At 46.6% G+C, this 72089-nt stretch overlaps 1 protein-coding gene across 1 annotated transcript; it reads left to right on the top strand.

Annotated features, from left to right (window-relative positions):
* The first annotated feature begins 47008 nt into the window (after positions 1-47008).
* Positions 47009-50632, top strand: LOC121290236 (zinc finger protein 703-like). The gene is made up of 2 exons (XM_041210555.1): positions 47009-47280; positions 48864-50632. Exons 1-2 carry the CDS (start codon positions 47065-47067, stop codon positions 50202-50204), a joined length of 1557 nt encoding a protein of 518 aa, XP_041066489.1. The 5' UTR covers positions 47009-47064; the 3' UTR covers positions 50205-50632.
* Positions 50633-72089: the final 21457 nt, after the last annotated feature.

The following is a 72089-nucleotide window of genomic DNA, read 5'->3' as shown; positions in this document are numbered from 1 at the left end:
TATTCACAGAGTGACACACACATATACACAGAGTGACACACTCATATACACACAGTGACACACAAATACACACAGTGACACACTCATATACTCACGGTGACACACAGTGACACACACACACATACACACAGTGACACACTCATATACCCACAGTGACACACACACATTCACAAAGTGACACACACATATACACACAGTGACACACTCATACAAACACATGGACACAGGCAGACACACAGTGACATACTTATACACACACATGCATGCAGGCAGACACACAGTGACACACTCATACACAGACAGTGACACACACATATACACACAGTGACACACTCATACACAGACAGTGACACACACATATACATGCATGGACGCAAGCAGACACACAGTGACACACACATATACACACAGTGACACACGCATATACACACATTGACACACTCATACACACACATGAACGCAGGCAGTCACACAGTGACACACAGACATATACACACAGTGACACTCTCATATACACACAGTGACACACACACATACACACAGTGACACACTCATACACACAGTGACACACACACATACACAGAGTGACACACTCATAAACACAGTGACACACACACATACACAGAGTGACACACTCATAAACACAGTGATACACACATATACACAGATGACACACTCATATAAACACAGTGACACACACACATACACAAAGTGACACACTCATACACACAGTGACACACACAGATACACAGAGTGACACACTCATAAACACATAGTGTCACACACACACATACAGAGTGACACACTCATATACACACAAGACACACACATACATACACAGAGTGACACACTCATACACACAGTGACACACACACACATACACAGATTGACACACTCATATACACACAGTGACACACTCATACACAGAGAGTGACACACTCATATTCACAGAGTGACACACACATATACACAGAGTGACACACTCATATACACACAATGACACACAAATACACACAGTGACACACACATATACCCCTGGTGACACACAGTGACACACACACACATACACACAGTGACACACTCATATACCCACAGTGACACACACACATTCACAAAGTGACACACACATATACACACAGTGACACACTCATACAAACACATGGACACAGGCAGACACACAGTGACATACTTATACACACACATGTATGAAGGCAGACACACAGTGACACACTCATACACAGACAGTGACACACTCATACACAGACAGTGACACACACATATACACACAGTGACACACTCATACAAACACATGGACACAGGCAGACACACAGTGACATACTTATACACACACATGTATGAAGGCAGACACACAGTGACACGCTCATACACAGACAGTGACACACTCATACACAGACAGTGACACACACATATACACACATGGACGCAAGCAGACACACAGTGACACACACATATACACACAGTGACACACACATATACACACATTGACACACTCATACACACACATGAACGCAGGCAGTCACACAGTGACACACAGACATATACACACAGTGACACTCTCATATACACACAGTGACACACACACATACACACAGTGACACACTCATATATACACAGTGACAGACACATACACACAGTGACACACACATATACACACAGTGACACACACATATACACACAGTGACACACATATACACACAGTTACACACACATATACACAGTGACACACACACACACACAGTGACACACACATATACACAGTGACACACTCATACACACACATGGTCACAGGCAGACACACAGTGACACACACACATACACACAGTGACACACTCATGCACACACATGAACGCAGGCAGACACACAATGACACACATACATATACACACAGTGACACACACACACAAACGCAAGCAGACAGACAGTGACATACACACATATACACAAAGTGACACACTCACACACACATAATCACAAGCAGACACACAGTGACACACAGACATATACACACAGAGACACACACATACACTCACATGACCACAGGCAGACACACAGTGACCAACTCATACACACACATGGACGCAAGCAGACACACAGTGACACACACATATACACATATTGACACACTTATACACCCACATGAACGCAGGCAGTCACACAGTGACACACAGACAAATACATATAGTGACACACAGACATATACACACAGTGACACACACAGATACACACAGTGACACACACACACATATGCACAGTGACACACACACATACACACAGTGACACACTCATATACACACAGTGACACCACATACACACAGTGACACACACATATACACACAGTGACACACACATACACACACATGGACGCAGGCAGATGCACAGTGACACACTCATACACAGACAGTGACACACACAGTGACACACTCATGCACACACATGAACGCAGACAGACACACAATGACACACATACATATACACACAGTGACACACACACACACATGAACGCAAGCAGGCATACAGTGACATACACACATATACACACAGTGACACACACACACACATAATCACAGGCAGACACACAGTGACACACACACATACAGTGACAGACACACATATACATAGTGACACACTCATGCACACACATAAACGCAGGCAGACACACAATGACACACACACATATACATACAGTGATACACACATATACACAGAGTGACACACTCATATACATACAGTGACACACACACATACACAGAGTGACACACTCATACACACAGTGACACACACACATACACAGACTGACACACTCATACACACAATGACACACAGACATACACACAGTGACACACTCATACACAGTGACACACACATAGACACACAGTGACACACTCATATACACACAGTGACACACACACATACACAGAGTGACACACTCATATACACACAGTGTCACACACACATATAGAGTGACACACTCATATACACACAGTGACACACACACACACACACACACATACACAGAGTGACACACTCATACACACAGTGACACACACACATGTACAGAGTGACACACTCATATACATACAGTGACACACACAGATACACACAGTGACACACACACACATATGCACAGTGACACACACACATACACACAGTGACACACTCATATACACACAGTGACACCACATACACACAGTGACACACACATATACACACAGTGACACACACATACACACACATGGACGCAGGCAGATGCACAGTGACACACTCATACACAGACAGTGACACACACAGTGACACACTCATGCACACACATGAACGCAGACAGACACACAATGACACACATACATATACACACAGTGACACACACACACACATGAACGCAAGCAGGCATACAGTGACATACACACATATACACACAGTGACACACACACACACATAATCACAGGCAGACACACAGTGACACACACACATACAGTGACAGACACACATATACATAGTGACACACTCATGCACACACATAAACGCAGGCAGACACACAATGACACACACACATATACATACAGTGATACACACATATACACAGAGTGACACACTCATATACATACAGTGACACACACACATACACAGAGTGACACACTCATACACACAGTGACACACACACATACACAGACTGACACACTCATACACACAATGACACACAGACATACACACAGTGACACACTCATACACAGTGACACACACATAGACACACAGTGACACACTCATATACACACAGTGACACACACACATACACAGAGTGACACACTCATATACACACAGTGTCACACACACATATAGAGTGACACACTCATATACACACAGTGACACACACACACACACACACACATACACAGAGTGACACACTCATACACACAGTGACACACACACATGTACAGAGTGACACACTCATATACATACAGTGACACACACACATACACAGAGTGACCCACTCATACACACAGTGACACACACACATACACAGAGTGACACACTCATACACACAATGACACACACATATACACAGAGTGACATACACATACACAGTGACACACACATATACACGCAGTGACACACTCATATACACACAGTGACACACACACATACACAGAGTGACACACTCATATACACACAGTGTCACACTCATACACTCACATGAACGCAGGCAGACACACAGTGATACACACACATACACACACAGTGACACATACACATATACATACAGTGACACAGTCATACACACATGGATGCAAGCAGTCATACAGTGACACACATACTGTGACACACTCATACACACACATGGACGTAAGCAGACACACAGTGACACACACACACATATACACACAGTGACACACACACACATACACAGAGTGACACACTCATACACACAGTGACACACACACACACATACACAGAGTGACACACTCATATACATACAGTGACACACACGCATACACAGAGTGACACACTCATATACACACAATGTCACACACACATACAGAGTGACACACTCATATACACACAAGACACACACATACATACACAGAGTGACACACTCATACACACAGTGACACACACACACATACACAGAGTGACACACTTATACACAGAGAGTGACACACTCATATCCACAGAGTGACACACTCATGCACACACATGAACGCAGACAGACACACAATGACACACATACATATACACACAGTGACACACACACACATGAACGCAAGCAGACAGACAGTGACATACACATATATACACACAGTGACACACACACACACATAATCACAGGCAGACACACAGTGACACACACACATACACACACAGTCACAGACACACATATACTCAGTGACACAGTCATGCACACACATAAACGCAGGCAGACACACAGTGACACACACACATATACACACAGTGACACACACATATACACAGAGTGACACAGTCATATACACACAGTGACACACACATATACACAGACTGACACACTCATACACACACATGAACGCAGGCAGTCACACAGTGACACACAGACATATACACACAGTGACACTCTCATATACACACAGTGACACACACACATACACACAGTGACACACTCATATATACACAGTGACAGACACATACACACAGTGACACACACATATACACACAGTGACACACACATATACACACAGTGACACACATATACACACAGTTACACACACATATACACAGTGACACACACACACACACAGTGACACACACATATACACAGTGACACACTCATACACACACATGGTCACAGGCAGACACACAGTGACACACACACATACACACAGTGACACACTCATGCACACACATGAACGCAGGCAGACACACAATGACACACATACATATACACACAGTGACACACACACACAAACGCAAGCAGACAGACAGTGACATACACACATATACACAAAGTGACACACTCACACACACATAATCACAAGCAGACACACAGTGACACACAGACATATACACACAGAGACACACACATACACTCACATGACCACAGGCAGACACACAGTGACCAACTCATACACACACATGGACGCAAGCAGACACACAGTGACACACACATATACACATATTGACACACTTATACACCCACATGAACGCAGGCAGTCACACAGTGACACACAGACAAATACATATAGTGACACACAGACATATACACACAGTGACACACACAGATACACACAGTGACACACACACACATATGCACAGTGACACACACACATACACACAGTGACACACTCATATACACACAGTGACACCACATACACACAGTGACACACACATATACACACAGTGACACACACATACACACACATGGACGCAGGCAGATGCACAGTGACACACTCATACACAGACAGTGACACACACAGTGACACACTCATGCACACACATGAACGCAGACAGACACACAATGACACACATACATATACACACAGTGACACACACACACACATGAACGCAAGCAGGCATACAGTGACATACACACATATACACACAGTGACACACACACACACATAATCACAGGCAGACACACAGTGACACACACACATACAGTGACAGACACACATATACATAGTGACACACTCATGCACACACATAAACGCAGGCAGACACACAATGACACACACACATATACATACAGTGATACACACATATACACAGAGTGACACACTCATATACATACAGTGACACACACACATACACAGAGTGACACACTCATACACACAGTGACACACACACATACACAGACTGACACACTCATACACACAATGACACACAGACATACACACAGTGACACACTCATACACAGTGACACACACATAGACACACAGTGACACACTCATATACACACAGTGACACACACACATACACAGAGTGACACACTCATATACACACAGTGTCACACACACATATAGAGTGACACACTCATATACACACAGTGACACACACACATACACAGAGTGACACACTCATACACACAGTGACACACACACATGTACAGAGTGACACACTCATATACATACAGTGACACACACAGATACACACAGTGACACACACACACATATGCACAGTGACACACACACATACACACAGTGACACACTCATATACACACAGTGACACCACATACACACAGTGACACACACATATACACACAGTGACACACACATACACACACATGGAGGCAGGCAGATGCACAGTGACACACTCATACACAGACAGTGACACACACAGTGACACACTCATGCACACACATGAACGCAGACAGACACACAATGACACACATACATATACACACAGTGACACACACACACACATGAACGCAAGCAGGCATACAGTGACATACACACATATACACACAGTGACACACACACACACATAATCACAGGCAGACACACAGTGACACACACACATACAGTGACAGACACACATATACATAGTGACACACTCATGCACACACATAAACGCAGGCAGACACACAATGACACACACACATATACATACAGTGATACACACATATACACAGAGTGACACACTCATATACATACAGTGACACACACACATACACAGAGTGACACACTCATACACACAGTGACACACACACATACACAGACTGACACACTCATACACACAATGACACACAGACATACACACAGTGACACACTCATACACAGTGACACACACATAGACACACAGTGACACACTCATATACACACAGTGACACACACACATACACAGAGTGACACACTCATATACACACAGTGTCACACACACATATAGAGTGACACACTCATATACACACAGTGACACACACACACACACACACACACATACACAGAGTGACACACTCATACACACAGTGACACACACACATGTACAGAGTGACACACTCATATACATACAGTGACACACACACATACACAGAGTGACCCACTCATACACACAGTGACACACACACATACACAGAGTGACACACTCATACACACAATGACACACACATATACACAGAGTGACATACACATACACAGTGACACACACATATACACGCAGTGACACACTCATATACACACAGTGACACACACACATACACAGAGTGACACACTCATATACACACAGTGTCACACTCATACACTCACATGAACGCAGGCAGACACACAGTGATACACACACATACACACACAGTGACACATACACATATACATACAGTGACACAGTCATACACACATGGATGCAAGCAGTCATACAGTGACACACATACTGTGACACACTCATACACACACATGGACGTAAGCAGACACACAGTGACACACACACACATATACACACAGTGACACACACACACATACACAGAGTGACACACTCATACACACAGTGACACACACACACACATACACAGAGTGACACACTCATATACATACAGTGACACACATGCATACACAGAGTGACACACTCATATACACACAATGTCACACACACATACAGAGTGACACACTCATATACACACAAGACACACACATACATACACAGAGTGACACACTCATACACACAGTGACACACACACACATACACAGAGTGACACACTTATACACAGAGAGTGACACACTCATATCCACAGAGTGACACACTCATGCACACACATGAACGCAGACAGACACACAATGACACACATACATATACACACAGTGACACACACACACATGAACGCAAGCAGACAGACAGTGACATACACATATATACACACAGTGACACACACACACACATAATCACAGGCAGACACACAGTGACACACACACATACACACACAGTCACAGATACACATATACTCAGTGACACAGTCATGCACACACATAAACGCAGGCAGACACACAGTGACACACACACATATACACACAGTGACACACACATATACACAGAGTGACACAGTCATATACACACAGTGACACACACATATACACAGACTGACACACTCATACACACACATGAACGCAGGCAGTCACACAGTGACACACAGACATATACACACAGTGACACTCTCATATACACACAGTGACACACACACATACACACAGTGACACACTCATATATACACAGTGACAGACACATACACACAGTGACACACACATATACACACAGTGACACACACATATACACACAGTGACACACATATACACACAGTTACACACACATATACACAGTGACACACACACACACACAGTGACACACACATATACACAGTGACACACTCATACACACACATGGTCACAGGCAGACACACAGTGACACACACACATACACACAGTGACACACTCATGCACACACATGAACGCAGGCAGACACACAATGACACACATACATATACACACAGTGACACACACACACAAACGCAAGCAGACAGACAGTGACATACACACATATACACAAAGTGACACACTCACACACACATAATCACAAGCAGACACACAGTGACACACAGACATATACACACAGAGACACACACATACACTCACATGACCACAGGCAGACACACAGTGACCAACTCATACACACACATGGACGCAAGCAGACACACAGTGACACACACATATACACATATTGACACACTTATACACCCACATGAACGCAGGCAGTCACACAGTGACACACAGACAAATACATATAGTGACACACAGACATATACACACAGTGACACACACAGATACACACAGTGACACACACACACATATGCACAGTGACACACACACATACACACAGTGACACACTCATATACACACAGTGACACCACATACACACAGTGACACACACATATACACACAGTGACACACACATACACACACATGGACGCAGGCAGATGCACAGTGACACACTCATACACAGACAGTGACACACACAGTGACACACTCATGCACACACATGAACGCAGACAGACACACAATGACACACATACATATACACACAGTGACACACACACACACATGAACGCAAGCAGGCATACAGTGACATACACACATATACACACAGTGACACACACACACACATAATCACAGGCAGACACACAGTGACACACACACATACAGTGACAGACACACATATACATAGTGACACACTCATGCACACACATAAACGCAGGCAGACACACAATGACACACACACATATACATACAGTGATACACACATATACACAGAGTGACACACTCATATACATACAGTGACACACACACATACACAGAGTGACACACTCATACACACAGTGACACACACACATACACAGACTGACACACTCATACACACAATGACACACAGACATACACACAGTGACACACTCATACACAGTGACACACACATAGACACACAGTGACACACTCATATACACACAGTGACACACACACATACACAGAGTGACACACTCATATACACACAGTGTCACACACACATATAGAGTGACACACTCATATACACACAGTGACACACACACATACACAGAGTGACACACTCATACACACAGTGACACACACACATGTACAGAGTGACACACTCATATACATACAGTGACACACACAGATACACACAGTGACACACACACACATATGCACAGTGACACACACACATACACACAGTGACACACTCATATACACACAGTGACACCACATACACACAGTGACACACACATATACACACAGTGACACACACATACACACACATGGACGCAGGCAGATGCACAGTGACACACTCATACACAGACAGTGACACACACAGTGACACACTCATGCACACACATGAACGCAGACAGACACACAATGACACACATACATATACACACAGTGACACACACACACACATGAACGCAAGCAGGCATACAGTGACATACACACATATACACACAGTGACACACACACACACATAATCACAGGCAGACACACAGTGACACACACACATACAGTGACAGACACACATATACATAGTGACACACTCATGCACACACATAAACGCAGGCAGACACACAATGACACACACACATATACATACAGTGATACACACATATACACAGAGTGACACACTCATATACATACAGTGACACACACACATACACAGAGTGACACACTCATACACACAGTGACACACACACATACACAGACTGACACACTCATACACACAATGACACACAGACATACACACAGTGACACACTCATACACAGTGACACACACATAGACACACAGTGACACACTCATATACACACAGTGACACACACACATACACAGAGTGACACACTCATATACACACAGTGTCACACACACATATAGAGTGACACACTCATATACACACAGTGACACACACACACACACACACACATACACAGAGTGACACACTCATACACACAGTGACACACACACATGTACAGAGTGACACACTCATATACATACAGTGACACACACACATACACAGAGTGACCCACTCAGACACACAGTGACACACACACATACACAGAGTGACACACTCATACACACAATGACACACACATATACACAGAGTGACATACACATACACAGTGACACACACATATACACGCAGTGACACACTCATATACACACAGTGACACACACACATACACAGAGTGACACACTCATATACACACAGTGTCACACTCATACACTCACATGAACGCAGGCAGACACACAGTGATACACACACATACACACACAGTGACACATACACATATACATACAGTGACACAGTCATACACACATGGATGCAAGCAGTCATACAGTGACACACATACTGTGACACACTCATACACACACATGGACGTAAGCAGACACACAGTGACACACACACACATATACACACAGTGACACACACACACATACACAGAGTGACACACTCATACACACAGTGACACACACACACACATACACAGAGTGACACACTCATATACATACAGTGACACACACGCATACACAGAGTGACACACTCATATACACACAGTGTCACACACACATATAGAGTGACACACTCTTATACACACAGTGACACACACACACATACACAGAGGGACACACTCATACACACAGTGACACACACACACATACACAGAGTGACACACTCATATACATACAGTGAAACACACACATACACAGAGTGACCCACTCATACACACAGTGACACACACACATACACAGAGTGACACACTCATACACACAGTGACACACACACATACACAGAGTGACACACTCATATACACACAGTGTCACACACACATACAGAGTGACACACTCATACACACAGTGACACACACACACATACACAGAGTGACACACTTATACACAGAGTGACACACTCATAGACACAGAGTGACACACATATACATAGAATGACACACTCATATACACAGTGACACACATATATACACACAGTGACACACTCATACACAGAGAGTGACACACTCATATACACAGAGTGACACACATATACACAGAGTGACACACTCATATACACACAGTGACACACACATACACACAGTGACACACTCATATACACACAGTGACACACACATACACACAGTGACACACTCATATACACACAGTGACACACACATATACACACAGTGACACACTCATACACACACATGAACGCAGACAGACACACAATGACACACATACATATACACACAGTCACACACACACACATGAACACAAGCAGACAGACAGTGACGTACACACATATACACACCGTGACACACACATACACACATAATCACAGGCAGACACACATTGACACACACATATACACACAGTGACACACTCATACACTCACATGAACGCAGGCAGACACACAGTGATACACACACATACACACACAGTGACACATACACATATACATACAGTGACACAGTCATACACACATGGATGCAAGCAGACATACAGTGACACACATACAGTAACACACTCATTCAGACACATGGACGCAAGCAGACACACAGTGACACACACACACATATACACACAGTGACTCACACACACATATAGAGTGACACACTCATATACACACAGTGACACACACACATACACAGAGTGACACACTCATACACACAGTGACACACACACACATACACAGAGTGACACACTCATATACACACAGTGACACACTCATACACGGAGAGTGACACACTCATATACACAGAGTGACACACATATACACAGAATGACACACACATACACAGAGTGACACACTCATATACACACACATACACACAGTGACACACATATACACATGGTGACACACTCATATACACACAGTGACACACACACATACACAGAGTGACACACTCATATACACATAGTGACACATACACACATACACAGAGTGACACACTCATACACACAGTGACACACACACACATACACAGAGTGACACACTCATACACTCAGTGACACACACATATACACAGAGTGACACACTCATACACACAGTGACACACACACACATACACAGAGTGACACACTCATACACACAGTGACACACACGTATACACAGAGTGACACACTCATATACACACAGTGACACACACATATACACAGAGTGACACACTCATACACACAGTGATACACATATACACAGAGTGACTCACTCATATACACACAGTGACACACACATATACACCGAGTGACACACTCATATAAACACAGTGACACACATACACAGAGTAACACACTCATATATGCACGGTGACACACTCATACACACAGAGTGACACACTCATATACACACAGTGACACACTCATATACACAGTGACAAACACATATACACAGAGTGACACACTCATATAAACACAGTGACACACACACATACACAAAGTGACACACTCATACACACACAGTGACACACACACATACACAGAGTGACACACTCATATTCACAGAGTGACACACACATATACACAGAGTGACACACTCATGTACACATAGTGTCACACACACATACAGAGTGACACACTCATATACACACAAGACACACACATACATACACAGAGTGACACACTCATACACACAGTGACACACACACACATACACAGAGTGACACACTCATATACACACAGTGACACACTCATACAGAGAGTGACACACTCATACACATAGTGACACACATATACACAGAGTGACACACTCATATACATACAGTGACACACATACACAGAGTGACACACTCATACACACAGTGACACACAGTGACACACACACACATACACACAGTGACACACTCATATACACACAGTGACACACACACATACACACAATGACACACTCATATACACACAGTGACACACACATACACACAGTGACACACTCATATACCCACAGTGACACACACACATTCACAAAGTGACACACACATATACACACAGTGACACACTCATACAAACACATGGACACAGGCAGACACACAGTGACATACTTATACACACACATGCATGCAGGCAGATACACAGTGACACACTCATACACAGACAGTGACACACACATATACACACAGTGACACACACATATACACACATTGACACACTCATACACACACATGAACGCAGGCAGTCACACAGTGACACACACTCATATACACACAGTGTCACACACATACACACAGTGACACACACATATACACAGTGACACACACACACATACACACAGTGACACACACATATACACAGTGACACACTCATACACACACATGGTCGCAGGCAGACACACAGTGACACACTCATATACACACAGTGACACACTCATGCACACACATGAACGCAGGCAGACAATGACACACATACATATACACACAGTGACACACACACACATGAACGCAAGCAGACAGACAGTGACATACACACATATACACAAAGTGACACACTCACACACACATAATCACAAGCAGACACACAGTGACACACAGACATATACACACAGTGACAGACACATACACTCACATGAACGCAGGCAGACACACAGTGACACACTCATACACACACATGGACGCAAGCAGACACACAGTGACACACACATATACACATATTGACACACTCATACACCCACATGAACGCAGGCAGTCACACTGTGACGCACAGACAAATACCTATAGTGACACACAGACATATACACACAGTGACACACACAGATACACACAGTGACACACACACACATACGCACAGTGACACACACACATACACACAGTGACACACTCATATACACACAGTGACACCACATACACACAGTGACACACACATGTACACACAGTGACACACTCATACATACACATGGACGCAGGCAGATGCACAGTGACACACTCATACACAGACAGTGACACACACATTGACACACTCGTACACACACAGGGATGCAAGCAGACACACAGTGACACACTCATGCACACACATGAACGCAGACAGACACACAATGACACACATACATATACACACAGTGACACACACACATGAACGCAAGCAGACAGACAGTGACATACACACATATACACAGTGACACACTCATGCACACACATAAACGCAGGCAGACACACAATGACACACACACATATACACACAGTGATACACACATATACACAGAGTGACACACTCATATACATACAGTGACACACACACATACACAGAGTGACACACTCATATACACACAGTGACACACACACATACACAGACTGACACACTCATACACACAATGACACACACATATACACACAGTGACACACTCATATACACACAGTGACACACACACATACACAGAGTGACACACTCATATACACACAGTGTCACACACACACACATAATCACAGGCAGACACACAGTGACACAAACACATACATATACAGTGACAGACACACATATACACAGTGACACACTCATGCACACACATAAACGCAGGCAGACACACAATGACACACACACATATACACACAGTGATACACACATATACACAGAGTGACACACTCATATACATACAGTGACACACACACATACACAGAGTGACACACTCATATACACACAGTGACACACACACATACACAGACTGACACACTCATACACACAATGACACACACATATACACACAGTGACACACTCATATACACACAGTGACACACACACATACACAGAGTGACACACTCATATACACACAGTGTCACACACACATATAGAGTGACACACTCATATACACACAGTGACACACACACACACACACACAGAGTGACACACTCATACACACAGTGACACACACACATACACAGAGTGACACACTCATACACATACAGTGACACACACACATACACAGAGTGACCCACTCATACACACAGTGACACACACACATACACAGAGTGACACACTCATACACACAATGACACACACATATACACAGAGTGACATACACATACACAGTGACACACACATATACACGCAGTGACACACTCATAAACACACAGTGACACACACACATACACAGAGTGACACACTCAAATACACACAGTGTCACACTCATACACTCACATGAATGCAGACAGACACACAGTGATACACACACATACACACACAGTGACACATACACATATATATAGTGACACAGTCATACACACATGGATGCAAGCAGACATACAGTGACACACATACAGTGACACACTCACACACACGGACGCAAGCAGACACACAGTGACACACACACACATATACACACAGTGACACACACACACATACACAGAGTGACTCACTCATACACACAGTAACACACACACACACACATACACAGAGTGACACACTCATATACATACAGTGACACACACGCATATACAGAGTGACACACTCATATACACACAGTGACACACACACATACACAGAGTGACACACTCATACACACAATGACACACACATATACACAGAGTGACACACTCATACACAGTGACACACACATATACACACAGTGACACACTCATATACACACAGTGACACACACACATACACAGAGTGACACACTCATATACACACAGTGACACACTCATACACAGAGTGTGACACACTCATATACACAGAGTGACACACTCATACACAGAGTGTGACACACTCATATACAGAGAGTGACACACACATACACAGAGTGACACACTCATATACACACAGTGTCACACACACATATAGAGTGACACACTCATATACACACAGTGACACACACACACACATACACAGAGTGACACACTCATACACACAGTGACACACACACACACATACACAGAGTGACACACTCATATACATACAGTGACACACAAGCATACACAGAGTGACACACTCATATACACACAGTGACACACACACATACACAGAGTGACACACTCATACACACAATGACACACACATATACACAGAGTGACACACTCATACACAGTGACACACACATATACACACAGTGACACACTCATATACACACAGTGACACACACACATACACAGAGTGACACACTCATATACACACAGTGACACACACATACACACAGTGACACACTCATATAAACACAGTGACACACACACATACACACAGTGACACACACATATACACACAGTGACACACTCATATACACACAGTGACACACACACATACACACAGTGACACACTCATATACACACAGTGACACACACATACACACAGTGACACACACATATACATGCAATGACACACTCATATACACACAGTGACACACACACATACACAGAGTGACACACTCATATACACACAGTGTCACACTCATACACTCACATGAACGCAGGCAGACACACAGTGATACACACACATACACACACAGTGACACATACACATATACATACAGTGACACAGTCATACACACATGGATGCAAGCAGACATACAGTGACACACATACAGTGACACACACATACACACACGGACGCAAGCAGACACACAGTGACACACACACACATATACACACAGTGACACACACACACATACACAGAGTGACTCACTCATACACACAGTGACACACACACACACATACACAGAGTGACACACTCATATACATACAGTGACACACACGCATATACAGAGTGACACACTCATATACACACAGTGACACACACACATACACAGAGTGACACACTCATACACACAATGGCTTCACATATACACAGAGTGACACACTCATACACAGTGACACACACATATACACACAGTGACACACTCATATACACACAGTGACACACACACATACACAGAGTGACACACTCATATACACACAGTGACACACTCATACAGAGTGTGACACACTCATATACACACAGTGTCACACACACATATAGAGTGACACACTCATATACACACAGTGACACACACACACACATACACAGAGTGACACACTCATACACACAGTGACACACACACACACATACACAGAGTGACACACTCATATACATACAGTGACACACACGCATACACAGAGTGACACACTCATATACACACAGTGACACACACACATACACAGAGTGACACACTCATACACACAATGACACACACATATACACAGAGTGACACACTCATACACAGTGACACACACATATACACACAGTGACACACTCATATACACAGAGTGACACACATATACACAGAATGACACACTCATATACACAGTGACACCCACACATACACAGAGTGACACACTCATATACATACAGTGACACACACATACACACTGTGACACACATATACACAGAGTGACACACTCATACACACAGTGACACACACACACATACACAGAGTGACACACTCATACACACAGTGACACACACACACACATACACAGAGTGACACACTCATATACATACAGTGACGCACACGCATACACAGAGTGACACACTCATATACACACAGTGATACACACACATACACAGAGTGACACACTCATACACACAATGACACACACATAACCGCAGAGTGACACACTCATACACACAATGACACACACATAAACGCAGAGTGACACACTCATACACAGTGACACACACATATACACACAGTGACACACTCATATACACACAGTGACACACACACATACACAGAGTGACACACTCATATACACACAGTGTCACACACACATATAGAGTGACACACTCATATACACACAGTGACACACACACACACACACACAGAGTGACACACTCATACACACAGTGACACACACACACATACACAGAGTGACACACTCATACACATACAGTGACACACACACATACACAGAGTGACCCACTCATACACACAGTGACACACACACATACACAGAGTGACACACTCATACACACAATGACACACACATATACACAGAGTGACATACACATACACAGTGACACACACATATACACGCAGTGACACACTCATAAACACACAGTGACACACACACATACACAGAGTGACACACTCAAATACACACAGTGTCACACTCATACACTCACATGAATGCAGACAGACACACAGTGATACACACACATACACACACAGTGACACATACACATATATATAGTGACACAGTCATACACACATGGATGCAAGCAGACATACAGTGACACACATACAGTGACACACTCACACACACGGACGCAAGCAGACACACAGTGACACACACACACATATACACACAGTGACACACACACACATACACAGAGTGACTCACTCATACACACAGTAACACACACACACACACATACACACTGTGACACACTCATATACATACAGTGACACACACGCATATACAGAGTGACACACTCATATACACACAGTGACACACACACATACACAGAGTGACACACTCATACACACAATGACACACACATATACACAGAGTGACACACTCATACACAGTGACACACACATATACACACAGTGACACACTCATATACACACAGTGACACACACACATACACAGAGTGACACACTCATATACACACAGTGACACACTCATACACAGAGTGTGACACACTCATATACACAGAGTGTGACACACTCATATACACAGAGTGACACACTCATACACAGAGTGTGACACACTCATATACACAGAGTGACACACACATACACAGAGTGACACACTCATATACACACAGTGTCACACACACATATAGAGTGACACACTCATATACACACAGTGACACACACACACACATACATAGAGTGACACACTCATACACACAGTGACACACACACACACATACACAGAGTGACACACTCATATACATACAGTGACACACAAGCATACACAGAGTGACACACTCATATACACACAGTGACACACACACATACACAGAGTGACACACTCATACACACAATGACACACACATATACACAGAGTGACACACTCATACACAGTGACACACACATATACACACAGTGACACACTCATATACACACAGTGACACACACACATACACAGAGTAACACACTCATATACACACAGTGACACACACATACACACAGTGACACACTCATATAAACACAGTGACACACACACATACACACAGTGACACACACATATACACACAGTGACACACTCATATACACACAGTGACACACACACATACACACAGTGACACACTCATATACACACAGTGACACACACATACACACAGTGACACACACATATACATGCAATGACACACTCATATACACACAGTGACACACACACATACACAGAGTGACACACTCATATACACACAGTGTCACACTCATACACTCACATGAACGCAGGCAGACACACAGTGATACACACACATACACACACAGTGACACATACACATATACATACAGTGACACAGTCATACACACATGGATGCAAGCAGACATACAGTGACACACATACAGTGACACACACATACACACACGGACGCAAGCAGACACACAGTGACACACACACACATATACACACAGTGACACACTCATATACACACAGTGTCACACACACATATAGAGTGACACACTCATATACACACAGTGAACACACACACACATACATAGAGTGACACACTCATACACACAGTGACACACACACACACATACACAGAGTGACACACTCATATACATACAGTGACACACAAGCATACACAGAGTGACACACTCATATACACACAGTGACACACACACATACACAGAGTGACACACTCATACACACAATGACACACACATATACACAGAGTGACACACTCATACACAGTGACACACACATATACACACAGTGACACACTCATATACACACAGTGACACACACACATACACAGAGTAACACACTCATATACACACAGTGACACACACATACACACAGTGACACACTCATATAAACACAGTGACACACACACATACACACAGTGACACACACATATACACACAGTGACACACTCATATACACACAGTGACACACACACATACACACAGTGACACACTCATATACACACAGTGACACACACATACACACAGTGACACACACATATACATGCAATGACACACTCATATACACACAGTGACACACACACATACACAGAGTGACACACTCATATACACACAGTGTCACACTCATACACTCACATGAACGCAGGCAGACACACAGTGATACACACACATACACACACAGTGACACATACACATATACATACAGTGACACAGTCATACACACATGGATGCAAGCAGACATACAGTGACACACATACAGTGACACACACATACACACACGGACGCAAGCAGACACACAGTGACACACACACACATATACACACAGTGACACACACACACATACACAGAGTGACTCACTCATACACACAGTGACACACACACACACATACACAGAGTGACACACTCATATACATATAGTGACACACACGCATATACAGAGTGACACACTCATATACACACAGTGACACACACACATACACAGAGTGACACACTCATACACACAATGACACACACATATACACAGAGTGACACACTCATACACAGTGACACACACATATACACACAGTGACACACTCATATATACACAGTGACACACACACATACACAGAGTGACACACTCATATACACACAGTGACACACTCATACAGAGTGTGACACACTCATATACACACAGTGTCACACACACATATAGAGTGACACACTCATATACACACAGTGACACACACACACACACATACACAGAGTGACACACTCATACACACAGTGACACACACACACACATACACAGAGTGACACACTCATATACATACAGTGACACACACGCATACACAGAGTGACACACTCATATACACACAGTGACACACACACATACACAGAGTGACACACTCATACACACAATGACACACACATATACACAGAGTGACACACTCATACACAGTGACACACACATATACACACAGTGACACACTCATATACACAGAGTGACACACATATACACAGAATGACACACTCATATACACAGTGACACCCACACATACACAGAGTGACACACTCATATACATACAGTGACACACACATACACACAGTGACACACATATACACAGAGTGACACACTCATACACACAGTGACACACACACATACACAGACTGACACACTCATACACACAATGACACACAGACATACACACAGTGACACACTCATACACAGTGACACACACATAGACACACAGTGACACACTCATATACACACAGTGACACACACACATACACAGAGTGACACACTCATATACACACAGTGTCACACACACATATAGAGTGACACACTCATATACACACAGTGACACACACACACACACACACACATACACAGAGTGACACACTCATACACACAGTGACACACACACATGTACAGAGTGACACACTCATATACATACAGTGACACACACACATACACAGAGTGACCCACTCAGACACACAGTGACACACACACATACACAGAGTGACACACTCATACACACAATGACACACACATATACACAGAGTGACATACACATACACAGTGACACACACATATACACGCAGTGACACACTCATATACACACAGTGACACACACACATACACAGAGTGACACACTCATATACACACAGTGTCACACTCATACACTCACATGAACGCAGGCAGACACACAGTGATACACACACATACACACACAGTGACACATACACATATACATACAGTGACACAGTCATACACACATGGATGCAAGCAGTCATACAGTGACACACATACTGTGACACACTCATACACACACATGGACGTAAGCAGACACACAGTGACACACACACACATATACACACAGTGACACACACACACATACACAGAGTGACACACTCATACACACAGTGACACACACACACACATACACAGAGTGACACACTCATATACATACAGTGACACACACGCATACACAGAGTGACACACTCATATACACACAGTGTCACACACACATATAGAGTGACACACTCTTATACACACAGTGACACACACACACATACACAGAGGGACACACTCATACACACAGTGACACACACACACATACACAGAGTGACACACTCATATACATACAGTGAAACACACACATACACAGAGTGACCCACTCATACACACAGTGACACACACACATACACAGAGTGACACACTCATACACACAGTGACACACACACATACACAGAGTGACACACTCATATACACACAGTGTCACACACACATACAGAGTGACACACTCATACACACAGTGACACACACACACATACACAGAGTGACACACTTATACACAGAGTGACACACTCATAGACACAGAGTGACACACATATACATAGAATGACACACTCATATACACAGTGACACACATATATACACACAGTGACACACTCATACACAGAGAGTGACACACTCATATACACAGAGTGACACACATATACACAGAGTGACACACTCATATACACACAGTGACACACACATACACACAGTGACACACTCATATACACACAGTGACACACACATACACACAGTGACACACTCATATACACACAGTGACACACACATATACACACAGTGACACACTCATACACACACATGAACGCAGACAGACACACAATGACACACATACATATACACACAGTCACACACACACACATGAACACAAGCAGACAGACAGTGACGTACACACATATACACACCGTGACACACACATACACACATAATCACAGGCAGACACACATTGACACACACATATACACACAGTGACACACTCATACACTCACATGAACGCAGGCAGACACACAGTGATACACACACATACACACACAGTGACACATACACATATACATACAGTGACACAGTCATACACACATGGATGCAAGCAGACATACAGTGACACACATACAGTAACACACTCATTCAGACACATGGACGCAAGCAGACACACAGTGACACACACACACATATACACACAGTGACTCACACACACATATAGAGTGACACACTCATATACACACAGTGACACACACACATACACAGAGTGACACACTCATACACACAGTGACACACACACACATACACAGAGTGACACACTCATATACACACAGTGACACACTCATACACGGAGAGTGACACACTCATATACACAGAGTGACACACATATACACAGAATGACACACACATACACAGAGTGACACACTCATATACACACACATACACACAGTGACACACATATACACATGGTGACACACTCATATACACACAGTGACACACACACATACACAGAGTGACACACTCATATACACATAGTGACACATACACACATACACAGAGTGACACACTCATACACACAGTGACACACACACACATACACAGAGTGACACACTCATACACTCAGTGACACACACATATACACAGAGTGACACACTCATACACACAGTGACACACACACACATACACAGAGTGACACACTCATACACACAGTGACACACACGTATACACAGAGTGACACACTCATATACACACAGTGACACACACATATACACAGAGTGACACACTCATACACACAGTGATACACATATACACAGAGTGACTCACTCATATACACACAGTGACACACACATATACACCGAGTGACACACTCATATAAACACAGTGACACACATACACAGAGTAACACACTCATATATGCACGGTGACACACTCATACACACAGAGTGACACACTCATATACACACAGTGACACACTCATATACACAGTGACAAACACATATACACAGAGTGACACACTCATATAAACACAGTGACACACACACATACACAAAGTGACACACTCATACACACACAGTGACACACACACATACACAGAGTGACACACTCATATTCACAGAGTGACACACACATATACACAGAGTGACACACTCATGTACACATAGTGTCACACACACATACAGAGTGACACACTCATATACACACAAGACACACACATACATACACAGAGTGACACACTCATACACACAGTGACACACACACACATACACAGAGTGACACACTCATATACACACAGTGACACACTCATACAGAGAGTGACACACTCATACACATAGTGACACACATATACACAGAGTGACACACTCATATACATACAGTGACACACATACACAGAGTGACACACTCATACACACAGTGACACACAGTGACACACACACACATACACACAGTGACACACTCATATACACACAGTGACACACACACATACACACAATGACACACTCATATACACACAGTGACACACACATACACACAGTGACACACTCATATACCCACAGTGACACACACACATTCACAAAGTGACACACACATATACACACAGTGACACACTCATACAAACACATGGACACAGGCAGACACACAGTGACATACTTATACACACACATGCATGCAGGCAGATACACAGTGACACACTCATACACAGACAGTGACACACACATATACACACAGTGACACACACATATACACACATTGACACACTCATACACACACATGAACGCAGGCAGTCACACAGTGACACACACTCATATACACACAGTGTCACACACATACACACAGTGACACACACATATACACAGTGACACACACACACATACACACAGTGACACACACATATACACAGTGACACACTCATACACACACATGGTCGCAGGCAGACACACAGTGACACACTCATATACACACAGTGACACACTCATGCACACACATGAACGCAGGCAGACAATGACACACATACATATACACACAGTGACACACACACACATGAACGCAAGCAGACAGACAGTGACATACACACATATACACAAAGTGACACACTCACACACACATAATCACAAGCAGACACACAGTGACACACAGACATATACACACAGTGACAGACACATACACTCACATGAACGCAGGCAGACACACAGTGACACACTCATACACACACATGGACGCAAGCAGACACACAGTGACACACACATATACACATATTGACACACTCATACACCCACATGAACGCAGGCAGTCACACTGTGACGCACAGACAAATACCTATAGTGACACACAGACATATACACACAGTGACACACACAGATACACACAGTGACACACACACACATACGCACAGTGACACACACACATACACACAGTGACACACTCATATACACACAGTGACACCACATACACACAGTGACACACACATGTACACACAGTGACACACTCATACATACACATGGACGCAGGCAGATGCACAGTGACACACTCATACACAGACAGTGACACACACATTGACACACTCGTACACACACAGGGATGCAAGCAGACACACAGTGACACACTCATGCACACACATGAACGCAGACAGACACACAATGACACACATACATATACACACAGTGACACACACACATGAACGCAAGCAGACAGACAGTGACATACACACATATACACAGTGACACACTCATGCACACACATAAACGCAGGCAGACACACAATGACACACACACATATACACACAGTGATACACACATATACACAGAGTGACACACTCATATACATACAGTGACACACACACATACACAGAGTGACACACTCATATACACACAGTGACACACACACATACACAGACTGACACACTCATACACACAATGACACACACATATACACACAGTGACACACTCATATACACACAGTGACACACACACATACACAGAGTGACACACTCATATACACACAGTGTCACACACACACACATAATCACAGGCAGACACACAGTGACACAAACACATACATATACAGTGACAGACACACATATACACAGTGACACACTCATGCACACACATAAACGCAGGCAGACACACAATGACACACACACATATACACACAGTGATACACACATATACACAGAGTGACACACTCATATACATACAGTGACACACACACATACACAGAGTGACACACTCATATACACACAGTGACACACACACATACACAGACTGACACACTCATACACACAATGACACACACATATACACACAGTGACACACTCATATACACACAGTGACACACACACATACACAGAGTGACACACTCATATACACACAGTGTCACACACACATATAGAGTGACACACTCATATACACACAGTGACACACACACACACACACACAGAGTGACACACTCATACACACAGTGACACACACACACATACACAGAGTGACACACTCATACACATACAGTGACACACACACATACACAGAGTGACCCACTCATACACACAGTGACACACACACATACACAGAGTGACACACTCATACACACAATGACACACACATATACACAGAGTGACATACACATACACAGTGACACACACATATACACGCAGTGACACACTCATAAACACACAGTGACACACACACATACACAGAGTGACACACTCAAATACACACAGTGTCACACTCATACACTCACATGAATGCAGACAGACACACAGTGATACACACACATACACACACAGTGACACATACACATATATATAGTGACACAGTCATACACACATGGATGCAAGCAGACATACAGTGACACACATACAGTGACACACTCACACACACGGACGCAAGCAGACACACAGTGACACACACACACATATACACACAGTGACACACACACACATACACAGAGTGACTCACTCATACACACAGTAACACACACACACACACATACACAGAGTGACACACTCATATACATACAGTGACACACACGCATATACAGAGTGACACACTCATATACACACAGTGACACACACACATACACAGAGTGACACACTCATACACACAATGACACACACATATACACAGAGTGACACACTCATACACAGTGACACACACATATACACACAGTGACACACTCATATACACACAGTGACACACACACATACACAGAGTGACACACTCATATACACACAGTGACACACTCATACACAGAGTGTGACACACTCATATACACAGAGTGACACACTCATACACAGAGTGTGACACACTCATATACAGAGAGTGACACACACATACACAGAGTGACACACTCATATACACACAGTGTCACACACACATATAGAGTGACACACTCATATACACACAGTGACACACACACACACATACACAGAGTGACACACTCATACACACAGTGACACACACACACACATACACAGAGTGACACACTCATATACATACAGTGACACACAAGCATACACAGAGTGACACACTCATATACACACAGTGACACACACACATACACAGAGTGACACACTCATACACACAATGACACACACATATACACAGAGTGACACACTCATACACAGTGACACACACATATACACACAGTGACACACTCATATACACACAGTGACACACACACATACACAGAGTGACACACTCATATACACACAGTGACACACACATACACACAGTGACACACTCATATAAACACAGTGACACACACACATACACACAGTGACACACACATATACACACAGTGACACACTCATATACACACAGTGACACACACACATACACACAGTGACACACTCATATACACACAGTGACACACACATACACACAGTGACACACACATATACATGCAATGACACACTCATATACACACAGTGACACACACACATACACAGAGTGACACACTCATATACACACAGTGTCACACTCATACACTCACATGAACGCAGGCAGACACACAGTGATACACACACATACACACACAGTGACACATACACATATACATACAGTGACACAGTCATACACACATGGATGCAAGCAGACATACAGTGACACACATACAGTGACACACACATACACACACGGACGCAAGCAGACACACAGTGACACACACACACATATACACACAGTGACACACACACACATACACAGAGTGACTCACTCATACACACAGTGACACACACACACACATACACAGAGTGACACACTCATATACATACAGTGACACACACGCATATACAGAGTGACACACTCATATACACACAGTGACACACACACATACACAGAGTGACACACTCATACACACAATGGCACACACATATACACAGAGTGACACACTCATACACAGTGACACACACATATACACACAGTGACACACTCATATACACACAGTGACACACACACATACACAGAGTGACACACTCATATACACACAGTGACACACTCATACAGAGTGTGACACACTCATATACACACAGTGTCACACACACATATAGAGTGACACACTCATATACACACAGTGACACACACACACACATACACAGAGTGACACACTCATACACACAGTGACACACACACACACATACACAGAGTGACACACTCATATACATACAGTGACACACACGCATACACAGAGTGACACACTCATATACACACAGTGACACACACACATACACAGAGTGACACACTCATACACACAATGACACACACATATACACAGAGTGACACACTCATACACAGTGACACACACATATACACACAGTGACACACTCATATACACAGAGTGACACACATATACACAGAATGACACACTCATATACACAGTGACACCCACACATACACAGAGTGACACACTCATATACATACAGTGACACACACATACACACTGTGACACACATATACACAGAGTGACACACTCATACACACAGTGACACACACACACATACACAGAGTGACACACTCATACACACAGTGACACACACACACATACACAGAGTGACACACTCATATACATACAGTGACGCACACGCATACACAGAGTGACACACTCATATACACACAGTGATACACACACATACACAGAGTGACACACTCATACACACAATGACACACACATAACCGCAGAGTGACACACTCATACACACAATGACACACACATAAACGCAGAGTGACACACTCATACACAGTGACACACACATATACACACAGTGACACACTCATATACACACAGTGACACACACACATACACAGAGTGACACACTCATATACACACAGTGTCACACACACATATAGAGTGACACACTCATATACACACAGTGACACACACACACACACACACAGAGTGACACACTCATACACACAGTGACACACACACACATACACAGAGTGACACACTCATACACATACAGTGACACACACACATACACAGAGTGACCCACTCATACACACAGTGACACACACACATACACAGAGTGACACACTCATACACACAATGACACACACATATACACAGAGTGACATACACATACACAGTGACACACACATATACACGCAGTGACACACTCATAAACACACAGTGACACACACACATACACAGAGTGACACACTCAAATACACACAGTGTCACACTCATACACTCACATGAATGCAGACAGACACACAGTGATACACACACATACACACACAGTGACACATACACATATATATAGTGACACAGTCATACACACATGGATGCAAGCAGACATACAGTGACACACATACAGTGACACACTCACACACACGGACGCAAGCAGACACACAGTGACACACACACACATATACACACAGTGACACACACACACATACACAGAGTGACTCACTCATACACACAGTAACACACACACACACACATACACACTGTGACACACTCATATACATACAGTGACACACACGCATATACAGAGTGACACACTCATATACACACAGTGACACACACACATACACAGAGTGACACACTCATACACACAATGACACACACATATACACAGAGTGACACACTCATACACAGTGACACACACATATACACACAGTGACACACTCATATACACACAGTGACACACACACATACACAGAGTGACACACTCATATACACACAGTGACACACTCATACACAGAGTGTGACACACTCATATACACAGAGTGTGACACACTCATATACACAGAGTGACACACTCATACACAGAGTGTGACACACTCATATACACAGAGTGACACACACATACACAGAGTGACACACTCATATACACACAGTGTCACACACACATATAGAGTGACACACTCATATACACACAGTGACACACACACACACATACATAGAGTGACACACTCATACACACAGTGACACACACACACACATACACAGAGTGACACACTCATATACATACAGTGACACACAAGCATACACAGAGTGACACACTCATATACACACAGTGACACACACACATACACAGAGTGACACACTCATACACACAATGACACACACATATACACAGAGTGACACACTCATACACAGTGACACACACATATACACACAGTGACACACTCATATACACACAGTGACACACACACATACACAGAGTAACACACTCATATACACACAGTGACACACACATACACACAGTGACACACTCATATAAACACAGTGACACACACACATACACACAGTGACACACACATATACACACAGTGACACACTCATATACACACAGTGACACACACACATACACACAGTGACACACTCATATACACACAGTGACACACACATACACACAGTGACACACACATATACATGCAATGACACACTCATATACACACAGTGACACACACACATACACAGAGTGACACACTCATATACACACAGTGTCACACTCATACACTCACATGAACGCAGGCAGACACACAGTGATACACACACATACACACACAGTGACACATACACATATACATACAGTGACACAGTCATACACACATGGATGCAAGCAGACATACAGTGACACACATACAGTGACACACACATACACACACGGACGCAAGCAGACACACAGTGACACACACACACATATACACACAGTGACACACTCATATACACACAGTGTCACACACACATATAGAGTGACACACTCATATACACACAGTGAACACACACACACATACATAGAGTGACACACTCATACACACAGTGACACACACACACACATACACAGAGTGACACACTCATATACATACAGTGACACACAAGCATACACAGAGTGACACACTCATATACACACAGTGACACACACACATACACAGAGTGACACACTCATACACACAATGACACACACATATACACAGAGTGACACACTCATACACAGTGACACACACATATACACACAGTGACACACTCATATACACACAGTGACACACACACATACACAGAGTAACACACTCATATACACACAGTGACACACACATACACACAGTGACACACTCATATAAACACAGTGACACACACACATACACACAGTGACACACACATATACACACAGTGACACACTCATATACACACAGTGACACACACACATACACACAGTGACACACTCATATACACACAGTGACACACACATACACACAGTGACACACACATATACATGCAATGACACACTCATATACACACAGTGACACACACACATACACAGAGTGACACACTCATATACACACAGTGTCACACTCATACACTCACATGAACGCAGGCAGACACACAGTGATACACACACATACACACACAGTGACACATACACATATACATACAGTGACACAGTCATACACACATGGATGCAAGCAGACATACAGTGACACACATACAGTGACACACACATACACACACGGACGCAAGCAGACACACAGTGACACACACACACATATACACACAGTGACACACACACACATACACAGAGTGACTCACTCATACACACAGTGACACACACACACACATACACAGAGTGACACACTCATATACATATAGTGACACACACGCATATACAGAGTGACACACTCATATACACACAGTGACACACACACATACACAGAGTGACACACTCATACACACAATGACACACACATATACACAGAGTGACACACTCATACACAGTGACACACACATATACACACAGTGACACACTCATATATACACAGTGACACACACACATACACAGAGTGACACACTCATATACACACAGTGACACACTCATACAGAGTGTGACACACTCATATACACACAGTGTCACACACACATATAGAGTGACACACTCATATACACACAGTGACACACACACACACACATACACAGAGTGACACACTCATACACACAGTGACACACACACACACATACACAGAGTGACACACTCATATACATACAGTGACACACACGCATACACAGAGTGACACACTCATATACACACAGTGACACACACACATACACAGAGTGACACACTCATACACACAATGACACACACATATACACAGAGTGACACACTCATACACAGTGACACACACATATACACACAGTGACACACTCATATACACAGAGTGACACACATATACACAGAATGACACACTCATATACACAGTGACACCCACACATACACAGAGTGACACACTCATATACATACAGTGACACACACATACACACAGTGACACACATATACACAGAGTGACACACTCATACACACAGTGACACACACACACATACACAGAGTGACACACTCATACACACAGTGACACACACACACATACACAGAGTGACACACTCATATACATACAGTGACGCACACGCATACACAGAGTGACACACTCATATACACACAGTGATACACACACATACACAGAGTGACACACTCATACACACAATGACACACACATAACCGCAGAGTGACACACTCATACACACAATGACACACACATAAACGCAGAGTGACACACTCATACACAGTGACACACACATATACACACAGTGACACACTCATATACACACAGTGATACACACACATACACAGAGTGACACAATCATATACACACAGTGTCACACACACATACAGAGTGACACACTCATATACACACAATGACACAGACACATACACAGAGTGACACACTCATACACACAGTGACACACACATACACAAAGTGACACACATATACACAGATTGACACACACACATACACACAGTGACACACACATATACACACAGTGACACACTCATATACACACAGTGACACACACACATACACACAGTGACACACTCATATACACACAGTGACACACACATACACACAGTGACACACTCATATACACACAGTGACACACACACATACACACAGTGACACACACATATACACACAGTGACACACTCATATACACACAGTGACACACACACATACACACAGTGACACACTCATATACACACAGTGACACACACACATACACACAGTGACACACACATATACACACAGTGACACACTCATATACACACAGTGACTCACACATACGCACAGTGACACACACATATACACACAGTGACACACTCATACACACACATGAACGCAGGCAGTTACACAGTGACACACACACACATACACAGAGTGACACACTCATACACACAGTGACACACACACACATACAGAGTGACACACTCATACACACAGTGACACACACACACATACGCAGAGTGACACACTCATATCATACAGTGACACACACGCATACACAGAGTGACACACTCATATACACACAGTGACACACACACATACACAGAGTGACACACTCATACACACAATGACACACACATAAACGCAGAGTGACACACTCATACACAGTGACACACACATATACACACAGTGACACACACATACACAGAGTGACACACTCATATACACACAGTGTCACACACACATATAGAGTGACACACTCATATACACACAATGACACACACATACACAGAGTGACACACTCATACACACAGTGACACACACACATACACAAAGTGACACACTCATATACACACAGTGACACACTCATACACAGAGAGTGACACACTCATATACACAGAGTGACACACATATACACAGAATGACACACTCATATACACAGTGACACCCACACATACACAGAGTGACACACTCATATACATAGTGACACACACATACACACAGTGACACACATATACACAGAGTGACACACTCATACACACAGTGACACACACACACATACACAGAGTGACACACTCATATACATACAGTGACGCACACGCATACACAGAGTGACACACTCATATACACACAGTGACACACACACATACACAGAGTGACACACTCATACACACAATGACACACACATAAACGCAGAGTGACACACTCATACACAGTGACACACACATATACACACAGTGACACACTCATATACACACAGTGACACACACATACACAGAGTGACACACTCATATACACACAGTGTCACACACACATATAGAGTGACACACTCATATACACACAATGACACACACACACATACACAGAGTGACACACTCATACACACAGTGACACACACACATACACAAAGTGACACACTCATATACACACAGTGACACACTCATACACAGAGAGTGACACACTCATATACACAGAGTGACACACATATACACAGAATGACACACTCATATACACAGTGACACACACACATACACAGAGTGACATACTCATATACACACAGTGACACACACATACACACAGTGACACACATATACACAGATTGACACACACACATACACACAGTGACACACACATATACACACAGTGACACACTCATATACACACAGTGACACACACACATACACACAGTGACACACACATATACACACAGTGACACACTCATATACACACAGTGACACACACATACACACAGTGACACACTCATATACACACAGTGACACACACACATACACACAGTGACACACACATATACGCACAGTGACACACTCATATACACACAGTGACACACACACATACACACAGTGACACACACACATACACACAGTGACACACACATATACACACAGTGACACACTCATATACACACAGTGACTCACACATACGCACAGTGACACCCACAGATACACACAGTGACACACTCATACACACACATGAACGCAGGCAGTTACACAGTGACACAAACACACATACACAGAGTGACACACTCATACACACAGTGACACACACACACATACACAGGGTGACACACTCATATACACACAGTGACACACTCATACACAGAGTGACACACTCATATACACAGAGTGACACACATATACACAGAATGACACACTCATATACACAGTGACACACACACATATACAGAGTGACACACTCATATACACACAGTGACACACACACATACACAGAGTGACACACACATACACACAGTGACACACACATATACACAGTGACACACTCATATACACACAGTGACACACACATACACAGAGTGACACACACATACACACAGTGACACACACATATACACAGTGACACACTCATATACACACAGTGACACACACATACACAGAGTGACACACACATACACACAGTGACACACACATATACACAGTGACACACTCATATACACACAGTGACACACACATACACACAGTGACACACACATATACACACAGTGACACACTCATATACACACAGTGACACACACATACACACAGTGACACACTCATATACACACAGTGACACACACATATACACACAGTGACACACTCATACACACACATGAACGCAGGCAGTCACACAGTGACACACAGACATATACACACAGTGACACTCTCATATACACACAGTGACACACACACACATACACACAGTGACACACACATATACACACTGTGACACACTCATACACACACATGGATGCAAGCAGACACACAGTGACACACACACATATACACAGTGACACACTCATGCACACACATGAATGCAGGCAGACACACAATGACACACATACATATACACACAGTGACACACACACACATGAACACAAGCAGACAGACAGTGACATACACACATATACACACAGTGACACATACACACACATAATCACAGGCAGACACACATTGACACACACACATATACACACAGTGACACACTCATACCCTCACATGAATGCAGGCAGACACACAGTGACACACTCATACACACACAGTGACACACACACATACACACACAGTGACACATACACAAATACATACCGTGACACACTCATACACACACATGTACGCAAGCAGACACACATTGACACATACACACATATACACACAGTGACACACTCATACATATACATGTACGCAGGCAGACACCGTGACACACACACACGTACACACAGTGACATACACACATATATACACAGTGACATACTGATACACCCATGAACGCAAGCAGACACACAGTGACACACACATACACACAGTGACACATACACATATACATATAGTGACACACTCATATACACACATGAACGCAGGCAGACACACAGTGACACACACACATATACACACAATTACACACATACATTCACATGAACACAGGCAGACACACACACATACACATATTGACACACACACATATACACACAGTGACACACTCATACACACAGACGAACGCAGGCAGACTGTACTTCCTAGGATCCTACCATTCATTGTGTATTCTGTAGCCTTGTTAGTCCTCCCAAAATGCATCACTTCACACTTTTTAGGATTAAATTCCATTTATCACTGTCCTGCCCATCTCATTGGCCCATTGCTATCGCCCTTTAGTCGAAGGTTTTCCTCCTCGCTACTTAGGACCAATTTTCGTGTCATCTGCGAACTTACTGATCATACCTCCTATATTCATGTCTATGGGTGGAATTTTCCCAAATTTGCACTAAGTGCGGTAGCAGGTGGTTAGAACGACGTATTACCCACCGACCACGATGTCGGGTTTTCAGCCGGTATCATCCTGAACCCGCCTTATTATTTATGCGCTCTCGGGAAACACGCCGTTTCCATGGCGGGCGAGCTCTCATTCACCCGCCCGCCATCACCCAGCTGCTGCGTCACGCCAGGCGCCATGTTTAAATTCCAGCTGCAAGCACACATCTCAGCGCCTCCAGACCACCACTGCAGTACAGAAGACATGGCCCTCAAACTGAAGAAGGCTTGCAGCCTCCCCAGGTTCAGCGACACGTCTCCCGAGTGACCTTTGGATGCCGTGGAGGCTCATCGGGATGTCCTCTACCCCCCGCTCTGGCCGCAGGAGGGGCAGCAATAGCACTAACCCGGCTTGGCAGGCAGTGTCAGCGGTGGTCAGCGCCAACACCCCACAGAGTGAGGACAGCCACCCAGTGCTGCAAGAGGATGAACGATCTCCTCCATTCCGCCAGGGTAAGTCACTCTTCTCATCGCTCTCAACTCACACACTCACAAACCCATCGCACACCCACAGGGCCCTCACTCACTGCTGGTTCGAGGGACATCACCATTCACTCTCTCACAGTCACCGTCATTGTCCTCATCCTGTCCATGGGACCACTCACCACCCACACAGGCCATGCACACTTGTCATCTGGCCTGGCAGGTGTCCTGATACACTCTCCCCATCTCTATCCATGCAGGACAAGCTGGCTCACAACAGGAGGGAAAGGTTACAGACAGGTGGAGGAATGCCCAAAATCAAGGTCCTCATGGACTTTGAAAAGAGAGCCATCCAGCTGGCCGGTGATGACCGGGACCGGTCCTGTGCTGACAGTGAGGGTCGGCGCTGCTCTACCAAGTGAGGATCCACCACTGCAACATCCATCAGACAACCATGCTGTGAGTGATGTGTCCCTGTTTCACAGGCCACTGCAATGCACTAATTATCTCCCCCTTGCTTTCACAGGCACATCTGCCAAACAGCCGGCAGAGTCCATGGCCCAGGGCCTCCAATCAAGCCCCGAAGAAACCTCTGAAGAGGAATCTGGAGGCACCCTCCCTGAAGACCCATCACAGTGCTCACCCTCACCCTGCACCAGCACGAGACACACACCTCGGTGGGACCTGGCTTTAGAGTAACCTCGATGTCACAATCTGGTGAGCACATCGCACTGTCTGATCCACAGCAGGCGCGGGCAGGGACTCCCCAGGTCCCCGGTACTTGGAGGACTGCTGGAGGCCGGAACGTTGCTGAGTCTGAGTCAGAGGATGAGCCTCTGGACTCGGTCTCGTCACAGTTGCTGGAGCTGCAAAGGCAAGCTCGGGAACATCAGGAAGGGATGTCTGCTGCACTCCCTACTGCAAGGGACAATGGAGGAGTCTGTCCGTCTTCACTCTGAGGTGATAGCGCCGGCATGCCAACACACCGAGATCATCACTGGCAGGATGACAGCCACCATGGAGACCTTGGTCCAGGACTTCACTCCTGCACTGCTGCGTGGGCTTAACTCCATCGCTGATGCCATCATTGGCCTCCAACAGTGTGTACGCGAGAGGGGTGCGGGGAAGCTCGATCTCACTCCAGCTACCCCTTCCGCTCACGGAGTCAGCCAGGGGCCCTCGGGCACCTATAGGGAGGAGGATCAGCAGGTACACACTCCGGGCCCATCCAGCCAGGTGACTCTGGGAGTGACCGGCCCATCTGACTCCCCTCTTCCTGTGACCTCAGCAGCTCCAGCTCCACAGGCCGAGGAGGGAGCCACTGCCACACAGCAGGAACCTGAAAGCAGGCCGGCGCTCTCCAAGTCTCAGCCCTCCAGAGGACGCCCACCAAAGTCATCACAGACAGGGTGTCACAGTCAGCAGGCTGCCTCCACCTCTGCTGTGGATGTCCGGGGAGCACCAATACATAGCGGCAGGGTTAGGACAGTTAAGGAGAATGAGTTGTACAGCTTGGGCATGGGTGTTAATCACTTGTACATACTGTTCCCCATTGTCAATAAACTCCCAAGAATGTCCCCCTGCCTATGGCTCCTTGTTCTGATGAGCAGTGTTCGTGTCACTCAGATGTGAAACCTTTCTGCACAAAATAAAGGCAGGTGTCTCAGTCCAGGGCCCCTTCCCTGTGCTCTGTGCAGCCTTCAGACCAAAGTGATGGTCTGGCCTCACGCTCACTGGACACATTACTGATGCCTGTACCTCGGTGGTGCTGGTCGTTGCTGCCCGAATAAAGTGGGCAGACTCCACAGAGTTCTCTCATTCTCTCGATGTGCTCTCAGCACCTTTATGGAGGGGTTGGCCCCAATCCCTTCAGCATCTGTAACCACTGAGCTGTGCTCCAGCTCCTGAAGGGCTGAGGTGCTGAAGGCAGACAAAGGATCAGATGCTTCTAAAGTTTCATGGCTGCGTCTCCATGAGTTGCCCTCAGCCAGACAGGAGTCAGACATTCTCGGAGGCTATGTGAAGATTTATGGAGAGTCCCCAATGTATGTCATCATCATCCTCCTGCAATCAAGCGCCTATTAGGGCCTCCACTGCCTCTCTATGACAGGAGCATTCTCACAGAGGGCATTCATCCTGCTGCCATAAGCCAGGCTGGAGTCAAACATTCACAGATGCAATGTGAGGATCTATGGGGGTCACCTCACTGCATGTCGTCATCATCCTCCACCAATCTAGAGGGCCTCCTGAGTGCCCCTGCCTCGTCTGGCCAGTGTAAGGGCCTCATCCCCATCAGTGAGGACCTCCTCAGCTTCATCCCTGTCAGCGGCCTCCTCCTTGGAGGAGAAGTGCAGCTCCTCCATCTCCTCCTCATCTCCCTGTTGCAGCGCCAGGTTGTAAAGGGCGCAGCAGACGATGGCGATGCGTGACTCCCTCCGTGGACTGTATTGCTGGGCTCCACCAGACCAGTCCAGGCACCGGAACCTCATTTTCAGCACCCCGATGGTTTGCTCCACCAAGTTGCGAGCTGCTGCATGAGCCTCATTATAGCGTCGCTCTGCTGCAGTCTGAGGCCACAGCACGAGTATCATCAGCCACAGCCTCTGTGGGTAGCCCTTGTCCCTGAGGAGCCATCCCTGCAGCCTCTGTGGAACCAGGAAGGCTGCAGGGATCTGCGAGCGATGTAGGAGTCATGCCCACTCCCTGGAAACCGTGCGCACACCTACAGGATGTGTTTGTGGTGGTCGCACACACCAGCTGCACGTTCAGTGAGTGGAATCCCTCGTGGTTGATGTGACTATGGGCAGAATCTTCTGTTCGGCTAGCGGGGGCAAGGCCCACTCGCTGATGGGTAAAATGACGCGGGATGAGGTTGGCCATGTGTCCCGACATCACCCCGCATCATTTAGATTATCAGTTCGGCGTGAGCGCTGCTGAATCAGCTGTGCGCCCGCCGACCTGTCAGTGGCCAATTGGAGCCATTGACAAAGTCATTAATGTAATTAGTGGAGCTGCCCGTCCAACCTTAAGGTTGGCGAGGAGGCTGGGAGACCTGGCGGGCTTCAGAAAAAGCATCAAACCTCATCCACGGGCGGACTGAGGTTTCATGAGGGTATTTAAATTTTTGTAAAATGTTTTAAATAAAAGAAATTGACATGTCCCAGCTCATGTGATAGTGGCACATGAGGGGACATGTCAGTAATATTTTTCCCTTTCTTTATTGAAATTTTCAAACCTGAGCCGAATTCCCTGAGGCGGCACTCAGCCTCAGGGAGATCCCTGCGCTCTTTCCCGTGCACGTGCGAGAGGGCACACTCCCGGGTCAGGGAATCCTCCCCCCCCACCAACCCCCCGCCCCCCCCCCCCCCCCCCCCCCCCCGAGCCCGCACAGGGAGCGCGTAGCGCTTCCTGGCGGACCTCATGTTGGGCTGGCCCAACAGGGGCGCTGATCAGGAACCTGATCATGCTCCCACATGTCTCCCCCCGACGGGGGGGGGAAATGTTGCTCTATGTGTTGCAACGGAGACCCGAGCACCACATGAGTGCAGTCAATCGCACCCTGCACCTGTGGGGTATCCGAGATCTGGACCAATCCAATCACTCTCGCGTCCTGGCTGTCCCGGTCCCGGGCAAAATGCACAAAGTTGTTGCCATGGAGAAGATGGCATCCGTGACCTCATGGATGCATTTGTGGGTGGCGGATTGTGAAATCCCACAGGGGTCACCTGTGGAGCCCTGAAAGGAGCCACTGGCGTAGAAATTGAGCGCCGCTGTCACTTTCACAGCCACTGGCAGTGGATGCCCTCCATGTCCCTGCGGCACCAAGTCCAGCAGTAAGTGGCAGATGTGACTGCGCAGTCTTTGGCGACTCTGGTTCTCGGTCATCTGCAGGAATGAAAGGCGGCGTCTGTAGACTCTGGATGTCGCTGGGCACCGGCCTGTACGGCTCATTGTGGTTCTTGGGCAGCATGTGCGAGTGCCCCAGCTGCCCCTTCTTCTTGCTGTTCCTGCCTCTGCACAGCCAGGAGCCTCAGTCGCTCTCTCCTCCGTCTTCTTCGCTCTCTGTAGACCATCAGTCACACACAGCTAGTTCACCAGCCTACATGATCCTAATGTACTCCTCCTGCAGGATGAAAGAGAAAGTCACATGGTTAGCATGAGTGTACTAAAAACCTGTCCTGGTTAAGTGTGACAGCCCCTTAACACTTCCCGGAGAGTGCTGGCCACCACTTAGATGGCCAGCGATTAGTGCGCTGCATGGCTGCCCTGTTAGTTTGAACCATGGTGAAGACTGGTCCAAACTGGGATGCTGAGATTGCAAGGGGCTGTGAGCGCCTCCAGCAGCGACTGCTCCATGGCCAGCTTTAGCAAGGAGATTGTACAGCATGTGCGGTCCAACTGCTCCACAGTCCAATAAAGTGCTCATTAATTTCACCTTATTGTCTGCTCACATCACCTATCATGCCTACCGCGAGCAGGCACGGAAAATTCCAGCCTACATCATTAGTGTACACTACAAACAGCAAGGGATCCAGCACCAAACCCTGCAATACCGCACTGCACACAGGTTTCCAGCCACAAAAACAGCCTTCAACCATCACCTTCCTGCCACTAAGTCAATTTTGGTTCCAATTTGCCAAATTGCCCTGGATCCCATGGGCTCTCACCTTCTTAACCGTTCTCCCACCCGGGGCCTTATCAAAAGCCTTACTGAAGCCCACGTAGACTACATCAAATGCACAACCCTCATCTACACAATTAGTCACCCCCTCAAAAAATTCAATTGAATTTGTTAGACATGATCCCTGATTAACCCCTGCCTCTCCAAGTGGAGATTAATCCTGTCCCTCAGAATTTTTTCCAATAGTTTCCCTCCCACTGATGTTAGACTCACTGGCCTATAGTTCCCTGGTTCATCCCAACTACCCTTCTTGAATAATGGCACCACATTCACTGTCCTCCAGTCCTCTGGCACCTCTCCTATGGCCAGAGAGGATTTGACAATTAATGTCAGAGCCCCTTCAATCTCCTCCCTTTCCTCACACAGCAGCCTGGGATATATCTCATCTGGGCCTGGGGATTTATCCACTTTTAAGCCTGCTAAAACCATTAATATCTCCTCCCTTTCAGTGCTAATTTGTTCAAGTGTATCACAGTCTCCTTTCCTGATTTCTACACATATATCATCCTTCTCCATAGTGAAGTAATCAGTTAAAACCCCCTCACTTACATCCTCTGGCTCCACACACAGATTGCCACTTTGGTCCCTAATGGGCCCCACTCTTTCCCGGGTTATCCTCTTGCCCCTAATATACTTATAAAACACCTTTGGATTTTACTTCATTTTAACCGCCAGTGTGTTTTCATGCCTCCTTTTTGCTCTCCTAATTTCTTTTTTAAGTAACCCCTGAACTTTCTATACTCCTCTAGGGCTTCTGCTGTTTTCAGGCCTCGGTGTCTACCTTAAGCTTCTCTTTTTTTCCCTTATCCAAACCTGTACTTTCCTCAACATCCAGGGTTCTCAGGACTTGTTGGTCCCACCCTTCATCTTTACCTTCACATATACACACAGTGACACACTCATACACACACACATGAACACAGGCACACACAGTGACACATGCACATATACACACAGTGACACACTCATAAACACACACACCCATGAATGCAGGCAGACACAGTGACACACTCATATACACACACTTCAATGCAGGCAGACACACAGTGACATACACACATATACAGACAGTGACACACTCATATACACACACATCAATGCAGGCAGACACACAGTGACATACACACATATACAGACAGTGACACACTCACACACACACACACATGAACACAGGCAGACACACAGTGACACACACACATTGACTCACACACGCATATACACACAGTGACACACATATACACACATACACACAGTGACACACACAAAAACAGAAAATGCTGGGAACACTCAGCAGGTCTGGCAGCATCTGTGGAGAGAGAATTAGAATTAACGTTTCATTTCCAAAAGGATAGAAAATGGGATAAAAGGGGGGATAAAACCACAGGTAAATGAATAAAAATAAAAATAAGTGGATTAAAAAATAAAAAATGAATGTAGGAAAAAGGGGATTTAAAAAGACGTGAGGATGGAGGAGAGAGTTCATGGTCTGAAATTGTTGAACTCAGTATTCAGTCCGGAAGGCTGTAAAGTGCCTAGTTGGAAGATGAGGTGTTGTTCCTCCAGTTTGCATTGAGCTTCACTGGAACAATGCAGCAAGCCAAGGACAGACATGTGGGCATGAGAGCAGGGTGGAGTGTTGAAATGGCAAGCGGCAGGGAGGTCTGGGTCATGCTTGTGGACAGACCAAAGGTGTTCCGCAAAGCGGTCACCCAGTCAGCGTTTGGTCTCTCCAATGTAGAGGAAACCACATTGGGAGCAGCGAATGCAGTAGACTAAATTGAGGGAAGCGCAAGTGAAATGCTGCTTCACTTGAAAGGAGTGTTTGGGCCCTTGGAGAGTGAGGAGGAGGGGAAGTAAAGGGGCAGGTGTTGCACCTTCTGCGATTGCATGGGAAGGTGCTGTGGGAGGGGGTTGAGGGTGATGGAGAAGTGGACCAGGATGTCCTGGAGGGAATGGTCCCTATGGAATGCCAATATGAGGGGTGAAGGGAAGATGTGTTTGGTGGTGGCATCATGCTGGAGTTGGCGGAAATGGCGGAGGATGATCCTTTGAATGTGGAGGCTGGTGGAGTGATAAGTGAGGACAAGGGGGACCCTATCATGGTTCTGGAAGCGAGAGGAAGGTGTGAGGGCGGATGCATGGGAGATGGGCTGGACACGGTTGAGGGCCCTGTCAACCACCGTGGGTGGAAAACCTCGGTTAAGGAAGAAGGAAGTCATGTCAGAGGAACTGTTTTTGAAAGTGGCATCATCAGAACAGATGCTACGGTGGCGAAGGAACTGAGAGAATGGGTTAGAGTCCTTACATGAAGCGGGGTGTGAAGAGCTGTAGTCGAGGTAGCTGTGGGAGTCGGTAGGCTTGTAATGGATATTGGTGGACAGTCTATCACTAGAAATTGAGACAGAGAGGTCAAGGAAGAGAAGTGTCGGAGGGTGAAGATGATAGAGGGGTGGAAACTGGAAGCAAAATTGATCAATTTTTCCAGGTCCAGATTAGAGCATGAAGCGGCACTGAAACAATCATCAATGTACCAAAAAAAGTGTTGTGGGAGGGGACATGAGTAGGACTGGAACGAGGAATGTTCCACATCCCCCATAAAGAAACAAACATAACTGGGGCTCATATGGGTACCCATAGCCACACACACACACAGACACATATCCACACAGAGACACACACACATTGAAACTGATTTGAATTGGACAAGCTGACTGGGGACAGGAGCTAATTGTTGTGGTCAATGGCTGTCAATTCTCCACAAATCACAAAATCACTGTCAGTTTTACCCAGGAGCTATGAAAGGACATTGACAGTCACTGGGGGAATTTACAGCAATGATATTTTGAATTTCTTACTTTTGCATTGATTGGATTAAAATATAACTGGCTACAATTGTCTCTCCCTGTCTCTTTCCCCAGTCTATTGCTCTCTCTATGTCTGTTTCTTTCTCTCCATCTCTCCCTGTCTCTTTCCCCTGTCTATTTCTCTCTGTGTGTCTGTCTCTTTCTCTCCATCTCTCCGTCTCTTTCCCCCATCTATTTTTCTCTCTGCATCTCTCCGTTTATCTGACTGTCTCTCTCTGTCTCTGTCTCTCTCATTCTGTTTCTATCTCTCCCTGTCTCTTTCCCCTATTTCTCTCTGTGTATCTGTCTGACTGTCTCTCTCTCTTTCTCTCCCTGTCTCTTTCTCTCTCTATCTGCCCTTTTCTCTCCCTGTCTCTTTCCCCTATCTATTTCTCTCTCTGGATTTCTCCCTATCTGTCTGACCATCTCTCTCCCTGTCCGTCTGACTGTCTCCCTCTTTCTCTCTCATTTTCTCTCTCTCTCTCCCTGTTTCTCTCTCTCTTTCTCTCTCTGTCTGTCTCTCTCTGTCTCTTTCTCTCCCTGTCTCTTTCCCCTATTTCTCTCCCTGGATATCTCCCTATCTGTCTGACCGTCTCTGTCTGTGTGTCTGACCGTCTCTCTCTCTCTCTGTCTGTCTGTCTCTCTCTCTCTCTGTCTGTCTGACCGTCTCTCTCTCTCTCTCTGTCTGTCTGTCTGACCGTCTCTCTCTCTCTCTCTCTCCTGAAGGATATCAAACGCCCTCTGAAGGCTTGTTCTTGAGGTGTTGCTTTAAATATCAGGAGCTGTGTTGAGTTGACAGGAAAGGAGGCGGGCACTGGGAATCAGATGCTGCCATTCAGAGTGGAGCCTGCCTCTCTCTCTCTCCCCCACAAGCTATGAGCTGCTCTAGATTGCTGATTGGAAGGCTGCGACTTGTTCAGGGTGTTGCCCGAGTTGTGGGACTCTCTGTTCCGAGTGTTGGAGCCGGTCTCGGGGAGAATGCTGCTTGGAGCTAGCGGGGGGAAACCTCTCGCAATGTGCCGCATCGCGGAGTGAAAGAAAGGCTTGTCCCTCCACTCCTCTCTCCCCCTCCCCACCCCCTACCCCCCCCCCACCCCCCACCACCCCATTCCCCTTTCCCTCACTCCCCCCCCCCTTCTCGCTGTTTTCGGGACATGAGCCAAGCTCTCTGCGGATCTAAGGAGAAGAGAGAGAGCCGCGAGAGTGAGAGTCAGAAGCATTCAGGGCGGATCCTGCTCCCCTCGGACCCCGCTAGACAAGCCAAGCGGATCCCCATCAAGATCCTTAAGATGCTGAGTGCTCACACGGGTCACATTCTCCACCCGGAATACCTGCAGCCCATGTCCTCCACGCCGGTCAGCCCCATCGAAGTAAGTCGTGTAAAAGCCTCTTCCTTCAATCTGCCCAATTCCTGCTTCGACAGTGTAGAAAAACTGAGAGGGGGGCGGGGGGGGGACAAGGGGGATGGGAACTAACACATCTCATTGTCAGTGTGGGGCACTCTGCAACTGGGGCTGATCTCTCTCTCTTCTCTCTCTCTCTCTCTCTCTCCCTCTCTCTTTCCCATTGCCAAACAGCCGCAGTTGCTGCATTTCCTGCACTCGCGCTCAGTTCTGCAGTGTCTCCTCTCGGACACTTTCAAAGCTTTGGCTTCCTCTCAAGTCAAAGCTGGAGAAAGTTCATGTGCAGCCAGTATACACACAGAGACAGACACAGACACACACAGACACACATACACAGGCAGGCAGACACACAGACAGACACACTCAAGAGACAGACACGCACACACTCAAGAGACAGACACGCACACACACACAGAGACAGACACGCACACACACACAGAGACAGACACACAGACACACACACACACACACACACAGACACACTCAGAGACAGACACACAGACAGACACACTCAGAGACAGGCAGACACACACAGAGACAGACACACACACACAGACAGACAGACACACACACAGAGACAGACACACACACAGAGACAGACACACACACAGAGACAGACACAGACACACACACACACACAGACACACACACACACAGACACACACACACACAGACACACACACACACAGACAGACACACACACACACAGACAGACACACAGACACACACACACAGGCAGACACACACACTCAGAGACAGACACGCACACACACACACAGAGACAGACACACAGACACACACATACACTCTCTGTGTCTGTCTCTCTGTGTGTGTCTCTGTCTCTGTCTGTCTCTCTCTCTCTGTATATCTGGGTCTGGGAAATAGCTCCAGGGAATCTGTTTGTGTCGGACCGAGTGTGAGAGTTTCTCTGGCTGCTCAGAGGCGGGATCTTGCCCAGAGCCAGGGTCGGGGGTACGGCCTCGGACTCGGGGGGCCGAGTGCGTTTTCAGGAGCCAGTTGTGTGGGCGAGTCCGCCTCAGCTCGACCAGAGCCCAAAACCCCTCAGGATGTGGGCGAGGTGCTGTCCCCTACCTCAGCAAACTTCACCGCTCTGGGCCCAACTGGCGCTGCAGGGCGCATTGTCATCTACCCCCTTTCATCTGTGGGTAATGTGGACTTAGATCAGAGAAGCAGGCCATTCGGCCCAGTGCTCTGTGTTAGCATTTATGTTCCACACGAGCCTCCCTCCTTCCCCTCGAACATCTCATCATCCTATCAGCATATCCCACTATTCCTTTTCCTCCCCCCTTTATCTGTGGAAATGTATTTACTATTCACCTCCAGCGCTGTCAGTGGGAGTGAGTGAGTGAGTTCCACACTCTCCCCCACTCTCTGGGTGAAGAAGCTTCTCCTGGGTCCCCCACTGGATTTAATCATGACTTTCTGATATTGATGTCCTCTGCTTAGAAAACATGCTCTGCTTTCATCTCCGCTCCCCGACTCTCCCCTTCCTGATCATCCATCTCTCTCTTTAACTCTTTCTTTTCCAGTTGGATGCCAAGAAAAGTCCTCTGGCTCTGTTAGCGCAGACGTGTTCTCAGATCGGCAAACCAGACCCTCAGCCATCGGCCAAGCTCAGCTCAGCGGTGAGTTCCAGCGAGAAGGAGTCTTCCAGGCCGTCTTCCTCCCTGAAGCTTGGGGAGGCCGCTGCCGACGACAAGTCCAGCTTCAAGCCCTACTCCAAGTCTGGCGAGGTCAGGAAGGAGTGCGGGGAGAAAGCCAGCTTTCGAGTGCCGGGTGGATCCTGTCAGCCCTTCGCAGCTCACCCGCCCTCCTCTTCGCCCGCCGTCAGCTCCCCGGCCCTGGGAGAGGGAAAAGCCGCCGAGGTGGATGACAAGAAGGAGCCCGAGTCTGCCAGGGTGTGCCCCGAGCACTCGCCCGCTAACCCAGGCCACGGCCGATCGGGCAGCGGCGCCAGTGAGCCCAGCCAACACCGGGAGACGCCGACCACAGCCAAGTGCGACGCTGCCAGCGCCAGCCTGGTGCCGGGACATGTGGCACCCGTTTCGCCGTACAAACCGGGGCACTCGGTCTATCCCCTGCCCCCGACCAGCATGGGATACCACGGGTCGATCGTCGGAGCCTACGCCGCTGCCTACCCCTCGCAGTTCGTCACCGGGATCGAACCCAAGCCCGGCCTGGTGGGGAGTCCGTTGTCTGGAGCCGTGGGATGCCCGATACCTGGCAAGTCCACCAACTCCAGCCCCTTGACCGGGGCCTCGCCGCCCACTTTCATGCAAGGACTGTGCCGGGACCCCTACTGCCTGACCTACCACAATGCCCCTCACCTGGGGGGCAGCGGATGTTCCTCCTGCCTCCACGACCCCTCCTCCCTCAAGTCTGGATACCCCCTGGTCTACCCGTCTCACCCGCTGCACTCTTCGGTCCTGACCACCGGCGCCACGCCACCCTTGGGTGCCCACCCCTTGTACACCTACGGCTTCATGCTCCACAGCGACCCACTGCCCCACATATGCAACTGGGTGTCGGCCGGCGGGCCCTGTGACAAACGCTTCTCCAGCTCCGAGGAACTCCTCAACCACCTGCGTACGCACACCGCCCTTCCTGGGGCTGACAAGCTGCTGGCTGCTTACCCGTCCCCAGCCTCCTGCAACCTGCACCTCCCTCAGGGGCCCCCGGGGAGTCCCAATGGCCTGTCTCTGCGCAGCCCTCACACCCTGGCACTGAGCAGGTACCACCCCTACAGCAAGAGCCACCTGTCGGCGCCCACCAGCTCCGCCCTCACCATGTCTGCCGCTAGCCCCTATTACTCTCCATACACCCTCTATGGACAACGGCTCACCCCTGCTTCAGCTTTGGGATACCAGTGAGGGCCTGAGAGTTTGAAGCTTAACTTCTGGGGCAGTGGGTGGGATGGGACTGGGACTTATTTATTACCTGTATACAATTAACTTCAAACAGGGACTATAAGATCTCACAGACTCACCTCTTATCTGATGTAGAATGCAATGTATATACCAAACAGTTTTTTTTTTGCAACAAGTTTCTTTTAAATGGTCTTATTTAAAAATATTTTTCATTCTCTCTTTTTGTTTCTCGGGGGAAACGAGGGAGTTGATATGCATGTTTTTGGTAATCCCTCATTCTGCTCTCATTTGAGATTTTGCTTATTTTTAACCAATGGAGATGTAATATTTTTTTGTATTGTACTTCAAATGGGATAACACATATGATGGCAGGGCTATCCAAGAAATGGGAGGTCTTATTTTGTTATTAAATGAGAACCTAATTATATTTATATTCTGATGGCTCCTTCTCATGAATTCTTGAAATTCACCCCTCCACCCAGTGCCTTCCCTTTCATCCATCAAGGTGTCAGTGTTGATTCAGTGGGTCACAGTCGCTTGTCTCTGGAGTCCGAAGGTCATCGGTCCAAGCCCCAATCCAGAGACTTCAGCACAAGAGTCCTGGGCAGAGCAGCACTGAGGAAGTGCCAGCGATGTCAGAGGTGCCAGAACTCAGATGAAATGTTAAAAAGTGCAGCCCCATCTTCCCTCGCAGATGGCCCGCGACACTATTGGAAGAAGAAAAGGAGTGTACTCCCTGGAGTCCCGGGCCAATTATCCCTCAACCAACATCACTGAAAAAGCAGATGACCTGCTTGTTAACATTTATGTTTACGGGATCTTGCTGTGCATAACTTGGCTGTCGCGTTTCTGATATTAGAACGGTGACGACATTTAAAGCAGTTCATTGGCCTGTGAAGTGCTTTGGGAATGCCTGAACTTGTGAAAGGTGCAGAAAGGCTCCCATTCCTATCCTTTCTCATTCCGGCCTGCAAGGAGTTTGTGCATCCCATGGAAGTTTGTGGCCTGGGTATCCAATTGAATGAGTTAATTTGAATATAAATGGAAAAACCCTTCCAAATTTGAAGTAGGTTGGGACAAACTGACCCGGATGAGGAGGACAAAGGGGTGGGTTTGGGAGCAGTGTTTAAGCTGCACAGCAAGAGGAAGATGGATAATGAAATTAATTTCAAAAAAAGGTACGTGTGGAGTATGACATTTTGTTCAAAATAAAAAGGCCACCGATTACTTGGAAAATAATCTAAATATGTAAGAGGAGCAAAGGGGGATCTGGGAGCACAGATAGACAAATCACTAAAAGGAGTGACACAGATGAATAAGGCATAAAAAAAATCAAAGCAAGCACGAGTGTTTATTTCTCGGAGGGATAGAATTGAAAAGTAGCAGAGTTCTGCTAAACTTGTATTGAACCTTGGTTGGACAAACCTGGAGTGCTGGTCACAGATTTATGGAAATATTTTGAGGTACTGGATAAGCTGTAATCAGAAATTTGCAAGGGTACCTACCACCAGACGTGTGAGGTTACACATCTCAGGAAAGAAACGAAGATGCTGTGTGTGGGTCTTCAACTCATGAAAGAAGAAAGCTGAGGGATGGCTGAGCCTAAAGTTTTGATAAGAGTTGGGGCAGGGAGAATGTCTCCCCTAGTGGGGAAGAGCAGAAGTAGAGGCCATCAATATAAGACCGTCACCAATGAAGGGAATTCAGCAGAAACCCGTATCTCCAGAGACTGAGCGCTGGGAACGTGGAACTTACTGCCTGCTACACAGTGGTTGAGGTGGATAGTGTACATGGATTTAAGGGGAGGCTAGATAAGCACGTGAAGGAGAAAGGAATAGCAGGTTTTGCTGACAGAGGGGGTGAGTGAGGTCGGAAGATAAATGCCAGAATGGACTGGTTGGCCAATAGTCTTGTTTCTGTGCTGCAGATTCTCTGTAATTCTATCTGATGTCCTTGAAGGAATAACTCTGCTGGGCAAAGGCCAATTTGAGGAGAAGGGCACCATCTGGTGGCCGCTAACCAAAGTGACACAGCAGCAACTCTTGTTTGTGGGATTATATTTTCTGGTGAACTGCTATTAAACAGAATGGAAATGAATAGCGGGGTGGGGAAATATGGGGGGAAATGTGAAGGATCCAATACTGAGGTTTAAGATTCACAGACCAGGTGGTATCCCAGCAGTTCCATCCTTCCTGGGAGATGTATTATTTCTGATATTTTTAAAAAGAACGCCGCACAATTTTTATTCCAAGAAAAGTAACTTCTTCCCTGCTGAATTTTCCAGTTTTGAACAAATGAGCCTCTTGAGACAGAATGACTATACTGTGGATGCTCTAAATCTGAAATGAAAACAGCAAATTGCTGGGAATACTTGAGAAAGAACTGATTGTTAGCTGTGTTTCTCCTACTCGATGCTGCCTGGCCTGCTGAGTATTTCCGGTAGTTTCTGGTTTTCTTTCAAATGAATGAATTCAGGTTAATACTTCCAGGCTGGGAATAGTTGGTGAAAAGAAACAGTGTATATTTTTTTTACAGTAAAATTTTGTCAACCCTCTCCGGCTGATGGGATTCAACCAACCGCAAGCAAGATGATGTAATTGGGGGTGCCAGCCATTTGACAAATTTGTCCTCGAAGGTTACATCTCCCTCTGTGGACAGCGGCCAGCCAAACACAGTCTCTCTTGTGTCAGGTGAAGAATGGGCGGCTTATTGTGCGCTACAGCCCTGCCCGCTCAGCCCACCTTGTTCCCATAAATTGATAAAAGCTCCCCAGATATCTCATGGCACTCACCAGGCATTCACTGGAAGATCCCGGGACACTTTCTGATTCTTTCGCCAGTTACCTCTTGAGTATGACCCTCCCGCCAGCAGAAGCAGTTTTGCTCAATCAAAGTCCTTAATAATGTTGAGCACCTCTGTTAAATCCCTCCTGAACCTTCTGTGCTCAAAGGAGAACAATCCCATCTTCTCCGGCCTCTCCACGTGCCTGGATTAGGATACAATTCTGAGTTGTTGAAAATGTAACTTTTGCAATCCTTTAAATAACTGATTTTATTTTTAATTTGAAGGGAAGGTTTGGGTACAGACAATGTCCTTCCTGGAAATTTGTTTGCAGGGTTTTGGGAGAAAGCATGGGCTGGATATTCAGCGGCTGAAATACATTGGAAAGGACTTGCTTTAATGAACAGCTGGTAATGGGGTGTTATCCTGCAGAATCTGTCAATTCATGATGAATGTCGACTGATGCACCTTTCTCAAACAAGCTGGAGTCATTTAGCTGGTTTGTGGAATCCGTGGGAAAACTGGAGCTCTTTTGAGTCATATTTTGCACCCAGGCAACATACATAAACCTCTATCTTTGAAACAGAAGGAAGAATGGATCATTCATAAGGCAAAGGATGTGACCAGAGTCTCAGAGCATGTGATTCAGACCAAAGCCCAGAGTCACATGAGGGAACATGCCGTAATCTTCTGATGTAGTTTGCTGATTGTTAGGAATTTTAAGCAAAGCAATTCCATGAATTTACAGCTCCCTTCGAATCTTACCCTTTCAATGCTCCCAAGTCCTACATCAGGTGTGCTTTTACAATATGGTTATGGGTTGTTTGTTGTATATTTACACATTCTCACATTTGCCAGGATGCGTGTGCTATAGATTCATGTTAATTGAACTGCCAGGCAAAGCAATCTAATCAGGTCCTGATGGAATCAGAAATGATTTCGAAACAGAAATCAATATGTCTGTTTATCGAACTCTTCACCTATTTTTTGTATCTGTTTTGTTTGCATCTATCTATCCCCTTCCATCCATAGCTATCACTTTATCTGGAAAACATATGTCCGCATTTAGAATGAAAATGGCCTTTGCAAACTTGTCATGCTGCAATCACATCTGTCTCTCCTGCAGATGCTGCCCTGCCACAACTGGTGGGAGGGTGTAATTACATCGTGACAGGTTTACGTAGGCAGTTTCCATTACAAATCTAGAGGTGGGATGGAAAATGGACAGACATGGAAATAAGGATTTCAACCGAGAATGAACTCAAACTTGGGTGTAAAGCTAACCTTTTTGCCGATTCCACCAGTTTCCTGATAGGCAGGTGTGGTTCAAATTGCTCTGGGATCTGGCACATCAGTTCAGCACATAGATTCCAGAACAGAAATAGTCAAAATTAGGATTACGTATAGGTTTATTAGATAGAAAGATCGGCTGGTGCCCATGTTTATGCTCCATATGAGCCTCCTCCCTTCATCTCACCCAATCTAAATATCCTTCCACTCCTTTCTCACTCCGGTGTTTATGCAGCTTCACCTTAAATGTATCATTCACTTCGTCCACTCCCTATGGGAGTAAGTTTCACATTCTCACCACTCTGGGTAAGGAACTTTCTCCTGAATTTATTGGTGTCTGTCTGATATTTATTCTGAGAACGGTTAAAATGGCAATGATTGACTCCTGGGGCAGAATTTTTTTTTGTCCCACAGGCAGGTGCACGCTCCACCCGAACGGGAGTGAAATAGGGCGCGGTGAGGTCGAGCGAGCTTCCCAGTGTCAACGCGCACTCTCGCCATCTTCTGGTCAGCGGGCGCGCACACGAGAGGTGACAGCGCACCCACCGACAATTAAAGGGCCTATTGAGGCCCTTAAGTAATTAACGAAGCTGCAGTTTCACTGCCCACTCAGCCATTCGGTTGGCGGGCGGGAGAATAAACCAGGCGGCCTTTGCATTTTTAACCTCATCCACGGGCGGGATGAGGTTTCCAGTTCTTAATTCAAAAAAAACAATTTTTTAACATCCTTTCTCACGTGTCCCTCTTCATGTAACTGAGTCACGCGTGGGGACGCGTTTATCTCACATGTTAAAAAGTCTATTTTTGCATTTAAAATCCGTCAGCTCCCTGAGGCAGCTCTGTGCCTTCAGGGAGCTGTCAGTGCGCACTCCCCGCCCCCAACCCTGCGCAGGCGCACACCTCAGTGCTCGCGCTCCTCCCACCACACACCCCGGCAGTCCTGAGTCTCCCAGCGCGCGTTTCACGCTGGCTGGTTGATTGGCCGTTAATTGACCAGCGTGAAATCGCGGTCGGAGCCCGATCGTGAGCGGCGGTCAGTTTCGTGGCCGCTCCTGACCGACAGGAGGGAAAAATTCTGCCCCAGGCGAGCAATCGGCCTCTGCGTGTGCCTTCAGTTGCGTAGTGCTCCATCTTGAAGCTACAGTGATTGCAAGATTTCGTGAGATAGTCAATTGGGTTGCTTTTTAATTTGACATATCCCCAGCCTCCAGAAACTCTCTTGACAATTGAGATCTTATAACCTGGCTGCAGGAACTGCTTAGGGCTTTGATTAAACATTGGTGGAGTAAACAGGAGAAACTGTTTGCAGTGGTGGGAGGGTCAGTAACTAGAGGACACAGATTGAAAAGAGAATTGGCACGAGAACCAGAAGTGGGGAATTGTACTTACACAATGAGTTGTTGTGATCTGGGAGGACGGTGAATGCAGATTCACTGATAACTTTCAAAAGGGAGTTGGATGAGTACATGGAAAAGAATAATTATTCTTGTTATGGGAAATGGGGGACTAACTGGATAGCTCTTTCAGAGAGCCAGCACGGGCATGATGGGCTGAATGGCCATCACCGACTAGCCTGTAAGATTGCTCTAGAATCAAGGAGGGAAGCTCAAAAAAATCAAAAAAAAAGAGAACTTTATTGAATGTGAATGACTTTCAACCCTGGGATTTGTCCAACAAAGTGGCCCCTGATGCTTAAATATCCACGGGAAGCAAGTATCAGGAAGGAGTGAATCATTTATATTATTTACAAGTTAACGACACGATTCATTTCCCCTTCTGACAACCCTACAGTCTCTGGAATGTCAGATGGAAGAGGTTGCAGCAGAATTATATCCCACTGAGGGGGTTGGCAATATTTTTCAGTTGACGTGAGATGCTGGAATCCACGTGCCCCCTCTCTGCCTGCAGAATTTTTCCACATTTGACAAGGAATTTCCTTTTATTTAAAGATTTCAAACGCTGCAGATTATCTTAAGGCTGTCACTGATTTGACATTTGTGAGAATACCAGGGATTGTTGGAAATACACGGAAGGTCAGTCAGTCGGTGCTGATAGAAATGGCAGGTTAATGTTTCAAGGGTTACTTGAGTAGCATGAAACAGGACACAGCATGCCGGTTGGATGTGACATGGTAAAACTCAAATGTGACAGTTGATCTCATCCGTCCAAGTTCAGCCGGCACTGAACACAGAGGCCTCAGTATCCATATTATTCTTAGATGCCAGCAGGATTAGAAGCAGAGAGGTTTCGAGAGAGAATTCCAGAAATGGGACCAAGACAGCGCAAGGCACAGCCATAAATAAGAGAGCTTGAAGATCTCAAGAATCTTGTGGAATAGGCAGGAAGGGGTGAAGCCACTGAAGGATTTGATATCGAGGACATTGCAGGAGCGGGATTAAATCTAGGTCAGTGAGCAAGGGAGGGGCAAGGGAGGAACAGGTGGACAGGACTTGGTGCGAGTTACACTGGTGTAGGACCTGCTCACTCTGGCTACTTTCTGAACTAACCACCAGAATCTTTCTCTGAGACTGGCCATTGGACACGTTGGCATTGTTAATCCTAATGAACCCAGGAAGAAGGCTCTTCAAACAGGTGTGGCATAATACTCCTGGCACTTCAAATATCTGTTGATGCCACAATAGCTGTGGCACTTCTACCTCTCATTCAGAAAATTGTGAATTCACCTTCCACTCAAAAAATCTGAGCACAAAATTGAAACTGACACACTCAGTACAGGACTGGGAGTGGTCAGTACTGAGGGAGTGCTGCACTGTTAGAGAGTCAGTACTGAGGGAGCGCTGCACTGTCAGAGGGTCAATACTAAGGGAGTGCTGCACTGTAAGAGGGTCAGTGCTGAGGGAATGCTGCACTGTCAGAGGGTCAATACTGAGGGATCGCTGCACAATCAGAGGATCAGTACTGAGGGAGCGCCGCACTGTCGGGGGGTCAGTACTGAGGGAGCGCCGCACTGTCAGAGGGTCAGTACTGAGGGAGCGCCGCGCTGTCAGAGGGTCAGTACTGAGGGAGTGCCGCACTGTTGCGGGGTCAGTACTGAGGGAGAGCTGGACTGTCAGAGGGTCAGTACTGAGGGAGTGCTGCACTGTCAGAGGGTCAGTACTGAGGGAGTGCCACACTGTCAAGGGTCAGTACTGAGGGATCACCGCTCTGTCGGGGGTTCAGTGATGAGGGAGCGATGCACTGTTTGAGGGTGAATACTGAGGGACTGCTGCACTGTCAGAGGGTCAATACGGAGGGAGTGCTGACTGTCAAACAGTCAGTGCTGAGGGAGTGCCACACTGTCTGAGGGAGTGCTGCACTGTCAGAGGGTCAGCACAGAGGGATTGCTGCACTGTCAGAGGGTCAGTACTGAAGGAGCACTGAACTGTCTCAGGGTCAGTACTGAGGGAGTGCTGCAGTGTCAGAGGGTCAGTACTGAGCGAATGCTGCACTGTCAGAGGGTAAATGCTGAGGGAGTGCTGCACTGTCGGAGGGTCAATACAGAGGGAGTGGTGCACTGTCAGACAGTCACTACTGAATGAATGGTACGCTGTAAGTGGGTCAGTACTGGCGGAGAGCTGCACTGTCAGAGGGTCAGTCATGAGAAAGTGCTGCACTGTTAAAGCATCAATACTGAGGGAATGCTGCGCTGTCAGAGGGTCAGTACTGAGGAAGCGCTGCACTGTCAGAGGGTCAGTAGTGAGGAAGCGCTGCACTGTCAGAGGGTCAGTACTGAGGGAGTGCTGCACTGTTGGAGGGCCAGTGCTGAGGGAGTGCTGCACTGTCAGAGGGTCAGTACTGAGGCAGCGCTGCACTGTCAGAGGGTCAGTACTGAGGAAGCGCTGCACTGTCAGAGGGCTAGTGCTGAGGGAGTGCTGCACTGGCAGAAGGTCAGTGCTGAGGGAGGACTCCGCTGTCAGAGGGTCAGTGCTGAGGGGAGTGCAGCTTTGTTGGAGCGTCAGTAATGAGGGAATGCTGCACTGTCTGAGGGTCAGTACTGATGGAATGTTGCACTGTCAGAAGTCTGTATTGAGGGAGTGTTGTGCTGTCGGATGGTCAATACAGAGAGAGTGGTGCACTGTCAGAGAGTCAGTACTGAGCGAGTGCCACACTGTCGAGGGGGTCAGTGCAGAGGGAGCTATGCACTGTTTGAGGGTGAACACTAAGGGCCTGCTGCACTGTCAGAGGGTCAGTGCTGAGGGAGTGCTAGACCGTCCGAGGGAGTGCTGCACTGTCAGGGGGTCAGTACTGAGTGAGTGCTGCACTTTCAGAGGCTTAGTCCTGAGAAAGTGCTGCACTGTCAGAGGGTCAGTACTGAGGGAGTGCTCACTGTCGGAGGGTCAATACAGAGGGAGTGGTGCACTGTCAGACAGTCACTACTGAATGAATGGTACGCTGTAAGTGGGTCAGTACTGGCGGAGAGCTGCACTGTCAGAGGGTCAGTCATGAGAAAGTGCTGCACTGTTAAAGCATCAATACTGAGGGAATGCTGCGCTGTCAGAGGGTCAGTACTGAGGAAGCGCTGCACTGTCAGAGGGTCAGTAGTGAGGAAGCGCTGCACTGTCAGAGGGTCAGTACTGAGGGAGTGCTGCACTGTTGGAGGGCCAGTGCTGAGGGAGTGCTGCACTGTCAGAGGGTCAGTACTGAGGAAGCGCTGCACTGTCAGAGGGTCAGTACTGAGGAAGCGCTGCACTGTCAGAGGGCTAGTGCTGAGGGAGTGCTGCACTGGCAGAAGGTCAGTGCTGAGGGAGGACTCCGCTGTCAGAGGGTCAGTGCTGAGGGGAGTGCAGCTTTGTTGGAGCGTCAGTAATGAGGGAATGCTGCACTGTCTGAGGGTCAGTACTGATGGAATGTTGCACTGTCAGAAGTCTGTATTGAGGGAGTGTTGTGCTGTCGGATGGTCAATACAGAGAGAGTGGTGCACTGTCAGAGAGTCAGTACTGAGCGAGTGCCACACTGTCGAGGGGGTCAGTGCAGAGGGAGCTATGCACTGTTTGAGGGTGAACACTAAGGGCCTGCTGCACTGTCAGAGGGTCAGTGCTGAGGGAGTGCTAGACCGTCCGAGGGAGTGCTGCACTGTCAGGGGGTCAGTACTGAGTGAGTGCTGCACTTTCAGAGGCTTAGTCCTGAGAAAGTGCTGCACTGTCAGAGGGTCAGTACTGAGGGAGTGCTCACTGTCAGAGGGTCAGTACTGAGGTAGTGCTCACTGTCAGAGGGTCAGTACTGAGGGAGTGCTGCACTGTCAGAGGCTCAGCGCTGAGGGAGCGCTGCACTGTCAAAGGATCAGTACTGAGGGAGTGCTGCACTGTCAGAGGGTCAGAACTGAGGTAGTACAGAACTGTCAGAGGGTCAGTACTGAGGGGAGTGCAGCATTGTTGGTGGGTCAGTACTGAGGGAGTGCTGCACTGTCAGAGGGTCAGTACTGAGGGAGTGCTGCACTATCAGAGGGTCAGTACTGAGGGAGTGCTGCACTATCAGAGGGTCAGTACTGAGGGAGTGCTGCATTGTTGGTGGGTCAGTACTGAGGGAGTGCTGCACAGTCAGAGGGTCAGTACTGAGGGGAGTGCAGCATTGTTGGTGGGTCAGTACTGAGGGAGTGCTGCACTATCAGAGGGTCAGTACTGAGGGAGTGCTGCTCTGTCAGAGGGTCAGTACTGAGGAATTTCTATGCTGCCAAGCGTGCCATGTTGAATGAGAAATTAAGTTGTGATCCTATCTTCCCTCTTGTGGGCAGGTGTAAGATCCTGTGGTGCTATTTGAAGAGGAGCAGGCGAGTTCTCACTGGTGTTCTGGGGCGAGTATTCATCCCTGAACCACTGTGACTAAAACCTATGATCTAGTCATTTCCCCATTGCTGTTTGTGGGATCTTGCTGTGTGCAAATTGACTGCCCTAATTCTCAGATTACAGCGACTACAATTCGAAAGTACTTCCTTGGAAATAGAGCGTTTTGGAGCATTGCAATGTTGAAAAAGAGACCATGGGAATGCTCGTACCCCTGCTATCTCCCAGCCCCTCCTCCCACACCCACCACTCCAACCTTATTTGCAGTGCAGTTATTCATGAATGCCTGCCCAATGTCCATAGAAGTTGATATTCCACCTAAAAAGAAGTGATTGATCTCATGAAGCCTTCCATCTAAATGGTCCATGATTCCTAGTCTATTTGAGGAGAATCTATATTTCTCATGTCATTTGACCCTGTCAGACGATAAATACTCTTATACACCAAAGAATCCTGTCTGTATGTTCAGGCCGGCAGCATAATTAATGATTCCTGAGTAGCACTTTGCTCATTTCAAGACATTTGTTGCCATTATTAAACAGCGACATAACATTCTAACCTATTAGCGAGAGGAATACATGAATGACTTCTCATCAAAAATATAACTCACTTACTCACAAAGACAAGTTCAAATGCTTTCTGCTGATTTGACAAATCCTGTTATCATTGTTACCTTCTGACTCCAAAAATCTTACATCGCATTTGGTCAGAGTCTGAAACAGGAGTACACAGGAGCTGGAATGCTCAGCCTGTTAGACCGAGTCTGTGGACACTTTGCTATTTCATCATAGTTTTGTACTCACATGTCGATGGTGTGAAAAGCTCCTATTCCTTGTCATCCCTTGGAGCCGTGGCTCAATCAGTGGCACTCTTACTAAGAAGGTCACATGTTGAAGGCACCCACCCCAGAAACGTCCCAGAACTGAGGGAGTGCTGCACTGTCGGAGGGTCAGTACTGAGAGAGTGCTGCACTGTCAGAGGGTCAGTACTGAGGGAGTGCTGCACTGTCAGAGGGTCACTACTGAGGGAGCATTGCACTGTCAGAGGGTCAGTACTGAGAGAGTGTTGCACTGTCGGAGGGTCAGTACTGAGGTAGTGCTGCACTGTCAGAGGGTCAGTACTGAGGGAGTGCTGCACTGTCAGAGAGTCACTACTGAGGGAGCATTGCACTGTCAGAGGGTCAGTACTGAGGGAGTGCTGCACTGTCGGAGGGTCAGTACTGAGGGAGTGCTGCACTGTCGGAGGGTCAGTACTGAGGGAGTGCTGCTCTGTCGGAGGGTCAGTACTGAGGGAGTGCTGCACTGTCAGAGGGTCAGTACTGAGGGAGTGCTGTACTGTCAGAGGGTCAGTACTGAGGGAGTGCTGCAATGTTGGAGGGTCAGTACTGAGGGAGATCTGTACTGTCGGAGGGTCAGTACTGAGGGAGTGCTGCACTATCAGAGGGTCAGTACTGAGGGAGTGCTGCATTGTCGGAAGTGCCACCTTTCAGGTGGACATTAAAGTTGGGCCATGTACATCTGCTTACTGAGGTGGATTGAAAAAGTTTTGTGACCACTATTTGAAAGAAAGGAAGAGGTGTTTAGCCCAGCATTCTGGCCAACATGTATCCAGAAATCACCCTCACAAAGAAACAGATTCTCAGGTCATTTATTTGATTGCTTTTTGTGGGATCTTGCTGTGTGCAAGTTACTGCCATGTTTCCTAGATTACAACAGTGATCTATCTGCAGTGTCTATCTGCATGTCCCAAAATGATTTACAACCAATGAGGTATTTCTTTCTGAAGTGGAATCACTATTGTAATGTCTGGATCACACTTGTACACCTCAAGTTACATCATTGACTGTAAAGCATTAGGACGTCCTGAGGTGATGAAAGGCACTCAATAAATGTAAGTTCTGAACCGCCTTTGGGTCAGTTCGGGAGCAGCTTTCTGAGGTTTTGGCCTCTCTCAACCACTGTGTAACACACTGTGCAGCTGGCTCCATGTGAACACCAACAGGTGAGTCAATCTTTTCAATGGCACGATTTTGCTTTGGCTAACGAAACACAGGCATGACTGCACCATGCTGTGAAACCATAGTTTGCTGTATAAAAGGAGACCATTCAGCCCATTTCATCTGTCCTGGCTACTTGGCATAATCCCAAACTAATCATGCTACCCTGTTCTGTCCCATCACTAATCCCTTTTACACTCTCGCCCCATCACTCTGTATCAGTCCCACTGCCCCACTTTTCCCCGCCCCCATCACTCTGTATCAATCCCTTAGTAATCCCACTGCCCACTCTCTCCCCAAGCCCTGGATCAATCCCAAACTAATCCCACTGCCCCATTCTCTCCACATAGCCCTGTATCAATCCCAAACTAATCCCACTTCCCCACTCTCTCCCCATAGCCCTGTATCAACCCCAAACTAACCCCACTGCCCTACTCTCTCCCCATAGCCCTGTATCAATCCCCAAACTAATCCCACAGCCCCACTCTCTCCCCATAGACCTGTATCAATCCCCAAACTAATCCCACTGCCCCACTCTCTCCTATCGCCCTGTATCAATCCCCAGATTTATCCCACTGCCCCACTTTCTCGCCATAGCCCTGTATCAATCCCAAATTAATCTCACTGCCCCACTCTCTCCCCATAGCCCTATATCAATCCCCAAACTAATCCAATTGTCCCACTCTCTCCCCATAGCCCTGTATCAATCCCAAACTAATCCCACTGCCCCACTCTCTCCCCATAGACCTGTATCAATCCCCAAACTAATCCCACTGTCCTACTCTCTCCCCATAGACCTGTATCAATCCCCAAATTAATCCCACTGTCCTACTCTCTCCCCAAAGCCCTGTATCAATCCCCAAACTAATCCCACTGCCCCACTCTCTCCCCATAGCCCTGTATCAATCCCAAACTAATCCCACTGCCCCACTCTCTCCCCATAGCCCTGTGTCAATCCCAAACTAATCCCACTGCCCCACTCTCTCCCCATAGCCCTGTATCAACGCCCAAACTAATCCCACTGCCCCACTCTCTCCCCATAGCTTTGTTTTATTCCTCTCCTTCCAATATTATCCAATTTGCCCTGATATGAAGCCTGCTTCAATGTCCCGCTGTGCTGAAACTTTACATGCTCCCCACAGATCTCTGTGTTTGGAAATTTCACCCCTCATTTCACTGTGATCTTTATCATTGGTAGAAGCATGGATAAATCTCCAAAATTTGTTAATATTCATCTTTGAGATGTGTATCTCAATGGCAAGTCCAGCCTTTTTTGCCAATCACTATTTGGCTTTGAGAAGTGGTGGTGGGCCTTGTCAAACTGCCATCTGTTGCAGTTTTGATGTAGCTCTATGTCATGCTACATGAGTGTTACCAACTCTCTTGTATGTGTTCCTGAAGGATTCATCACCTGACCTCCTGTCCTGACCTGCTCCATTCCCACTCCAGCTATTGGTTGCTCAATACATCCATCCTTGCGTGCTCTGCCTTCCTAGAGCCAATCAAAAAGCAAACAGACACTTCATGATATGATTGGGTGATTCTTGATTCTCAGCAAAACAGTCCTTTCCTCCCTGACTAATATTTCTCATAAATAAACATCTCAAAAACAGGTTATTTTTAAAAGTCAACTTTCATGTCCTTTGATTTGTCTCCTGGGTTTTTGTCCCAGTGGAGTTTCACCTTTCATTCCTGGGGTCTCCCAGACAAAGCTTTAACACTTCCTCATGGGCTTGTAATTCCTGGCAGAATGACACTAAACTAACAGGCACCTGGAAAAGTAAACAAGAGAATCAGTCCTTACTCTGGAAATCTGTACTTTGGAGTGTAATGAGGGCATCCTGAGGTGTTGGACAACCAATTCTGGAGATTTTTTTACTCTTTGATGGGATGTGGGTGTCAATGGCAAGCATTTGTTGCCCATCCCTAGTTGTCCTTGAACTGAGTATCTTGCTTGGCCATTTCAGCGGGCAGTTCAGAGTGAACCCCATTGCTGTGGGTCTGGAGTCTCATGTAGGCCAGACTGGGTAAGGACAGCAAAGTTCCTTCTCTAAAGGACATTAATGAACCAGATGAACTTTTACAACAATGGTTTCATGGTCACAGTTAGACTTCAAATTCCACCATCTGCCCTGGTGGGATTTGAACCCAGGTTCCGCAGAGCATTACGCTGGTCTCTGGTTTACTAGTCCAGTGACAATACCACTAGGCCACTGCAAGAATGGAAAGCACACACCTGAATGTATCAAAATGCAGGTGAAACTGTTTCTCAGGTAACTCGGAGACTGGCGTCCAACAAGAGTTCTTCCTTAAAGAAGTGGAAGTATACAAGTCACCAGCACCTTCATGCAAGACGGAGAGAACGTCACTAAAACCAAACAATGGCCTTGGTGTACCCTGGTTACATACTTACATCACTGAGACAGATTGCTGCAGAAAGCTTTGATCACACAAGGAGATTTTCTGTGTCTCCTTCCCCTTACACTTGTGCAATGCTAGATGTTATCTGATTCAGCAAAGCTGCCCCCATATAAATATCAAAGGCTTGTGAGAAGTTGTTGCAGCTGTCAATCTTGAGTAGGGAAAAAAAACATTTTCATCAGAAGGTACAGAGCTATAGGCAGAGAGTGCGGAAAGGGGATTAGTTTGACAGAGATGCTTGAGTGTTTAAGAGGCTGGAGGAGGTTACGGAGACAGGGAGGGGGAGGGTGTGGATGTGTTAAGGAGAACCTACTCTCAGACCAAGGAATCTCAGAGACAGCAGGAACTGAAAGGCTTGGGGAAAAAGAAACAAAAGTCAGACTCTTGCCCCTCTTTCATCGAGAACCTCTCGAGACGAAGTCCTTCATTATCTTTATCTGCAGGAGCTGCGGGGAAGCAGAGTAATGACAACATGGACCTCGCCTGAGAACTGTCCAGGAAAAAGAAAAAACTTGCATTTCTGTAGCACCTTTCACACCCATGGGCTGTCCTAAAGTACTTTATTTTTATGAAGTGTAGAAATGCAGGAGCCAATTTGTGCACAGCAAGATCCCAAAAACAGGATTGTGATAATGACCAGCTTTTTTTTTTATTCATTCACGGGATGTGGGTATCGCTGGCTGGGCCCAGCATTTATTGCCCATCCCTACTTGCCCCTTGAGAAGGGGGTGGTGAGCTGCCTTCTTGAGCCGCTGCAGTCCATGTGGTGTAGGTACACCCACAGCGCTGTTAGGGAGGGAGTTCCAGTATTTTGACCCAGCGACAGTGAAGGAACGGCCGTTATATTTCCAAGTCAGGATGCCGAGTGGCTTGGAGGGGAAATTCCAGGTGGTGGCCTTTCCATCTGAAGGCATTCAATAAGGTGCCACATAAAAAGTTACTGAGAGCTCATGCTGCTGAAGTCACAGGTGGAGGAATTGGAGATCTAACAACAAACAGAGTCAAGATAAAGGGATCCGTTTGGCAAACTGTAACTCCCACAGGGATCAGTGCTGGCGATTCAATGGGCCATAACTTCTGAGCTCCCCAGCGTCAGATTTGGAGGGGTACCCCATCGATGTGCTGCGGGAATCCACCTCAGAAGGTCACAGATAAAGGTTTCAACGGCAATTGCCCAGGAGCACACACTTCCTCTGGGTGATTGTCCTGCATTGGGAACCATCCAAAAATGTGACTTAAATCGCAAACTTCGGATGGTTCTGGCTGCGCTGCACAGTTACCCAGAAAAGGTTAGAAGAATTAAAACCTCTTCTAACTTCTGGGTAACTATTGTAAAGACCCCCCCTCCCCAACAAGCCCAATCCCCCAGGAGTCTCACCCCACCCCTGACTACTGCTCCACCCATGGGACTCCCCCCCCCCCCACCCACCAACCACCACTAACCACCCCCGCACAGTATTCTTCAGCCCCCAGACTCCCCATGGGATTCCCCCTGATGCCCTCCACCACCGCAGGCCCAACCCCACCCCCTCCTGACCTGACCAGACCAACCCCGACCCAGCCCCCTGCAGGCCTGACCCCACCCCCGCCATGCCATGACCCCACCCAGGCCACAACACCCTCCCCCCACCACCCCCTCCCGACCCAACCAGACCCTCCTCCCGACCCATCCCCTCAGCTCTACCCACCCGACTTCTGACCCCGCCCCACTTCCCTGAGGTCCATCCCTCCCTCCTCTCGACCCGACTCTCCCACCCCCCCCGCCCACACGACTCCCACCATGCCCCCTGAGGACTGACCCGCCTCACCCTTCCCACAACTGCCCCCATCGAGGTCTGTAAATCCACATTAGTAATTGTGCAACAAGTGGCAGTCTGACGCTGATTGTCACTCTGAGGAAGTCACAGTCCAATAACTTACAATTTATGTAAACGATTGGATGAATGGACCGGCTGTATGGTGATCAAATTTGCTGATGATACAAAGCTAGGAAGGCAAGTTGTGAGGAGGATTCAAAGGGTTAACTGATTGGCATTTGGAGTATAATGTGGGAAGATGTGAGGTTGTCCACTTTGACAGGAAGAATAGAAAAGCATGTTATTGAAATGGAGAGGGGCTGCAGAATGTTGCAGCACAGGGGGATCTGGGCACAAGGCAGGTACAGCAAATAATTAGGAAGGGAAATGGAATGTTGGCTTTTATTGCAAAGGAGAATAGAGTGTAAAAATAGGGAAGTCTTATTACAACTGCACAGGGCATTGGTGAGACTGTATCTGGAGTACTGTGGACGGTTTTGGACTCACTGCTTAAGGAGGGATATTCCTGCATTACAGGCAGTTCAGAGGAGGTTCACTCGGCTGATTCCTGGGATGAAGGAGTTGTCTTTTGAGGGAAGGTTGAGCAGGTTGGCCCTTTACTCATTGGATTTTGGAAGAATGAGAGGTGATCTTATTAAAACATAGGATTCTGAGGGGTCTTGACAGGGTGGGTGCTGGGACGATGTTTCTCCTTGTGGGGGACACAGTTGAACAGTAAGGGCTCTCCTGTTTAAGACAGAGGGTGGGATTGTCCGCGGGTGTCATAGTGAGCAGCTGCCGAAAATTTTGGCCGATCGCAAAAATCGGTTTCACGTCATCGTAAAACCGGTTTGCAATCATCCACTCCACCCAGCAATGGTGGGCTGCGTTTCCTGCAGCTGCAGGTCAGGAACCTAATTTCAGTCCTTTAGCATCTCATCATCACCCTGCATGCCAGATTCATCACCCATGCCGGATCATCCAGGCACATTGGCGTGCAATTTTCACAACGCTACATAAGCGACATGCAACTTGTGAGCTGCACTTCACTCAGGACTTTGAGGTCTGCTTACCTACCTTGCTTCAGGAAGCACTCGTGGTCATCAGCGCCACAAAGGCAGCACCTCATCACTGTTAGGGGAACTCACGGGCAGGTCTCTACCTACCAGACCAGCTGTAAGGTGGGGTGGCTTTTCAACGGCTTCAGGGCTGGGGCTTGCCTGAGGAAGGGGTATATCCCAGGGTGTGTTGATCTGTGCAAGTGGCCTCAAGATGGTGGAGTCTCCAGAGGAGATGAGGCCAGAAGGAGATGTGAGGGTGTGTGTGAGAGAGTGAGTGGTGATGTCCCTCGAGCTGGAATTAAGTGAGATGCTCATTCACGGGATGTGGGCTTCACTGGCTGGCCCAGCATTTATTGCCCATCCCTAACTGGTCCTTGAGAAGGTGGTGGTGAGCTGCCTTCTTGAGCCGCTGCAGTCCATGTGGTGTAGGTACACCCACAGTGCTGTTAGGGAGGGAGTTCCAGGATTTTGACCCAGCGACAGTGAAGGAACGGCGACATATTTCCAAGTCAGGATGGTGAGTGACTTGGAGGGGGACTTGTGATGGGCTTGTGAGTGTGTGAGTTTAGAGCGATGAGATGGTTGCCTTACCCTGGGCGCACGGATGAGATCATTCATCCTCTTTCTGCACTGGATGGCCAACCTCTCCTGTGCAGCATTGGCACTGACCACCACTGCCACCACCTCCACAGCCGGAGTGGTGAGATTGCTGGACCTCCTGCAGTCAGAGCGGGGGTGGAGGACATCACGGTGAGCCTCCCAAAGGCATTCCAGTGATGGGTCACTGAAGCCTTCTTGGCTTTCAGGGCCATGTCTTCACTGGAGCAGCCCTGGGCTGTAGGCATTGAGAACTATGTGTGCGGCTGCAGTTTAGATATGGCACCCGGAGTGAGGAAGCGGTGAGGTATCGGCGTGGTGGGCGATTCAGAGGCTGCCCGCAAGCGAGTCGGCGTGTTTCCTGTGGCTGCATAATTAGTGAGGCGAGAAGCAGACAATACAGCGCAAAAACTCACCATTGCGGCCGGCAGGTAAAACATCATTTTTCACACCCGCTACCGCACTTAGTGCAAATCTGGGACGATTTCACCCAAAGATGAGGAGGAATTTCTTCTCTAAGGGTTGTTCAGCTTTGGAATTTTTTCCTTAGAGAGCAGTGGAGGCTGGTCATTGAATATATTTCTAGGCTGAGTTGGCCAGATTTTTGATCGATAAGGGAGGGAAGGGTTATGGGGACAGGCAGGAAAGTGCAGTTAAGGGTACAATCAGTTCAGCCACGATCTAATTGAATGGTGGAGTAAGCTCGAGGGGCTGAATGGCCAACTGCAGCTTCTAATTCTTTCGATGTTAGGTCATCTTATTTTAGTGTTATTGATTGGGAGATAACTATTGGAGACAGCACCAGGAGGAATTCCCCTCCTCTTCTTTGAAATATTGTTGTGGGATCTTTTATACGAGGGGCCATCCAGTACCCGTTTAACATCTCTTGCAAAACCTGGTATCTCCAACAGTGCAGCACTCCCTCAGTACCGACCCTCTTACAGTGGAGGACTCCCTCAGTACTCACTCTCTGAAGGTGCGGCGCTCCTTCAGTACTGACTCCACCGACAGTGCATCACTCCCTCAGTAATGACCCTCTGACAGTGCAGCACTCACTCAGTAATGACCCTCTGACAGTGTAGCACTCCCTCAGTACTTCCCCTCTGGCACTGCAGCTCTCTTTCAGTAATGACCCTCTGACAGTGCAGCACTCACTCAGCACTGACCCTCTGAAACTGCAGCACTCCCACAGTAATGACCCTCTGACAGTGCAGCACTCCCTCAGTAATGACCCTCTGACAGTGCAGCACTCCCTCAGTAATGACCCTCCGACAGTGCAGCACTCACTCAGCACTGACCCTCTGACAGTGCAGCACTCCCTCAGTACAGACCTTCTGACAGTGTAGCACTCACTCAGCACTGACCCTCTGACAGTGCAGCACTCCCTCAGTACTGACTCTCTGACAGTGCAGCACTCCCTCAGTACTGATCCTCTGACAGTGCAGCACTCACTCAGTACTGACCCTCTGACAGTGCAGCACTCCCTCAGTCCAAGCACTGGGAGTGCGAGGCTGGGTTATGGCCTCATGTGTCTGGAGTGGAGCTTGTTTCCATAACTATGTGATGCAGAGGCAGCAGTGTTATACCCAGTGAGCCACAACTGACATCAAGCGGAAAGGTTACGAGGAAGTACTCACATCCATGAAACTGAAACTCTTCTCCATTTGCCCCCACCGTCCCCTGCACTGTTGATTCCTGTTCAATCAATGGAATGTATTTACTATCCCGGCATTCCGTCCGTATTGTCAGAGAAATAGTCTTGACAAATGGGGAAGAAACCTTATATACTCAGTAAAATTTACTGCAAAACTAAGCTGATCTCACTTAATGGCTTTCTATATACTTAGTGGGATAGTTCTTTACATCTGGGACTCTCCATTTGTTACAATGAACAGATTCTTTCATCTATTCTGTAGGCACCAGTGAAGCTGTCAAATCCCATCAGGCACTTGATATGAGAGCCTGTGGGAGTCAGGACCTGTTGAACAGAGGGGCCTTGTCTGTCACAGCTGTCTGACACATCCCATAATCCATAGATTGATGGCTCAGAAAGCAGATCCAGCACATTTACAGGTCTATTTTGAGTGAAAATGATTCTTGAAAGGAACTGGCAGTTAGCAGTGCTGATGATTAATGACTCCTGGCTGTGTTGGAGGGGAGCCTTCCCACTGCCAGCAGTCTCCAAACAGGCCAAAACATGTTAGCCTTCTGTTTTGTTCCGGAAACAACATAAATGGCAGCTTGCATATGGAAGAGCTTAAAAATAAATTACAGCCACGGTGGGGAACGTGCTTTGTTTTTCTGCCGTTGGAGCTTTCTTGAGGATCTGGAGGCCTGAGTATGCACATTGCAAAAAAAAAAGCCCCTAAATGTGATTTAACTGGCAAAGAATTTGTCCACAGAGCAGCGGTCATTTTCTGTAACCATTCTACCTTTTCCAAGCCTCTTAACAGGAGCTAGTGAGCGTTTATACAGCCTGTTTTCCAAAGGGCAGTATATTGTTATTGTTCGGCTAAGTCCCCCCCACCCCACACATGGGCTGCCTCTTCAGCTGAATGGCTCGGAGTCCCAGCCTTATTCACAGGCTTTGCCACACACTCAGCTCTGTTAACAGTGTTAGGCTGCAGGATTTTGGGGTCAGTATGTCCTGTACTAATTGTGTCTTTGTGCAGAGCCTTTCACAAGCTCAGGACATTGCAAAGCCTTTTAGCCAATGAAGTGTTTCTGTGAGCGGCTGTCACTGTCGTATGTATATTGGAGAGTTGGCAACCTCTCGACTGAGGTAAGGCAAAGGGTGGCTCTACCTCACAACAATGATCTCCTTCCGATGACCTTCAGGAGCTGAGTGGGAGGAACAACCTCTGATCATAAACTGACAGAAGGAATAGTTGCTCATTCTTCCTAACCGTCTGGAAGAGAGAATCAGCGGACAGATCCGATCATCCATCTGGTCGCTTGACAGAGTGACCTTTCAACTCAGTGTTTACTCTCAGCCCTCAGAATCTGCACCATGTGGGAAGGGAATTGGGACATTTCTAAAAATGCCTCGCTCCTTAATCAGGCAGCAGTTGCCCAGGATGATTTATTGGCACGCTGAGTGTTTTATGCTGGAGTATGGAAATACCGAGCTTTTAATGTATCCAGGCCACACAACATCCGCGGTTTTCAAAGTCAATTTGGATCATATTTTAAGTCTGCAACATTAAACAAAGTCTGGAGTTGCTTCCACAACTCAAGTCAGGCAGCTGGCTCTGAAAACAAGACTGACCGTTTTCTTCACTTTGTCAGGGGGTGATTAATGAGCAAAAGCCCATGAATTGGCTTTCTAATCAGCCCAGCATTGTTCCCTCTGACAGCTAATGAGGCAGCACATCATTTGGAAGAGCACTTTATGCAATGCCGTTTTGTCTCAGAATGTGTTTCGAATCCAGACCAGAGGCCCAGGCGAGGGGGTGGGCACAGCTGAGAAGGGTGGGGGGGGGGATGAAATGGGGGAGGAGGGGGAAGGGAGGGCATGAGGGAGGAGGAGGAGGAGGAGGAGGATTACGCTTACTCTAAAGGACACTGAATAACCAATGGGCCGGGTGCCCACAAGGAGATTTGAAGCTTTACAGTGTCCATTCCCACGTAGCTGATATCGAATTTGACAGAGTTGGACCAAAGCCCTTCTCCCCACCTCACTGGTGAATTTTACAGCAATGTGACTGAGATTCCGAATGAATTGTAGAGCAAGAAGGCTGAGGCACTGTTAATCAGCTCATGCATTATTTACACAGCAGCTGCTGCATTATTAAACTGAAATGATGTTTGCCTGGTGATTTTTGTCTTCAGTCACCCAGTCGCTGACTTGCACTTTTTTATGTTAGGTCCAACTGCTTCCTTGGGGGCGGCCAGGAACTCTTCAGATCACGCGGACCATTTACTGGGTCAGAGGTTAAAAGTTGGAATGAGATTCCAAGTGACGGCTGCCTTGCCGTGTGGCGCTTGTCCTGTTCAGTGGAGGCAGTCAGAAGACCCCTGTGCTCGATCAGTACCACTTGAATTTACAGAACACAATTAGGGTCGTAAAATGCCCTTGAAATGTCCAAGGGCATTTCACAAGAGCATCTTGGGTTTGAGGCTGAGACACTCAAGGGTCATCATCATCGTCCTGTGTACTCTGCTGG

This window comes from Carcharodon carcharias, chromosome 17, assembly GCF_017639515.1.
Source record: "Carcharodon carcharias isolate sCarCar2 chromosome 17, sCarCar2.pri, whole genome shotgun sequence".
Lineage (NCBI taxonomy): Eukaryota > Metazoa > Chordata > Chondrichthyes > Lamniformes > Lamnidae > Carcharodon > Carcharodon carcharias.
Note: the sequence above shows the minus strand (reverse complement) of the source record. Positions and strands in the feature narration are given on the sequence as shown.

Bases quoted from the DNA above. Each gene is read 5' to 3' on its own strand.
- LOC121290236 (XM_041210555.1), top strand. From the start codon at position 47,065: ATGAGCCAAGCTCTCTGCGGATCTAAGGAGAAGAGAGAGAGCCGCGAG. The intron at 47,281-48,863 runs GTAAGTCGTGTA...TTTCTTTTCCAG, and splicing joins CGCCGGTCAGCCCCATCGAA to TTGGATGCCAAGAAAAGTCC.